This window comes from Panthera tigris, chromosome A2 (genome assembly GCF_018350195.1).
Source record: "Panthera tigris isolate Pti1 chromosome A2, P.tigris_Pti1_mat1.1, whole genome shotgun sequence".
NCBI classification, from domain to species: domain Eukaryota; kingdom Metazoa; phylum Chordata; class Mammalia; order Carnivora; family Felidae; genus Panthera; species Panthera tigris.
Genome location: NC_056661.1, coordinates 160525255 through 160588544, shown reverse-complemented (window position 1 = coordinate 160588544; position 63290 = coordinate 160525255). Strand labels below are relative to the sequence as shown.

The following is a 63290-nucleotide window of genomic DNA, read 5'->3' as shown; positions in this document are numbered from 1 at the left end:
GAGACATTCAAATACAATAACAGAAAAATCCCGGGGTGCCCGGGTGGCTCAGTCGATTGAGCACCTGACTCCTGGTTTTGGCTCAGGTCATGATTTCATGGTTTGTGAGTTCAAGCCCCACGTCGGGTTCTGTGCTGACGGTGCAGAGGCTGCTTGGGATTCTCTCTTTCTCCCCCTCTCTCTGCCCCCCCCCCCGTGCTCTCTCTCTTTCTCTCAAAGTAAATAAATAAACTTAGAAAAAATAATAGAAAATCCTGTCCAATAGTATAGGACAACATAACCAGGAAAGAGTCAAACAGAAACACAATGGTGGCTCAGTACTAGAAAAATATATTGCCGTCCAGCTGGGGCTATTTGAGAGCAAGCATCCTGTGCCCAGTCCCGGGCCCTCCCACTGCGCCCACCCCTGGGCTTTTCCTTGCTGCAGACCAACAGGTGCTTGGTTCAAATCCAAGTGACTCTGTATCACGGGCCTTTCACTCCAGGGGAAGGGCAGCTCCTTGCTCCCCGGTAGGCCCAGCCTCCTGGAACCTAGATTTCCAACACGTAGTAAAAGACTCGAATGTTCCCCCTGTGGCATTTCTCTTGTGTTTCATGTTTACATCCTCAGCCACGCTCATTTCCCAAAGGGATAGAGGAAGTCTGCCCCAGGCTTTCTGGGTGTTTCCCTCGTGCCTAATTATTACCATCCAGATTTTATTTGTTTAGCCCAAGCTTGCTTCAAAAAAAAAATTGAATCCGAGGCAGCTTGCAATAAAAGATATGATAAAAATCCAGCCACTCAAACGAGTATGAAAAGGGCTGACTTACACGAGGCGGTGAAAATCATGGCGACAAAGTGGAAGGGTAGCTGTCGGGGACTGGGGGCGAGGGGCGGGGAGTTATTGCTGAATGGGGACAGGCTTTCAGTTGGGGAAGATGGAGAAGTTCAGGAAATGGATGGGATGCTGTGTACACGACAGTGTGCATGTACTTAATGCCCCTGAACCGTGCGCTTAAGCGTGGTTAAGGTAACTCATTTTATGTCCGGGGTCTTTTACCACAATTAAAAAAAAAAAAAAAAATGTAACGTTTATTTATTTGTAAGAGAGAGAGACAGAGTGTGAGCAGGGGAGGGGCAGAGAGAGAGGGAGACACAGAATCCGAAGCAGGCTCCGGGCTCCGAACTGGTTACGGATAGGGCAGCCACGTAGAGATACACAGGGTGTGCATTATACGATTCCACCAATTACATAGCACCCTGCGGTCATGCAACGGGGTGACCCTAGATACTGGCTACATTTTACCCCCTTTGCCAAAAAAAAAAAAAAAAAAAAGTAGAAACTGTGCTACACGCACGTGCGTGTGTGTGCACACAGATACGTGTGTGTGTGGAAGGGGCAAAGCTCGTCAGTTAACTACCTAATATACATTCTCCCCTCTTCCTTAGTAACAGACCCCTGATTTTTTTACCCAGCAGTTATGTCCCTCCTACAAGACCACATTTCCTGGCCTCTCTTTGGCTACGGGAGGAAATAAGGGAGAAGAAGCAATCATTGGACAAGACTTCTGGGAAAGCTTAAGAGATAGACAAACACATGTCCCTTTTTTTGGCCTTTACTCCTGCTTCCCACTTGTAGCATAGATGTGATGGCTGGAGCACCAGCTGCCAACTTGCACCATGGGTCAACCTTGACGATGGGATCCACATTTCAAGAAAGGCTGCCCAGAGAGCTAAAAGGAGCCTGTGTCCCTAAAGACACCCCAGAGTGGCCATGCCAGTCCTGGTCTGCTCACCCCACACACGTCGGGTTTCCAAAAGAAAGATGTATATGTCTAGCTTGTTTACACCACAAATCAAGATGACTCTGAAGGCTCGTGCCCTTTCCCCATCAACAACATATCAAGCCCCTAGCTCAGTTGGTCCGAATTAGTCATGAGAAGGAGGCTTTTCTAACACGGTCACTTTCTTGACCAGGAAACTCCCATCGTTATAGGCAAGCAGGTGTTCCCGAGGCCTTCCTAGCTCCCCCATGACAATATAGAGCAGCCCAAGGAAAGGTCCTTCTACGCGTGCACGTTCCCGGATGCACCCAACTCTACCTGGTCCACACCCACCCCTCTGTGGAATAAAGAGAGCTCAGGGGCCATGTGCATTTGGCAGCTTCCTTGCCTATAAGTCCCCCCAGGAACTTCCTTTCTTTCGTGCTAGGAATGCACGGTACCGTAGTGAGTGTGTACCCCTTAGCACAACAGCACTCTCATTTCTAGTCAGTTACCAGCAGCTGAACGCAGTTCCTAACCGGTAGAGTGTGAATCTTCGACCTGTTGGAAAAGGTGGTTCTACAGAGGGGTCCCATAACTATCCTAACAGAGCAGTGAAGCCATCCCTCTGTTCCGGAGAAGTTCACGGTCAACATGTCCTTGGGACTGGTGCCACTCAACATGTCCGTGAACTCGGTGTCAATGCTTATAAATTCTACAATGATCCGATGGCAGCCAGCTCTGGTGTCGTGTGGGGCTGGAGGGAGGGTCTCAAAGCCAAGTCTGTTGCACTGGTATTGAGCCATGACAGATTTTAAGAAAATAAAAATAAAGCTGAGCCTTCACTGCAGAAAGTTGGGAAGGCTTTGCTTCACTTCCTCCCCCTTGGAGACGCGTTTGTTGGCCGTGTGGAACAGAAGGCACTTGGGGATTTAGCTCGCCGCGGCAGTCAGGGCCCTCAGGTACCGGCAACAGAAGCTAGGTTGTCTTCAAAGTTCATTACGAATATATATCTCACTAGGGAAGAGTGGTGGAAACTGAGTCTCCGAGTTAAACTTCTAGGAGCAGTGCCCCAAAGCAAGCTGCAGAACCGGCATGAGGAAGAAACCGTCGCACCCACTGGCACGAGCCAGCAGTGGGCGTCAGCCTCTGTTTCCACCAGAAATCAGCAGATGTGTCACAGCTGTATTGAACACGCAAGCCCGAAAGGAGGACAGGGATGCCATCCTGACCCAAGGAAGGATATTTTCTTTTTTTAAAAAAAAGTCAATATTTCTTTCTGAGAGACAGAGCACGAGCAGGGGAGGGGCAGACAGAGAAGGGGGACACAGAATCCGAAGCAGGCTCTAGGCCCCGAGCTGTCAGCATAGAGCCCAACGTGGGGCTCAAACCCACGGACCATGAGACCATGATCTGGGCCAAAGTCAGACGCTCAAACAACTGAGCCATCTGGGCACTCAAATGCAGCCCCCAAATGAAAAACTATAAAGGATCAACTTGACCATATCGAAATTTAAACCTTCATATGACAAAAATTGAAAAGCTGGCAATGAACATTCTAGTCACTGTTCAATAAACAGCAGCTTACCTCTGGGCTTCACCTTCTGCCCAAATACCAAGCCAGGCACAGACTCCGTTGTCTCAGATGGAACCTTCAGTGATCTTCCAAGCTGATGCCAAGAAGGGATGGTGTCTTTCGTGAAAAGGAGGACAGTTATGGCACGAGACAGTGCATTTATCGTTGCACAGAACTAGCAATTCTCTGAGTCTGAATGAGCAGCTTGCGTGTGGAAGCGTAAGAAGTTTATTAATTACACAGCTCCTCTAGCAGGTGGGGGTATAGCTCAGTGGTAGAGCATTTGACTGCAGATCAAGAGGTCCCTGGTTCAAATCCAGGTGCCCCCTTTGAGAGCATGCTTTTTTCCTCCTTGAACTGAAAGGACGAAACCAAGTTGTATGGACACCAAACTCTAGTTCCCTTCACAGGACGAGGCTGGTAGAGTCTACGAGCCAGCACATTTATGGCCACGTCATAGATGCAGGGGCCAGTCAGGCTCTCAGCACCACCTTGAAGACCAAGGACAAGACCGAATCTATCCCCAGTGCCCTCTCTGAGGGTCTGTGTCCCCCAGGACCACAATGGTACCAATTTCAGTAGCATCCAGGGTCCAGTCCAGAAACAAAAGCTGCCTCCATTATTTGAGCAGAGTATTTAATAGAAATAATCATAAGAATGTAAGCTGGTGCGGCCACTCTAGAAAACAGTATGGAGGTTCCTCAAAAAACTAAACATAGAACTACCTACGACCCAGCAATTGCACTACTAGGCATTTATCCACGGGATACAGGTGTGCTGTTTCGAAGGGACACATGCACCCCCATGTTTCTAGCAGCACTATCGACAAGAGCCAAAGTATGGAAAGAGGCCAAATGTCCACTGATGGATGGATGGATAAAGGAGGTGTGGTCTATACATACGATGGAGTATTACTCGGCAATCAAAAAGAAGGAAATCTTGCCATTTGCAACTACGAGGATGGAACTGGAGGGGATGATGCTAAGTGAAATTAGTCACTCAGAGAAAGGCAGATATCGTACGACTTCACTCATATGAGGACTTTAAGAGACAAAACAGATCAATTTAAGGGAAGAGAAACCAAAATAATACAAAAACAGGGAGGGGGACAAAACATAAGAGACTCTTAAATATGAAGAACAAACAGAGGGTTTACTAGAAGGGGCAACGGGCTAAGTGGGTAAGGGGCATTAAGGAATCTACTGCTGAAATCATTGTTGCACTAGATGCTAACTAATTTGGATGTAAATTTAAAAATAAATAAATAAATAAATAAAAATTTAAAAATTTTAAAAATAATAATCGTTAACCAGTGCATCAGGGTCCAAAAGCTGCTGCAGCCAAAGACCACGAGCTGGGAAGCTTAGAACAACAGAAATGTATTGTCTCACAGCCCTGGGGGCCCGGAGTCTGAAATCAAGGTGTGGGCAGGGCTGTGTCCTCTCTGAAGAGGACGGTCCTCCCTCGTGTCTTCTAGCTTTCCGTGTCCGGTGGCAGTTCTTCGAGTTCCTTGGCTTGGGAACACACCGCCGCGGTGACATGTCTCCTCGGGAGGACACAATTCAACCCACAACCACCAGAACTCCGAGAACTCGAAGACAAGAGGCCGCTATCACTCTAGGGCTGGGGGAGCAAACAGAAAAGGAGGAACTTGTTAAATCTCACAGGCTTGGGGAGGATCTCGGTGGGCCCCCGACTCAGATCTCTAAGGAGGCACTGGTGGCCCTGAAGAGTCGGGGCAAGGCTGGTCCCGTGAACGCCAAACAGCAGGTGGCAATCCCGGACGCTCCTGGGACGGACTGTCGCTGCCCGGTGACACCGACAGGAGCCCCAGCGGGCAGAACACGGGCTTCTTCCTTCTCCCACCCTCCGGGCTCCCCCGAAGAGCCCTTCAGGGGAACAATCAGGAAGCCCCCTGGCAAAGGATAAGCGTGGTTTACAGAGTCCCGGAGCCAGCATCGCAGAGCGGGGCGCAGAAAGGGGGACTTGGAACTGAGGGGCCATCATTTCCCCAATCATTTCTTCAGGCGGTTAAAAGGGTTGAATACGTGGAGATCCGAGGCCAGCAGAGGGGCCTGAGCCTGCGTCCGAGGGTAAGGCTCTGACCCCTTCTCCAGTCAGCGTGTCTTCTCCCTTTTTCAGGGTGTTCGTGCTTGGCCAGCCACTGGGCATTTTGATTCTCGGTTTGCAGGTGCTCAGCACAAAACCCACAAGACGGATGTTCCGAGAGATCCTCCCGGCTGTCGGGGAATGCTGCCCAAGTTGCTGCCCTCGCCCGGGACGGAGTTGTGAGTGAAAGCTGCTGCTTCGCAGGCAGGGAGAGGAGTGAGCGGTAAAGCAGGTCTGGCCACTCAGCCAACCGTGCTGAAGAGGCACCCGGAGCCTAAGCCCTGGGTGTGGCTGTGGAGGCAAAGGGTGTTAATTGGGCCTCACTGGTATAGTGGGGGGTATAGCTCAGGGGTAGAGCATTTGACTGCAGATCAAGAGGTCCCCAGTTCAAATCTGGGTGCCCCTAGCGTTTTGGTCACCAGGGGTGGTAAAGAAGTTCCAATTTCCTCTCCTCTTGCTGAATCTGGTTTCTGAGTTTTCCTGCAAAGGGTGCAGAAGCAGAGGTCACACACACCCAAGCGCGCAGTTCTGCTCAGGTGATGTGTTTGTCCCCTCCTCCCATCTTCCCACACGCCCCTCGGCTGGTCCCCGCACTCTCCAGGGTGCACTTGGTCTCCTGGCTGAGGGCGAGGACTCTGCCCTTTGCAGGTAGCCAGAGGGAAATGTGAGATCACCCCTAAAAGGACAATATTTTGACTGTTGTGTGATTTCTCAGCAGTTGCAGAGGAAGCCAGAAGACAGCACAATAACACGTTCCGTATGTTGAGAGGGAATCACAGTCAGCTTTGAATTCTATTCCCAGCCAGACTATTCTTCAAGAACATACAAAAGCTGAGAGAGTTTCCTGCCAACAGACCCTTGCTAAGGCAAATTTTAAATATCTACTTTAGAGAAAAGAAAAATGATCCCAGAATGGGAGGTCTAAGATATAAGAAGGAATGTTAAACAAAGAAATGATAAGATATGTAAATAAATCTAAAAATCATTGACCATTTAAAGCAATACTAAGATCTAATTTATAGTTTTTTTTTAAATATAAAACAAAAATACTGGTTAATAATAACATATAAAGAATGGAGTCATAAGAGTTACAGTGTCTTTATGTAATTTGGGAGGAAGATAAAGATGTTGACTAACTTTAGAATTTTAAGATTTGAATACAGAAATTTCTAGTATATCATTTCAAAAGTTGTGATTTGGGGGCGCCTGGGTGGCTCAGTCGGTTAAGCTTCCGGCCTCAGCTCAGGTCATGATCTCGCAGTTTGTGGGTTTGAAGACCACCTCGGGCTCTGTGCTGACGGCCTGGAGCCTGCTTCGGATTCTGTGTCTCCCTCTCTCTCTGCCCCTCCCCCGCTTGTGCTCTGTCCCTGTCTCTCAGAAATGAATACATGAATAAAAGAACTATTTAAAAACTTAGATGACTGACTATTCAGTTTTTCTATTTTTTCTTGTGTCAGCTTTGTTAAGTTGTAGTATTTTTAAGTCCTTGATCAATTTCAGCATAGCATAGTGGCAAAGTCCTTGGACTCTTAAGGCATAATGCATGGGTTCAAATTCTGGGTTCTAACAAGAGGGGCCTTGGTGAAATTGATAAACTCTCTCAGCTTCAGTTTTGCCATATATAAAACGGGCATGATAATAGAAATGAGTACAATGATAGTGCCTAGTTTGTGGAGAGGTTACAAAAGTTAGATAAATTAATAATCTTTAAAGTACATAAAATCATGCCTGCCTCACAGTAAGTTCTTTGTTTATGCTTATTAGATTTAAAAATTTTGTATATATTAATTTTTCATAGTGCTCAATAATCATTATTTTAAAGTCTAAAGAATCTGCAGTTTTTCTTTTTTGATTTATAATATTGCTTTATCTTTTTCTGCTTTCTTCTTTTTCTTAACAGTTTCACCAGAGGTTAACCCATCTTTTCTTTTCAAAAACCAACTTTGGCCTTGTTAATCCTGTTCACTGTGTGTTCGCTTTCTATTTCATTAATTTCTGTTCTTTTATTTCTTTCTCCTCTCATAGTGCTCTTTCATCCAGTTTTTTTTTTTAACTTCTTGAGATGGATTCTTAGTTTATTTTTAATCTTCTTTTCCAGCATATTGCTCAAAGCTATACATATTTCTCTAAATGCCAATATAGTGTCCATCAATGGATGAATCAAGAAAATGTTACACATACACAGTGGAATATTATTCAGCCATTAGAAAGAAGGAAATCCTGCCATCTGGTGAAACTGGAGGGAATCGTACTAAACAAAATAAGCCAGACCAAAAAAAAAAAAAAAAAGGTAAGTACCATATGGTATCACTTATATGTGGAATTTTTTAAAAAGTCAAACTCATAGAAACAGAGAGTAGATTGGTGGTTGCCAGGGGCTGAGGGGTGGAGGAAATGGGGGGATGTTGGTCAAAGGGTAGAAACTCTCAGTTATAAGATAAATAAGTTTCAGAGATCTAATGTACAGCATGGTGAATATAGTTAATAATACTGTACTGTATTCTTGAAAGTTGCTGAGAGTAGATCTTAAGCATCCTCTCTCTCTCTCTCTCTCACACACACACACACACACACACACACACAAAGGTAACTATCTGAGGTGATGGGTGTGTTAATTCACTTGATTGTGGTAACCATTTCACAATCTATACGTAAATCGTATCATTACTTTGTACACTTTAAATATATTACGATTCTATTTGTCAATTGTACCTCAATAAAGCTATGGGGGAAAGAAACTAAACAAAATTTTTAATTATTCATGTTTCTGCTCCCTTCTGTTCATTAATGAGAAAGGTATGTAAAAATTTTCCACTCTAATTCTAAATTTGTTTATTTCTCTTTGTTATTCTGTCAAGTTTTTGCCTTACATATTTTGAAGCTGTGTTACTAGCAGCATAAAGATTAGGAATTCTTACATCTTCCTGATAAATTCAGCCTTTGATTATTAATAACTGATCTTGTTGTCTCTAGTAACATTTTGTGTCTTTTTTTTTTTTTTTTTTTTTTTTGGTGCAAAAAGGTGATTTTATTAAAGCATGAAGACAGGACCCGTGGGCCAGAAAAGCTGCACTGGGGTTGTGCAGAGTGACTGCTTAGACACTGTGGAGTTGGGGGAGGTAAAGTCAAGAGAAAGTTTCTAAAAGGGATTTCCATATGCTAAAGAGGATTTGCAGATTACTGGAGGCCTAGCTATTGCCAAGCTAAGGTTGTTTTTCCCTCTAGCAAAGCATTATCATTAAGATAGTAGGGGGTTCCTGGAGATTAGGCTACTGATGAGCTATTTGTAACCTGATGGAGACTATAAGTTTAACCACTTGTTTTCTGTCCTTTCCTTTGTCCTTGGGCAGCCAGGAGTGCCTGAGGAATATCACATATATCCTACCTGAGGGGGGGGGGGGGTCATGCTAGCTTGTGATTGGCCCTCAGCTTCCCTTATGGTTCCTCATTATATTCCCCCTGAAAAATTTTGACCCTTAAATCTTTAAGGTTGTTGAAGGTGAAAGGTCCCATCTTCTGTCGCTTCTTCCTGCTGAGTAGGGGCATAGAGATGTCCCTACCTATGGATCCACATTGGTCAGTCAGGAAATGTACAGGGGAGTTACAAAAGGCAGAGGAAGCTGAATCCAACACGGACAGTAAAGTGGTACCTCTATGGAGAAAGGTCATCTGTCACTGAGAAGTCACTGTAGTGATGGAGTCTGGGACACCGGTGGGGAAATCTGAAGTGGGTGGTCCAAGCGGGTGCTCTTTGATCCTTGAAATCCAGGGTGGGAGCAATATTTCGTGTCTTAAAGTCTATTTTGTCTGCTTTCTTTTTGTTAATATTCTGCAGTCATATATTTTTCATCCTTTTAGGTTTTAATCGTTCTGTAACCTTAGGTTGTAGTTGGCATCTTTTGTAAATAGAATATAGTTCGTCGGTTGCTTTAACCCCAATATGATAATCTTTGTCTTTTAACCTGGGGCACTAAACTTATTTACTTTTAATGTAATTGCTGATGTATTTGTATTCAAATCTACCTCCTTATTTTATGCTTTCAATTTATAGTGTTTTTGTTTTTCTCCCTTTCTTTCTTTGTTTGACTGAGATTTTTATAATGCTATTATTTCCCCCTGATAGTTTGAAAAATATAAATGATGTTTCTTCTCCATATGCATAGCTATTTCTCTAAGTATATGGCTAACCAATGGCTTTACCCTCTACACAAGTAATACAAGCATCTTACAATACTTTTAATTCCATTTACTTTCCTCCCAACCTATATGCAGCTTTTGCCTTTTTCATTATTCCATAAGTTGTGTCAACCTCATTATTGTTTTTTTTAATGCAGTCAACGCTCACTTAGATGTATTCAGATATTTACTGTTTCTCTGCCTCTGTCTTCCTTCCTACATCCGTTCTTCCGTCCAAATCATCTCCCTGCTGCTTAGAATATACCGCTTAGAATTTCCTTTAGCACATGCAGACTGTGGATGAGTTCTTTCCGTTTTTATTTGTCTGAAATTGTCTTTACTTTACCTTCGACTCATGAAGGATATTTTACCTGAGTACAGAATTTTATGTTAACAGTTATGATATTTCAGTAGATGCAATTCCACTGCTTTCTGGTTTCCATTGTTGCTCTTGAAAACTCACTGTTGTGTCTCATTGGAACTCATTGAAAGTAATGGGTCTTCTTTTCATGATGTTTGTGAGTTTCTTGTCTCTGATTTTCTGCAATTTTACTACAGTAACTCCTAAGCTGCAAAACTGTCTTAGCCTCTGTCTCCTCAAATATTCCACCTACTTCATTTTCTCTTCCAGGAGTCCATTTCAATGTACATGAGACTTTCTCATTGTATCCTCTAAATTTATTACTCTGTATTCTGTGTTTGCTATGCTTTTCTCTCTGCATGCTTTCTAATGGACAGTTTTTCGTTCCAATGTTCTAATTCACGATTTTCTCTTTGGCTGAAACTATTCACTGAGAGTAACATGGACATATTCATTGAGGTTTTTGTTTTTAAGTTTATTTATTTTGAGAGACAGAGAGAACCAGTGGGGAAGGGGCAGAGAGAGATGGGGGACAGAGGATCCAAAGCCAGGTCTGTGCTGACAGCAGAAAGCCCACTGAAGGGCTCGAACTCACGAACCATGAGATCATGACCCGAGCTGAAGTCTAACACTTAAGCGACTGAGCCACCTAGGCACCCCCATTGAGATTTTAATTTTAGTTATTGATTTGTAGATATAAAATTTCTATGTTCTCATTTCATATCCTCTTAGTTATTGCTTATGCTTTCCAGCTTCCTACTGAAATTCTCAAGCTTGTCTCTTACCTTCTTGAAAACAGTAAGCATTATCTTTGTATAGTGTGTTTCTGGATGTTCTAATACAAAAGTTCCTGTGTTTATTTCTGTGGCCTGTTCTTTCTATTGATTTTTATTGGTGGTTTTTGCCTCCTTGTGTACATAGTTATTCTTGACTGCCTACTGAACAATGTATTCAAAAATGTATTTGTAGGACTAATTTGAAGCCAGGTGGAGATGATAATATCCTTCCTTTGTTTTTTGCAGGTATTTGAGGGGCTCTAGCAGTCAGGATACCTTAAGATAATTTCAAGGCTTGAGTTTTCTGGGCCATTCGAATGACACAAAGACCAGCTACAAATTCTTGCAGGAGCTATTTTCATTCAGTTTACCTTCTAGGTGGGCCCAGACTTCTAGCCCCTGGTCCTGAGAGACTTCCAGAAGTTCACTTAGGCTCTCCCCTGCCTCTTCTGGACTGAGGCCCAAAGCAGCTTCTCATGTAGAGCTTCTCTTCCTGTTTCCCATTTGTTCTTTAATTTTTTTTTTAACATTTATTTATTTTTGACAGAGCGAGACAGAGCAGGAGTGGGGGAGGGGCAGAGAGAGAGGAGGGACACAGAATCCAAAGCAGGCTCCAGGCTCTGAGCTGTCAGCACAGAGCCCGACGCGGGGCTCGAACTCACAAACAGCAAGACCGTGACCTGAGACGAAGTCCCACGCTTAATCAACCGAGCCACCCAGCTGCCCCATGTTTCGCATTTGTTCTGAATTTCCACCCATCTAACTAGTTAGCTATCTAACTAGTTAGTTCCTATCTAACCAGTGAGCTCTTTGAGGCTTTTTAAGTTTTTTAATTTATTTTGACAGAGAGAGAGAGCATGCACGCATGTGTAGGGGAGGGGCGGGGGGGGAGAGAGAGAATCCCAAGCAGGCTCTGCACTGTCAGCACAGAGCCCGATGTGGGGCTCAGGCTCACAGACTGCACGATCATGACCTGAGCCGAAACCAAGAGTCAGACACTTAACCAGTTGAGCCACCCTGGCGTCCCAAAGCCCTTTGAGGCTTTTAATGAGCTGTTTGGCAATATTTCCCAGCTTCTTTATTTGTCCTCCTAGGAAAGATCATTTCAAATTACTTTTCTCTTTAAGGAACGTGGAGATTGCTCTGCAAGATTCTTTTTTTAATTAATGTTTTTATTTTTTTATTTTTGAGAGAGAGAGAGAGACAGAGTGTGAGCTGGGGGAGGGGCAGAGAGTGTGGGAGACACAGAATCCGAAGCAGACTCCAGGCTCCGAGCTAGCAGCCCAGAGCCCGACGCGGCGCTCAAACTCACGAACGGCGAGATCATGACCTGAGCCGAAGTCGGAGGCCTAACCGACAGAGCCACCAGGCGCCCCTCTGCAGGATTCTTCATACCCATCCTGCGTTTTAAGGAGGGAGCAGGGAGGATGCAGTGGGTCTAAGGCTGTGGTGGAGACAGCACCTCTGAGAAATCCCCAGGGAGAGAACAGAGGCTCTGCTTTTGATATGTTCTCTCATCCGCACAGTCCCTCCCGGGGAGTAGGAAGATGTATGTCCATACTGAACACGTGGAGGCAGTAAGAACAAAGAGATCGCCTTCTCTCTGGAGATTATAACAAGGTCGAGAAAAATGAGACATTAAGAGAAGGAAAGTGATGTCCCCCCGCAGGCCACGAAGGTCAAGAGTCCCCAGGTAGGTGGGAGCGGACGGGGCCAATTTCGTCAGCCTCTTCAGTCCAATGTGATCCCAGGAGCTATTGTCTGGATGATGCTCAGGGACGGATTCTTGGGGCTGGTCTGGGTGCAGATCCTAAATTCTCATCCCAAGACAGAGCATTAACTTAACGGAGGCAGTAATTCCAATACCTGCTTCAGTAATTTAAAAGGGAGGAGAGGGGGCACCCGGATTTGAACCGGGGACCTCTTGATCTGCAGTCAAATGCTCTACCCCTGAGCTATGCCCCCACCTGCCTATGGCTTCCCATCATCGCCTTTCCACCCAGGCACCGCACTCAGGATCTCTGCGCGCCTGTGTTTTGCTCTCATCAGGATGAGTGTGGTTGTTTCTGGGAACCTCACACTCATCCCAGGGAGAGCCTCCTACCGACTCCAAGCCTCGGGGAAGGTGCTCACTGTGTCACTCATTCATTCATGGACAAAGAACTTTCTGGAGGACATGGACAAGGAGGAGCCCGCTACATGAAGAAGTAGAGGAGGCCAAGGAGGAATAAGGCCAAGGGAGGAGTACGAACAAAGATTTTTGTTTTGTTTTTTAATTTTTGTTTAGTGTTCATTCATTTTTTTTGAGAGAGAGACAGAGCCTGAGCAGGGGAGGGGCGGAGAGAGGGAGACAGCAGAATCGGAAGCAGGCTCCAGGCTCCAAGCTGTAAGTAGGTATAGAGCCCGACGCGGGGCTCGAACTCATGAACCGTGAGATCATGACCCAAGGCAAAGTTGGACGCTTCACTGACTGAGACACCCAGGTGCCCCAAGAACAAAGAATGTTTTTAATAATTTTTTGTTTTTAGAAAGTGGGGGAGGGGCAGAGAAAGAGAGACAGACAGACAGACAATCTTAGGCTCCATGCTGAGCGCAGAGCCTGATGCAGGGGTTCATCCCACAACCATGGGATCATGACCTGAGCCAAAATCAACAGTCGGACACTTAGGGCGCCTAGGTGGCTCAGTCGGTTAAGAATCAGACTCCTGATATCGCCTCAGGTCATGATCTCACAGTTCGTGGGTTTGAGCCCTGCATCGGGCTCTGTGCTGACAGCACGGAGCCTGCTTGGGATTCTCTCCCTCTCTCTCTCTGCCCTTCCCCCACTTGCTGTCTGTCTCTCCCTCTTTCCCTCTCTCTCAAAATAAATAAACATTAAAAAGAAAAAAGAGTGGGACACTCAACTGAGCCACCCAGCACCCCCAAAAATGTTTTTAAAGAATGGGTCAGGTGTCTTTGCACATCAGTGAGGCTGGAGAACGAGGTCACAAGGAAGGTGTGCCAAGAAACGTTCTGGAAGTCTAGATTCCTGCTAATGCAGTGAGGGTGCTCCCGGACACTGTCTGTGGGGGACAGCCTGTGGCACAGCATGACCAGCCGTGCCCTCATGGAACCCTCACCGCCACCCTAGAGATGAGGACAGAACAGGACCCAGACACCCGGCCGCATGAGAACTGCTGGCCTCTTCTTTACGACTTCATGGCCAAAAGTGACCTCGGCAAGGGGGCACCCGGATTTGAACCGGGGACCTCTTGATCTGCAGTCAAATGCTCTGCCCCTGAGCTATACCCCCAGGCCTGTCTTGGAGCCTTAACTGCACCTCTTGGACTGTGCAGTTGACTTGTCCCTGGACCGTGATGGCCAAGTTCCTGGAGGCGGGCAGCCTGCCCGATGACAGCCCGGCTCTCCCTCTCGTCGCTCACTCCTGCGTTCACATCTCCACACCTACTAACCAGCTCCCGCGTGCCAGGCTGGTCCTCCCTTCGCCTCCCCACTTCCTCTTCCTCCCTGAGCTGGGGCGCTGAGGCGAGGGGTCTCTGTCCGGGTAGAAGAGCAGGTCCGGGACAGGAAGCTGGTCCCGACGCCACCCCCCGAGACGCAGAGGACCCCTTTCTCCCTTTCCACCATACGCTCACCCGCTCAGCCCCCGAAATACCGTGCGGGAATCTGGGGCACAGCTCCAGCTTCCCGCTCGAGGAGGGGTGTCCGCCGGGATCGCTTGTGAGCCCCCAGGGCATGGAAAGCCACGGGTCCCAAGACCGGAGCAAAGGCAGGTCGCTCCGTGTGGGCAGCGAGAACGGGGAGGCGGCCAGGGGAGGGGAGGGACGGTCCCCTGATCTGAAAGGCTGGGCACTGGCGGGGGACCCAGCCAAAGAAGGCTCTTCCCACCCTGCCCCCGCCCACCCGAGTCCCTATCAACCCCTCCCGGTGCCTTTCCCCCGGAGAAGGAGTCTTCCATAGTCTATGCCGCTCGCAGGACTTTGGGGAAGTAGCCCTTTGGGGCAGAAGTACTGAGGCAGGCCCCAGAGCCCCCGGGCTGCAGTGCGAAGTGACCGAGCACCTGAAGTGAGTCCACACATTTGGTGCTCTCCCCCTGAGGCCGCCGGGACACCCCAAAATTGACCGCAGACCCCTCCCATCGGGTCCACCGGCCCGTTGACCCAAGGGGGTGATATTTTTAGTTCCAACTGACTGTAGGGGAAGGAGGTGGCAACCTGAGGCGGACCAAGGGGGACCTGGCCCCTGGCTAGGCATCCTGGGGCCTGCCCCCCCCTTCTACGGAACCTCCGTGACCCCAGGCGAGCCCAGCCGGATGGGCACCTTCCCCGGCCAGAAGGCCGGCAGTGAGGCTGCTGGCTGGCTCCCGCTCCGCGTGGGTCTTCCGCCCCTCGGGCTCCCTTCCCACCCCGGTGACATCGGGTATCACGCCAGCGCCCTCTGGGAAGAAGGCTTGTTCGGACAGTTGCCCCAGAAGTGGCTCCAAGGGCCGAAAGAGCCAACGGTGTGCGCCCTGGGGCTGGCAGGACAGGGAGGCGGAAGGAGCTGGCGTGGGTGCAGGGGAGAGAGGCCTCTGGTTAGGCCTGGCCCCTCGGGAGGTGGCCAGAAAGACAGACGCTATGAGGACCGTCGCGGCGGAGGCGCTGGGGAGAGGGAAGGGGCGGTTGACACTGTTTGAGTTAACTGTGCTCACTGAGAACGAAACCCCACGTAAACATGGCCAAAATGTCCAATTACTCAGGAGAGCAGGGCAGGTGGGTTCTAAGCAGTGCAGGGCCGTGCCGTTTCCAACCCGGTGACGCGAATTCTAACAGAACGGGGTCACGGCAGCCACGGGGAGAGATGACAGGACGGGGAGGCTCCCCGACCGGTTTGTGACACAAAACGTTCAAGAGGTGGTGCTCCTGCTACATCGTATTGAGGAAGAAACGGGCACTTTTTACACCGTCATACCATAAAACAGAAATATTCGGGTTCTTACGTGGAAAATTTCATAAAGCGTTTCCTGATATGTGGTATTTCCAACCATTAAAGAAAACTGGCTTCTCTCTGAGATTGAGAGCCGGGGGTGTGGCTTTGAATTAGGCAAAACCTTTCTTTCTTTCTCTTTCTTTCTTTCTTTCCTTCCTTCCTTCTTTCCTTCCTTCCTTCTTTCCTTCCTTCCTTCTTTCCTTCCTTCCTTCCTTCCTTCCTTCCTTCCTTCCTTCTTTCTTTCTCTTTCTTTCTTTCTTTCTTTCTTTCTTTCTTTCTTTCTTTCTTTCTTTTTCTTTTAAAGATTTTATTTTTAAGGAATCTCTCCATCCAATACGGGGCTCGAACTCACAGCCCCGAGATCAAGAGTCGCACCCTCCACCGACTGTGCAAGTCAGGTGCCCCAAGTTAGGCAAAATTTTCTTAGACACGACACCAAAAGCTCACTTGATAAACTGGAATTCATCAAAATTAAGCACTTTCGGTCTTTGAAAGACACTGTTAAGAGAGTGAAACGACAAGTCACAGACCGGGAGGAAGTGTCTGCAAGCCGCGTATCTGACACAGAACTTGCACCATTAAATACAGAGAACTTTCAAAACGGAGTCAGAAGAAAACAACCCAAATGAAAAAAAAAACAAAAACAAAAAAAAAACGGACAGAAGACCTGCACAGACACCTCACCAAAGAAGACGTATGATGGCAGCAAGCACAGAAGGGTATCTTCCACATCATTGGTAATGAGGGAAATAAAAATTAAAACCACAATGAGATCGGGACGCGTGGGCGGCTGGGTCGGGGAAGCGGCCAACTCTCGATTTCGGCGCCGGTTATGATCTCACGGTTGGGAGACGGAGCCTCAAGTGAGGCTCTGCGCGGGGCGTGGGATTCTCTCTCTCCCTCCCCCTGCGCCCCTACCCCCACCCCCACGCCAGCTCGTGCTAAGAAACGACACCGACGACAACACAAGCCACGATGAGATACGACTGCGTCACATGAGAACGCACATCAGGAAGACTGAAGACTGGCCATACCGAGTGTGGGTAGAGCCTGGGCCAGCCACCAACAGCAGTGGCTCAGTCGGTTGAGCGTCCGACTCTTGATTGGGCTTGGGTCACCATCCCAGGGTGGCGCGCTCGAGCCCCGCCTCAGGCTCTGTGGCCAGCGTGGGGTCTGGGTGGGATCCTGCCTGCGCAGCCTCCAGGGTGCTTCCTCGCCGGCCCGGATGGCCCGGGCCTCGGCTCCTCTGCTCTCTGCTTGTGCATCCGTGGTGATGAGCCTCCCCCATCCCTGGTCCCGCAGTGCCTTGACCTCGGCTCCCCCGCGGCCGGAGGACACACAGCTGGGACCCACACGCAGAAGCTGGAACTCTGGAGGCCCCGTCCTCACTCACCGCCATCTCTAACCCTCCCCTGCACGGCGTCCGCCCTCCTCCCTGCGCCCTTCTCCTTCCCTCTCCCCCCACTGTTCAGCTCTTCTCACCTCCCTCGGGCCTCCTACCCAACACAGAGGCCATGCTTCGCCACCGGTCGGCTTCCCTGGTCTGCTGGGGTCCCAGGGAGGGTGGGACCCTGGGGACCAAGGCCGCTGTGAGCTCCAGGTTCTGGGGGAGCCTGTACCAGCCGTGCTTTTTATTCTCCGTACAGGCCGATCTCATTGTCTTGCGCTCTGCTTTCTTGTGCTTCACCGATCCTGTCTTTTACAAATGGACGGTTCAGGACCTCCGCGGAGGACGTCACTGCGGACGCGGTGGAAACGGCAAGAGAACTGGGATCAGAAGTGGAGCCTGAAGAGGGGACGGGGTCGCCGCCATCTCAGGATGAAACCTGGACGGACGAGGAGGAGCAAAGAGAGCGGCTTCCTGAGGTGGCATCTCCTCCCGGTGGAGATGTGGCACGTGGCCACCTAAAGACCCTGTTTCCGGGCCTCCCCTGCAAGCAGATGCGGTATGTGGCTGGTCATCAGTGCGATGTGACAGGCTCTGCGTCCACAGCTACGTGACACGGGGCAATGCACTGCCCAGCGCCTTGGTCTCTTTATCTATAATGTGAGTAAACAAAAGGTTGTAATGAGGCTTCACCTGGTCGGTACCGATAAAATACATTGTAAGTACTAAATATGTGCTTATTAAATAAGAAGTAAATAGGGGCACCTGGCTGGCTCAGTCGGTTGAGCATCTGACTTCGGCTCAGGTCATGATCTCATGGTTCATGGGTTTGAGCCCAGCATCTGGCTCTGTGCTGACAGCTCGGAGCCTGGAGCCCGCTTCAGATTCTGTCTTCCTCTCTGTCTGCCCCTCCCTGCTCACACTCTGTCTCTCTCTCTCTCTCTCAAAAATAAATAAACATTAAAAAAATTGGGGGGGAATGCAAGCTAGTGCAGCTACTCTGGAAAACAGTATGGAGGTTCCTCAAAAAAACTAAAACTAGAACTACCCTGGGGCGCCTGGCTGGCTCAGTCGGTTGAGCATCCGACTTTGGCTCAGGTCATGATCTCACGGTTCGTGAGTTCAAGCCCTGTGTTGGGCTCTGTGCTGACAGCTCAGAGCCTGGAGCCTGCTTCCGATTCTGTGTCTCCCTCTCTCTCTGCCCCTCTCCCCCTCACGCTCTCTTTCTCTCAAAAATAAATAAACGTTAAAAAAAATTAAAAAAAAAAAAAGAACTACCCTACAACCCAACTACCCTACGACCCAGCAATTGCAGTACCAGGCATTTATCCATGGGATACAGGTGTGCTGTTTCGAAGGGACACATGCACCCCCATGTTTCTAGCAGCACTATCGACAAGAGCCAAAGTATGGAAAGAGACCAAATGTCCACTGATGGATGGATGGATAAAGGAGGTGTGGTCTATACATACGATGGAGTATTATTCGGCAATCGAAAAGAATGAAATCTTGCCATTTGCAACTACGTGGATGGCACTGGAGGGTCTTATGCTAAGTGAAATTAGTCAGAGAAAGACAAAAATCATACGACTTCAGGCATATGCGGACAAAACAGACGAACGTAAGGGAAGGGAAACAAAAATAATAGAAAAACAGGGAGGGGGACAAAACAGAAGAGACTCTTAAATATGGAGAACAAGCAGGGTTAGTGGAGGGGTTGTGGGAGGGAGGATGGGCTAAACGGGGAAGGGGCTTTAAGGAATCTAGTCCTGAAATCATTGTTTCACTGTATGCTAACTTGGATGTAAATTTTTTTAAAAAGTAAAACTAAAAGAAATTTTTTTTTTCAAGCAATAAATCAACGTTGACCTTAAAGGGCAAGAACACCGCCCGCCTTCTTGCTTCCTTCTTACTGGCTACAGACACGGGAGTGAGCCGTCTTGAACCACGGCAACAAGCCACATCTGAGGAAGGATAGAGCAACGAACTGGAAGCAGCCTGGGCCTGTGACACCAAGAGCCTGTCCGGGGACAGCACCAGTCACCACTATCTTGTCTAAGTTGCTGTTTCATTACTTTGTTTTGTTTATTCAGCCCGTCACACAGCCTGCATGCCACAGTGGTGGGGAGCAAATGTCCTCGGAGGGCTAAGTGACCTCACCAAGGGCACCAGTCTCTAAGATCTCTAAGACCCAAGGTGGGCACAGGGAGTCATTCCTGCCCCTCCTTCCTGCCTCAGGCAACAGGGTAGGCTCACTTTTTGTTACATAAATGAGCGAATGGAGAACATTCCAGGCCACCGGTATCTAATGGCTATCCACACCATGCAAGGCTGAGCCAGATTCTGTCCCTAGGACTACGAGGGCTCAGTGTGTCCCCTTCTGCGGTGCCGCAGTCATGCTGGGGAGACGGCCAGCAGGGCCACCAGGCTGGCTACACGACGGACCGGGCCCCGGACACCAAGTTCCCACCGTGTGGCCAGCCCAGGCTCCCAGAGAGTGACGCGGGTCAAAACGCGCCCCACCTTTTCCTGAAGGTTCTTAGGACATTTTGTTAAGTGAGAAGCTGCAGGTCGGTACCCACGGCACGGCCTCCCTGTCGTTTCAACTCTGCGTCTATCCCCAGTTCCCACGTGTATGAAACTGCGTGAGAGAGGAGCCTGAAATGCCACACAGCAGAGTGACAGTGTGGGGGCCCTCGGGAGGGGTGCGGTGGGGAGGGCGGCCACCACAGAGAGCCCGTCAGCTTCACCCGCACCCTTTGCATTTCTCCGTGAGAATGTTCTCTTGTGAGAAAACATCTGCGGAGTCAAAATGCAAACGCGTGCAAAGGGTAGAGGCTGGTAGTCTCTGTTCGAGATGGCCGACCCTGGTTCTCAAATGTGGACCTGCCCGGGGTTCCCTGAGGAACCTGTGGGAACCCCGACCCCACCCAGACGTACTGGACGAGAACCACATCTGCACTTTTCCTAGGACTCCAGAGGAAGAACCTGCCTGTGGAAGCGTCCAGTAAATAAAGAGGTCTCCGGCGCCCCCGTGTTCACAGCAGAGGGTACAAAAACAGCCCCAGAGGGCAAAGCCTGTCCTGGGGGCCAGGGAGGAAACAGAGCTCTCTCCTGTGGAGTCTGGAAAAGCTTACAGAGAGGGTGGAATGCAAGAAAGTAACTGTCAAAACGGCAGGGAGTTCTCAGGCCGCAGGACAGACCCAAGTGCCCCCGAGGACCTCATTCTCCCACCTTCCCAGTGCTCACTTGAGCCCAACTCAGGAGCAAACCCCAGCACCATGGCAGAGCTGGGGCCGGGGCCTCTGGCACAGGGGTACCTCCCTGCGAGCTGCCGCCGCCTGGAACCGTGGCTGCCGAGGCCTAGAAACAGCCTAGTCGTCCCTCAACGGCACAGAGGCCCAGCCTGGCGGCCGCGGGAGCCCCACACCACCTCCCCAGGCTCCTGGGGTGGGAGCACTCACAGAGGCCAACGGAGAGCACGGCCTACCCGCTCTCCCACTCGCTGCTTCGTCCCGCTGCAGAGGGCCCGGGTACTAGGCTCCCCTTTCTCATCTTACAGGAGACTCAGCATCCTGCTCAGTCTCCGCCTTCTTCCAGCTCTGAGGTCAATGTGACTTCATTCGCCTCCCCAAAGAACCTGCTTTCAAAGTCAGCCTTTCTCCCCAGTAAAATATCCGAGTCTAGAAAGCAGGGAACAGGTGTCTTGGCATGCATGACCTTGGGGTTCGGAGAGAAGGGGCCTCCAGGGTACTGTGCCCTGCTTCAACCAGAGCGGTCCCGCCTTGCCCTGGGTTATATGCTCCCAGCTGTCATTCAAATCAAGGGTTCCTCACCCCACCCCTCCCAAAAAAGGCTTTCAAAACTGCATATTGATCAGATGAACTGTGGTCACCTGAGAGAGAAAGAAAACCGAGCTACTATTGGCTCATCATTCGTTTAACTGCCCAAAGGGCCGTGCAGGGTCCGGGGAGGGGGGCCAGGACACCCGGATGTGGCCCCACCCGTCGGCAGCTCACTGCACCCTCCTCTGTCTCTGTTTCTCCACACGGGGGGCGGGGGGGGGGGAGGGGACTCCCGATACCAGAATGTCCGTACAGGTGAGGGTGGGGGCTGGGCCTGCACTCGTCTTGAGGGGACAGGCTGTGGGGGCTCTCAAGCTGCTCTGCCTCCCCCTCCCCTGGGGTCCAGAGGCTTGGTGGTGGCACAGTCTAGGAGGGAGGAAAGGGGGCCTAGGCCGCATGAAGGCGGTGATGGGGCTCGCCTCCGCAGGCCCTGCAGGGAAAGGGTGCCCGCTGGAGGTTCGGAGTAGGGTCCACCCCCGTGAAGACGTGTGGAGGACAGCACTGAGCTTGGGGCACGGCAGAGCGCCCGTGCTCCCCAGGCAGGCAGTGCTCCTGACCAGGCCAGGAAGAAGGCTCTGGTCCTGCTGCCCCCACAGGGGACAAAGTGGAATCCAAGAAAGGCAGGGAGAACCCAAAGTCACTTGGTCCAGCCACCCAACTTGCCAGATGGGGAGACAGAGGCCCGGGACGGGGAGCGAGTCCCACGTGGAGGTCAGCTCTCGGTGCGTGTACCCTGCGGCACAGTAGGCCTGTGGAAGGGCCTCACCTTCCACGCGCTCCCCTCAGCCGGAGGCCTCGCAGCACCCCGGGTCCACCTTCTGGAAGAGGAAAACCTGTGGCCAGGCAAAGGGAAGGAAGGCTCTGGGCCCCAGCCTCCCAAGGAGGAGAGAGGACAGAAAGCTAACTGCTGAGCCGCTCAAAGCAGTGGGAGGATTCAGGTGTGCAAGCTGAGACGGGAGGGGAGTGTGGAAGAGACAAAACCGGCCCAGCCGTGTCTCACACCGACACGCGAGCGCCCGCGCACTGGCTCTTCGCCCACAGCCCGAAGAACTTCATGTTCCAGGACTGAACCTCATTTTCTGGACTTGGGGCACCCCTGGAGAGCAGGCCCACAATAAACCCTTCGTGCAGCAGTTTCCTGGGAACTCACAGTGTGCCGCGAGTCCTAGAGGTGCAAGTACAAATCGGGGGCGGCCTCCGCCCACCAGAAACGAACAGGCTGGCAAGTAAATGTGTGGGTACGAGCTGCCCCTGGGGCCACGGGAAGGGCGGTGTGGCCAAGAGCAGTTGCCAACTCACATTTAGTCTCCGTGAGACCCTGGGCAAGTCTTTGAACCTCCCTGCATCGCACTGCATTCTATTAAACCGAAAAAAATGGGAATTAAGAATACCTTCTTCCTGCTTGAAGACAGCTGATCAGATGATCTCAAAGTGCTCTGGGTTCTCAAATCCAAGGGGCCCATTGGATTCAATAAAGGAATAAAGCCAAGGACTTGGGGCTTGGAAGCGCCCAGGCGCCAGCCTCTTCCCCAGGGAGACCAATGTCTCCTGGCTCCTTTTCGTGCGCTCGCGGGGCCCCTTCTGCTGTCTTCCAGGCTGCCTCACTCCTGCCCTGAGAGACACGCGGCCACATCTTCAGTAGTCAGGGACACCTGAAGTACAGGTCGCCCACGCCAACATGGGTTAGTGCCATTTTGGAGAACGGTTCAAACCAGCTCCAGGCTCCTCTCCCTACCCCCAGGCCAGAGGGCATCGCTGGCCAAACCACTGGGCAAATACCGTCTCATCTCCATCGCATCTGCTTCAGGTAAGAGCAGGGCCCAGCGGCTGAAAGGATCCGGGACCCGGGCTCCTGGGTGCTTGTCCCCTCTCCTAGGGCCACACGGATCTTCTGTGATTCCCCTACCCGAGCCAGCCCTCACCCTCAGAGACCCTTCCGGAGCAGCAGGCACAACCATAACCCTCCCAACAAACCCTGCACCGTCTGCCACGGCAGAGACGTCTCAGGTGTGTCACTTAACTTCTGAGGTTTTTCAAGCCCTTTCAAGTCAATTCGTGGCTGGCATTAAGAGCCAGGAGGTCAAGCATTGGCAGACATGGGGTTCCCCCCACTACGAGTCTGAGGACCCTGCTGAAGGCAAGCAAGCCCTCTCCACCGGCACCAAGCTCCTTGTCACCCAGGGGGGCAGCCTCGGCCCCCAGAAGTCCCCGTTTCTCAGCAGGTTCTCCATGTTCTCCAGCCGCCTCTGCAGCAGCCCGTACTCCTGGTCCCCAGCACGGCCCACTTGCCCTCCAGCTGGTTCTCGAACTCCACGGCCGTCTTCTCGCAGTCCGCAGCTTCTTCTCCGCCGTCTCTGTCCGCCTCTCCAAGCTTTGAAGCTGGCAGCCGTGGGACTCCATCCTCTCCACAATCTGAACGGCAGTCAAGATGGCCAGAAGGAAGATCTCTGCAGACTGGATCTGGGCCTCTGGTTGGAGGCCAGTCCCCATACGCCATTCCGGCAACTAGACACAAGGAGGTGGGTCAGCCACCACGAGAGAGGTACCAGAGCCATTCCCAGCTACAGGAATGCCAGGGTCCTTTGGAATGGGGTTAACTTGTTCTGGGCGCCAGAAGACCTCACCGGTCAGACCCCCAAACAGACCCGAGCTGGCCGACTTTCCGAGACAGCAGACACCGGACACTACAGAGCCTTCATGGGAAGAATCTTGAACCAAGACCCAGGGGCAATGGAAAATGAAATAACAAAGCACTACCATCATAAATGGACAAGAGTGTAATGGATTCGAATCACGGCTCTGCCACATCAACAGTGACATTAGCTTAGGTAATTACTTAACCAAACTTTTTTTCTTCATCTGGGAACACAGCCCAGCAGAAGCCAGGAAGTGAGTGAGACAGTCAGATCCAGAAAACTTCCCAGGGGACCAATGCACACTCAGAATGCTATTCAGCCATCGAGTGTTCTAGAGCACACCACCCCATACTCAGAGGTAAGACTCTGTTGTTCTGGCTTTGGTATCTTTAAGGCCCTCCCACTCTGACATTCAGTGGCTTGTGACTTACTGACCTGTCTGGGACATCAGGTCCCTGTGACCCAGGTGCCTTGTTGACCAGCCCCAGAGCACCCTCCGCACTAGGAGACCAGGTCCTGGCTGCCAGGAAATAGAGCTAGAAAATGTTGAAAGCCAGCCCTTAAGAGTAGTTAGAACAAAGACATATTTCAAAAACATATCCTGCATGGGCATGGAATATTTATCATGTATTACTAGAAGTAATAAAATAAGAAATTCAGGAATGGCTCAGTAGAGATGGCCAAGGTATAACAGAAACATTCTTGGGGCTCCTGGTGGCTCAGTCGGTTAAGCATCCGACATCGGTTCAGGTCATGATCTCACGGTTCATAGGTTGGAGCCCCACGTCCAGCTGTGTGCTGACCGCTCAGAGCCTGGAGCCCGCTTCAGATTCTGTGTCTCCCTCTCTCTCTGCCCCTTCCCGACTCATGCTCTGTCTCCCTCTCTCTCTCTTTCAAAAATGAATAAACATCTAAAAAATTAAAAAAAAAATTTTTTTTAATGGAACTCTACAAACTTGACTCAGTACCTCTCCTGCCATTTGAATCCTGCAAGTTTTGGGGTAGTTGTGAGGATTAAGTGCACTAAAGGTGTAGAAAATCATTCAGCGTGCGTTACTTGCCTTGGCCCATGTTCTGTTACTGAAATAGACATAAAAGGCTGTGGGCCAACAATCAGAATGTGTTAGGAACCAAAGACTGATTAGTCCAATTCTATGTGACTGAGGTTCCCCCACGACCTCCTCCAAAAAGCGCTTAGCAAAATGTGCAACACATACTAGGTACTGGTCATCAGACATCAGTACTTCCTTCTCTCTTTAGAGCGTAATTGTTCTGTCTCTGAGTCTGGCCTCTGATCAATACAAGATGTAGCCTGGTGGAGGAAGATCCGGCCTTCGCAGACTAAAGATGCACACTTTATATTCCTGTAATGCCCCGTCACAAACGTGACACCCAGGAATGTACCTAAAATCATTTCCAAGCTATTTCTACCAGGGGAGGACACCCTACCGTCAGAGACAGAGAAAAATCTCATCTTGACACCTCTTGTCACACAGACCAGGGACAGACTAAGACGAATCCGAGCCGAAACACACGGAACCAAAATTCCTCTATAATGCAGACCCCCTCCCAGTAGCAGTAGGAAGGACTTCTCGCAGCATTTTGGAAAAGAGGGAGGAGGCACTCAAATGCATCCTCACCGAAGTCAGAGTTCAGGCCTAGCGTTTTATGGGATCCCGAGAGTCAGGTGCAAGACTGTGTCACAGGAAAAAAGCGAGGGCCTAGACTGGCGTGAAAATAACCTCCCAACAGCAACTGGTCTCAGCATGGAAAAGGGGGTGACGATGGGGTGATGGTCCCTCTAAGGTGTCAGTGTTGGGGACGGGGTGGGTGGGCTGAAGGACAGGTCCAAAAGGAAAGCCCTGGAGGGTGTCTCCTGTGAGGACGTTCACGGTCCAACCGCCCAACACCCTGACCCACAGAGCTGGTCCACCAAACACCAGGGCTGGCTGGAACCTCGGAAATCTTGTGGCTACGTCCGTAGACTAGTAAACTGGGGCCAAGAAAGGAGAGGGTACTTCATCCTCGACTTCAGACACCTCCCCTTGGCCGCTGCGGCCTCAAGCGTCCCGGTCGTCATCCCTCCCCTCAGGCTGAGTCTCCCCAATTCCAGGACATCCTCCGAGAGGGCCGTCCTTACCGGCCCCGGCCCCCCTGCCACGGGCACGCGCGGAGACCTTGCGGCCCAGGGTGGCGGCGTCGCGGCGGCCCTGGCAGGCGGCGCCACTAGCCCCGTACGGGACCCGCCCCGCGTCCCAGAGCCCGCTCTTCATTGGCCAGCCCAGGAAGCTCCGCCCCCGGCCCGCGCGGGCGGCTAGTCCCCGCGGGCTGGGAGCCGGTCCCCCACTGGCTGGCCCAGGAGGCCCCGCCCCCCGCGGCGGAAGCCCCGTCTACGCGGGTACCGGGGTCTCGTGCGCGAATGCAGGCCCAGGCTCGGCCCTTCGGGAGCTGCTCGCCAGCCGGGCGGACAGACTGCGCCGTAGGGCCGACTCCCGGAAAGCTGTAAGCAGGTCATGCGCACGCACTCATTGAGTCCAACATATTTATTGAGCACCGATGAAGGCAAAGGGCCGCCACCGTCACAGTTCTGAAGGGCCTTTAAGCGCCAGGACCCCACCCTTCCTCGTTTACAAAGGAGGAAGCCGAGACCCAGAGCTAGGAGTGAGTCTAAGAGCCAAACCAAGTGCTAGTCTCCAGGACTCTGGAGCACCCCTCTGCTGCCGCACCACGCAGCATCCGTGGATTCATTTGGTGTAAAGAATGCTCCTTGAACACCGATTGAGTGCCAGGCAAACTCCCAAGGCCTTAGCTTTGGAAGAAGGGGGAGCCTGTGCCCTGCGATCACCCCGATCACCCCGGGTTCACGCGACCACTGGAGTCCCAGTATTTACACAGGGCATTTAGCATTAGAAAGGCCTAGGAACTCGGAGCCTTGAGGCATCCCCAGGAAACACCGGAGACCAGCTCTGAGCGCTAAGGGGCAGGCTCAGAGCAGCTACCTTTACACCACATCCTGTCAGAGCCCAGTCCTGACTGGTGAGGCCCCTGGAGAGAGGGTTGGGGATGTCAGAGCAGAGAAGCAAGAATGCACAGTAGGGAAGGGTGGCACCCCTTCTCCCAAAGCCCAGGGGAGTGTGGCTGAGCTCGCACAGACTTGTTTACTCATCCTTGCCCCCAAAGGTTATGGCAATGTTCCCATCTGCCCCCAGCTCCGTTCATGATTTTGGGAGCGGCGTGAGGGCAGAGGGGGCCACAAGAAGTGGCCCAGCCAGGGACCCAGGCACCGGGAAGCAGGCCTGAATGCCGGCCATTTCACACAGTGCCAGAAAAATAAGACAACAGTCAAAACAGCTAAGGACCCATTACTCCAGTTTGAAAATCACCCAAACCAAGAGCTAGTCTCTAGGTAGCACCCACGGTGGTGTTACTTAAGAGGCACAAGATGCTAGCTGCCCTCGATGTTTCCAGGAGGGCTGACGCTGTTCCAGCTTCCACGGCTTGAACCTCCTTGCTTGAACCTCCTTGCTGTTGTAAGAATTTGTTCCGATGAAATACAAAGGCCTCCTAGGGGATGTAGCCGATGGGAATGTCTCACCTCACACTCTGCACCCAAAGGACCTTCCACTCACTCCAGAAAATAAAGGTCCTTTCTGAGGGATTCTGGCTGGGGGGGGGGGGGGGGGGGGGGGGGGGGGGGGAGGGCTGGAATGGGACAGAGAGGGGGCCCTGAACTTGCAGGATCAAACCACACTCCCCGTTTGCCCCACTGCCTCTAAATCTTTTATGACCCTGAAAACCCTAAGGTGAGGTAGGATGCGCTGGGGTCATTACCCCCTTTGACAAGTGAGGAACCTGAAATGGAAGTGGTTAAGAAAAATTCACCCAGCTCTGGCCTTTCTCTGCTACCGGCCCCAAGTTCTTGGAAACAGATCCCTCTTTTAAGGTGGCAAGTCAGGCCCGGCAGCCCAGAAGTCCAGGCTGACTGGCCAGCCTCACCCACACCAGGATCTTCCTGGCAGGGAAGAGCCTCCTATGGCTGGGTCTGCATCCCTCCCCTCAAAGCACCCACCCCCCTCCCAGCAAGGAGCGTGCATACCCATTAACACTGAGACCTTGGAGGAGGCGTCATCCACTTTTGACTTGTTTCCTGCTCTCAACTAATAACCAAAATCAATCATGGATGTTGGAATACGGGGACTCACATACCTGGGAAGGCACCTGGTCTCCAGGGCAGCAGCCAAGGAATCCCTGTCAACACCCTGGCTGATGTGGAGAGCCCCCCTGCTGTCCCCACACGCAAGGTGGCAGGAGAATTCCTGCCCCTGGGGGCTCCTGGTCCCCTTTGCAACCACACACAAAAGCATCAGAAAAGCTCTATAAGGAGGGGGGTTGGGGAAGGTTTCAAATAACAAAAGTAGGAAATTCAAATTTCCAGTGCCCACCCTTCAAACTGTCCACTCTGCTGTGACCTCTGTGTACAATAACAAAACTGCAGGCCCTCGGTGTCTCCGTCGCTCCCTACCTGCAAGGGCCACTCTCTCCAGTCCCCCGCCCGCCTCCCGTACCTGCCAAAGGCTCTCACCGAAACTGGGCATCCTCTAAACCTTCGAGGGTCCTTTCTAAGTCAGGAATGTAGAAAAGGCAGCAAAGAATGACAAACTTAGGAAACTTAGGAAATTCAGGCATCTGGCCACACACAGACGGTCACCAAAAAGGCCGCCGCTTCCCATCTGAATGAAAAACGAAAACAAACAAAAAACCTCTCCAAAGCTTCCCAGAATGAGGAACCGGCGTCAGGCACCAGGGGAAAGGCCTGAAGGCGGACAGAAGTCCCGCTGGGGGTGCCCAGGAGAGCAGAGGGCCCCCCCACCCCCAGGGCTCCTGCCGGGTCAGCCCTCCTCAGTGTGGCTGGGCCTGGGCCGGGGTGGACTCCCCACGACGGCAGAGGGAGCGGGAAAGTGCGGGCCCGCCTGGCCCCGGGCGTGAGTCTGCATGTGGACAGACAGGTGGTGGTTGCGGTTGAAGGCCCGGCCACACTGAGGGCACTGGTAGGGCCGCTCGCCGGTGTGGATGCGCTGGTGGCGGAAGAGGTCGGACGGCCGGCGGAAGGCCTTGCCGCAGTAGGGACAGGTGGGCCAGCCCTGACTGTCGCCCGTGTGCAGGCGCTGGTGCAGCAGCAGGCTCTTCCGCTGCTGGAAGAAGCGCAGGCACTCGCTGCAGTGATATACCTTGGTGGCCGCCGGCCTCCGTCCCATGAACGGACGGCCTGCCAGCGAGCGGCGCGCTCCGGGATCGTCGGGGAGCCAGCGGATGACGGGGCCCGGCACCACCACCTCCCCCGGCTCCAGTGTGGAGTGGTCCTCCCCCCAGCCGGAGGGCGAGCTCCCCGGGGCCTCCCGGTGCTCCTCCTCCACGTGGCTCCGCTGGTGAATGGTCAGGTTGATCTTCAGGCGGAAACTCTGCCCGCAGTCGGGGCAGGGGAAGGTCCGCTCGCGGCGTCGAGGGAGGATGCGGGGTGGCTCCCCGGCGGCCCCTCCGGCCCGCGGGTCCCCCGCCCGCACCCGCGGCACCCCGGAGGCATGAAGCCGCCCAGGGCCCCCAGTCCTGCTCCTGGGCCTTTTGGGCATTCGACACACGGTCTGGCTCCGGGACTCCCCCAGGAAGAGCTGCTCAGGCGTCGTCTCGTCCTCAGACTGTGCTTCTGTCTTGATGACCACACCACCACCACCTGGACAGAGGAATCTCCACTGATTTCAAGTGGGCCACACTGGCCCCCACCCAGGCCACTCGACCCGGTGCTGGCCTCCAGGCACATCTCTGGCCACATCTGCACCCATCCTGCACCTACTTGCACAGAGTCCTTTCTCCTCCACGAGCTCACAGCACAGATCAGGGACTCTGTTCGCTTGGCCCTAGCAAGCAGGCATTGCCTCCTAACATCATCCAGTCTGTCTACTGTCACGTAGCCCAGAGGCTCCGATGGCCCATCCTGGGAGGCCAAGCTAAGGACATCAGGAGAGAGGAGACAGAGCCGCAAAACCAGGACCCGGGAGGTCAGACGGAATGAAAGACGATAGGTAGGTGGGGGCAGGGGAGACTGTGGACCCCGAGATACATTGGCCATGCAGGGTCCCCAAGAGTTCTGACAACTTTAGTTCCCGTCTACGAAGGACAGTGAACCCTGGGGCAGCCAGACTAAGTAAGAAGCCTCAGGCCTGAAAGTGCTGGATGTCGTAGCCACACCCTGAGCTACTCATCGACATAACAAATCTACACTGAGCAACTGCCACCTGCCTGCCGCCATGCTCTCTAGTGACAGGCAGGAGGCGCAAGGACCTGGGCTTCCTGGCTGGGCCTCAGTGTGGGTCACCCTGGACTCTGAGGCGGGACTGAGGCATAGGAACTGCCAGAACAGAGGAGAGAAGGGAGACCTGAAGCAGCACAGCGGTCGCAGCAACAGCCCTCAGGGGTCCCTGATGCTGGGAAGGAAGGTTCCGGCCACAAGCCCTGCTGGAACGCTGCATTCTTCCAAATCCTTTACCTGCCGCTCCCTTCTGAGCTTCTCTGGAATCAGCCCCAACTACTGGCTTCTCTGACCTCCCCCAGCGCCCCGGAGCTCAGCTGAGGCTCCAAAGCTGACAGCGAACCTTACCCTGGGCCCTTTAAGACGAAACCTTTAGCCCTTTCTGAGAAACGTCCAAGGTCTAGGACAAGAGGGATTTCTATTCTTGCTGAAGCATGAACTGAAACCACACCCCGGCAGGCTGCAGTGAACCCTTAACTGCAGAACCTCCTGATGTCAGGACCTTGCAGCTCCCTGCCTGATGCAGCTTCCTGGTGACCCGCACAGATAATTCCTGACAGAACTTTATTTCTGTACTAGAAATGGCCCAACTGTGGGTCTCAGGCCCTATTCCCTGTGAAGGTCAAGGGTCCCAGATCTCTTGGTTTGAAGCCCATCCCCAGCTTGGACTCCCACCATGCCACCACCCCGAGGTGGGCCCAAATCTCACCTCTGCTCCCACCAAAGCAGGTACCAGGGTGGAACCAGGTGAGAACCGGATCGCTTTCTATTAGGGCAGAAAACCACCCCAAAGCCAGAATGGGCAACAATTGCTCTCTTTTTTCCTGCTCATCAGGTTGTAAGCCTGGTTTTACGGACTCGAGGCCAGGGAACGAAATTTAAGTCACAGGCCACCACATACAAACTGGGAGACATTGGAAGCTGTGAGCCTGGACCACTTCCCAGCGCTGCTGGGAGGCCTTTCTGTCGCCAGACTGCAGACCGGGTGCACACAGCTTGTTTTCAAGCAGCACCTTTCCACCAGGTCACATGTAATGGGGGGAAACCAGGACCTACGTGGTCTGGGTTGCCAGAGCCCCAGGGCACCAGTACCCGGGGATGAGGAAGGGACCCCTCAGGAGGAAGCCCCTCACCAGGTCCCACTTTGCCACCTCCCACCCCACTCCCAAGGGCCCCCAAGATCCTCCGAGGCTCTGCTGTGGCCACGGGGCCTCTCCCTTCACTCACCTGGCCCCCTGCTGGGCAGGCTGTCCCTGGGAGGGGAGGCTGGAGATTCCCCACCTGAAGATTCTTCCTCCTGTTTAACCGACGCTGGTGGACCTGTGAGAGAGAGTCCGTGAGGGCCTTTCCCAACAGCGGGCCCTTGATGGACAGCACAGGTATCTCTAAGCAGCCCCCAGACATGTTCGAACGCCTGCCAGGAAGAGGGGGCTCCAGGGCTCTGTCCGGAGGACTGCCCGATCCACCGGAGGACTGCCCACGGCACGGCCTCTGCGTCAGAGGTGAGAGGAGGGCCGAGAAGGCCATGCCCCCGGTTCCCGTCTGGGTCAGTGCTGACAACTCCCTGTCACCCAGAGGGTGTGGGGAGGCCCCTGGAGCACAGTGCCAGGTCTGCAGGGGAACAAGGACAGTGAGAAGGTCCTCCCTCTCCTTACACACTGGCCGGGAAGGAGGGACTCGGGAGAGGGAGGGAGGGTCACCTCCAACCTCAGCGAGCTCATATTCACTGGGGGAGGGTCACAGAAATGACTGGAGAGAAGGCGACCCAGCCCGGAAGAGTCAGGCCCCTGGAGGAGGAGGAGGAACGGGGGCGGGAGCTGGCGAAGCGCAGTCTGGAGGCAGAGAACAAGGCTCTGGTATGCCACACGTTATGCTACATGCCTTCTGCGTGATACTCCATTTCTGGGAATGGATGGACAGAAATGTCCTTCAAACATAAGCAGGCAGAGATCACTGGAAGGGGGGACGGAAGGCACAGAGCCCCTCACGGGCTCCAGAAAGAGGACATCTACGGAGGAATGCCCATGCCAGGGCTGTTCCAGGCATATGACGCAGGTTGCCCAGTTCGTGTGCCCCGTGTGCGAAGCCTGAGGAGGCCCAGCGCCTGCCCTCGTGTGCCCTTCCCCTCAGCCCAGCCAGGCCTTAGGGACCCACGCCTTTGCTCAGACCATCTTCTGCTGAAAATGCCCTCGGTTCCCAGCCAAAATCTACTCTTCCTCTAAGGCCTGCCTCAGGGGTCCCCTTTCCAGGCAGCCCGGTCCCCGCCACCCCTCCCAGCCGCCAGCTTTAGCACCCGTTCACAGCACCGCCTGTCTGGGGCCGCCTTTGAGGTGCCGTCCGCACCGCTGCCCGGCGGCCCTCTCTCACCAGCGATGGTTCCGTCCAGGCTTCCCCTTGCTTCTGGGTCTTGCTCGTGCCTGGGGGCCCGCCCTTCTTTTGGCTCATCCTGGGCAGGGCTGACGGGGCTGAGGATGTGCTCTGGATGTGGAGGGAGGCCTGGAGAATGCAAATCAGGGATGCTAAGGACAACACAGGGATCCCCCAGGTGGCAGGAGCCTCTGAGGAACGGCTACGCGCAGTCACTGGGACCGGGGGGCGTCGGGTCAAACCCAGGTTATGATCATGCAGTGGGCTCCACTGACCATTAGTGGCTAAAAGAGAAGGAAAAGGGACAGCACAGTAACTCGTGCAATAGTCCCAGACAGGTCACGACACAGCAGGGCCAACGATCTGGCTTTTGGGGACTCCCAGCTCAGAACGGTACTACAGTGGCTCCCAATCACAAGTCCTACACCAGGCTGATGTATAAGGATCCCCTTGGAAGCACCCCAAGATTCTCATCACCGTGACTTCAGGGTAGGCCTAGAAAGTATGCATTTTTTAAAAAAGCTTCCGAGGGCAAAAGAGATGAACAAAGAGTTTATGGAATAAGAAATTTAAATGGCCCATGAAAACATAAAAAGATATTCGACCACACTCATAATGAGAGAGGCACCATTAAAAACACACTGTTGTACGGGGCGCCTGGGTGGCTCAGTCGGTTGAGCTTCCAACCTTGGCTCAAGTCACGATCTCATGGTTTGTGAGTTCCAGCCCCGCTGGAACTGTGCTGACAGCTCAGAGCCTGGAGGCTGCTTCAGATTGTGTGTCTCCCTCTACCCCCACTCACGCTGCAGAAAGAGGGGCACTTGGGTGGCTTAGTCAGGTGAGCATATGACTCTGGAATTCAGCTCAAGTCATGATCTCACAGTTCGTGAGTTCAGGCTCCATGTGGGGATCTGCACTGACACCATGGAGCCTGCTTGGGATTCTCTCTTTCCCTCTCTCTGCCCCTCCCAGGCTCACTTGTGCTCCCTCAAAATACATACATACATACAATAAACATTAAAAAAAAACACCGCGTTAAGAAATTAAAGGCATACGTAAATGTAAACATTTCATGTTCCTGGACGGGAAGACTTAATATTATGGCGTCAATACTACCAAACCGATCTATAGATTCAACACAATCTCTATTAAAGCCTCCATGATATTTTTTACAGAAATAGAAAACCCCATCACTTCTCAGCCTTTTGGCTAAGATCAAGTGTAGAAAGAGAAAAACCCACCCTAAAATTCATATGGAGTCTCAAGGGACCCCAAATTGCAACAATAATATTGAGAAGGAAGAACAAAGTTGAAAGACTTCTTGATTTCAAAACTTACTATGCAGCCTAAAGAAACAGAGAACCAAGACATAAACCTTCACATATCTGGTCAAAAGATATTTGAGAAGGGTCCCAAGACCACTCAACGGGGAAAGGACTTTTCAACAAATAGTGTTGGGAAATCGCACATCCACACGCAAAAGAATAAAGTTGGATCCTTACCTAACTCCATATACAAAAATAAACTCAAAATGGATCAAAGACCTAAATATAAGACCTAAAACACAAACTCTTAGAAGAAAACCTAGGACAAAAGCTTCAGGACATTGGATTTGGCAATGATTTCTTGGACAGGACACCAAACTCACAGGTAACAAAAGAAAAAAAGAGACAAACAAGACTTCCTGAAAACTTTTTAAATATGTGCATCAAAACACACTATCGAGTTAAGAGGCAATCCCCAGAACAGGAGAAAATATTTGCAAGTCACATATCTGACAAGATATTAATACCCAGAATATGTAGAGAGCTCCTAAAACTCAATAACAGATGGGGCATCTGGGTGGCTCAGTTGGCTGGGCATCCGACTTCGGCTCAGGTCATGATCTCACAGCTTGTGAGTTCAAGCCCCACATCAGGCTCTCTGCCATCAGCATAGAGCCCGCTTGGGATCCTCTGTCCCCTCTCTCTGTGCCCCTCACCAACTGGTGTTCTCTCTCTCTCTCTCTCAAAATAAATGAATAAACTTAAAAAAAAACTTTAAAAAAATCTCAATAACAGAAAAACAAACAACCTGACTCAAAAATGGGCAAAGGACTTGAATAGGCGTTTCCCCAAAGAAGATATACGAATGGCCAATAGGCACATGAAAAGATGCCTGGAATCGCCCATCATCAGGGAAATGATGGCCACTATCAAAAAGAAACAACAGAAAATAGTAACTGTTGGTAGGAACATGGAAAAACTGGAACCTTGGCACAATGTAGGTAAGTGTATGGTACCGTCACTATGGAAAACAGTGTGAGAGTCCTCAAAAAATTACAAATAGAATTACCATATGATCCAGCAATTCCATTTAGAAGTATACACTGAGGGGCGCCTGGGTGGCTCAGTCGGTTAAGTGTCCAGCTTCGGCTCAGGTCTGATCTCACAGTTTGTGGGTTCGAGACCCACGTCGCGCTCTGTGCGGACAGCTCAGAGCCTGGAGCCTGCTTCGGATTCTGTGTCTCCCTCTCTCTCTGACCCTTTCCCGCTCACATTTTGTGTGTCTCTCTCAAAAATAAACATTAAAAAAAATTTCTTTTAGAAGTATACACCAAAAAGAACTGAAGGCAGAGTCTCTAAGAGGTATTTGTACATGCACGATCGTAGCAGTGTTATTCGCAATAGCTAGAACATGGAAACAAGCCAAGTGTCCATCAACGGGATGAATGGCTAAGCAAAATGTGGTACACACATACAACAGAATGTTATTTAGACTTATAAAGGAAAGAAATTCTGACACAGGCTAAAACATGGGTGAACCTTAAGGACATCATGCTAAGTGAAATAAGCCAGTCACAAGAAGACAAATGCGGTATGATTCCACTGATACGAGCGACTCGGAGTAGACAAAATCATAGAGACAGAAAGTAGAACGCTGGCTGCCAGGGGCTAGGGGAGGGGGACAGAAGGAGGGAGTACTGTTTAACGGGTATAGTGTTTCAGTTTTACAGTTTACAGTTTTAGAAGGTGAAGAGGGTTCTGGAGATGGGTGGAGGTGACGACTGCGTGCCATTATGAATGTATTTAATACCATCGAACAGCACACCCAAAAAAGGCAACGATGGTAAATTTTATGTTATATGTATTTGACCACAATAAGAAAAAGAGAAAAGAAAACAGAAATGAAATACTGACACACAGTACAACACGGATGAACCTTGAAAACATTATGCTAAGGGGAATAAGCCAGAGTCAAAAGACCGCAGATTCTAAGATTCCTTTTATGTGAAATGTCCAGGCAGGGCAAGTGTATCGTCAGAAACATGTGTCGTTGCTCAGAGCTGGGGGAGCTGGGAAAGCATTGGGGGTGATAGCTGCAGGGTACAGGGTTTGTGTCTGAGGTGATGAAAATTGACTGCCGTGTTTGCTGGTTGCACGTCTCTATGAATATTCTGGAAACCAATGGACTGGACACTTTAAATGAGTGAGTTGCATGGGGAGTTCATTATATCTAATAAAGCTGTTATTTAAAAAAACAAAAAAAAACTATACTGACATACTTCTTACCTATTAGGTAGACAAAAATTCTACAAGGTTGACCACATTCTCTGCTAGCGGGCCAGTGGGGAAGGAGGCTCTCTTTCACAACACTGAGGGAGATGCAAATGGTAAAGCCCCACGGAGGGGTATTTGGTGGTAACTTCTGGCAAATTTACATATGCCTTTACTTCCCCTGCAGCGCAGTTCCTAGGAATCTATCCCAAAGATACATTGGCAGAAATATGAACTGCCTTAGGCACAACATAGTCCCTTCGGCATGACTTCTATCAGTAAAACACTGGAAATACCCAGAGGTCCGCCAATGGGGACTGGGTAGATGGACTATGGTGTATCACACCACAGAACATTCCACATCCACAAAAGAAAGGAGAAAGATCTCTACCTACACGTGTGAAGCGATGCCCAGGGCAGACTGTGTAAGACAGGGATGTATCTCTGTGTTACTGATCTTTTCAAAAGGAAACACCAGAAGTACCAACAAGAAACTAATACAAATCGTTATCTGTAGGGACATGGAGGGGACAACGATGGAAATAAGACTTCCCTGAATGTATCCTGTTAAACCAATTTGACTTTGCAAACATAACATGCCTTACATACTCAAATGGCTAAATCGAAAAGTAAAAAGAGCCATTTCTAAAAATCTAAAAATAAATAGAAGCAAATGAACTTAACTGTATATCAAGTTGATGTCATACCACATAGAGAAAATAATTATTTCAAGGGACCTTAAAAGGCATTATTTTGTCTGTAGGTCCCGAATGGAATGCATTCAGAAGACCAAAAGAGCTATACAAAAAAAAAAAAAAAAAAATCTCAGGCTTTAATCAAAAGTGTAATTGTTTAACATTCCCATGTAAAAGAAAAGTGACACACAAGTATAAGATCAAAGAACATTAAATTTGAGTTAGAAATATCACTATGAACTCATGATTTTTTTTCTTTACAAAAATAGCCATTTTCTCAAAAAAAAAAAAAACCCACATATTTTCTGAAAAGGTTTAGAAGTAATACCAAAAATTAGCCACTACTGGCACTGATACTGTGGTCTCCAAATATCATTCATCACTGAAAGGAATTAAAACTCCATGGAGAAATTTGTATTCCAGGTCTGGGGTAGGAAATGATTCTAGAACATCTTGAATCTGAAAAGCCACTGAAGTCACACCAAAATGACCTACAACCCAACGTAAGGGGGCTGCCGTGAGCTAAAGATGGGACAATTTAAGCACAAAAAATAATGACTGCGAAGGATTGGCACATATAACATATTCAACAGTCTATGAAGTCACAATAACAACAGCAACAACGACAATGATAATAATAACGTAAAAAGCTCAAGTATTGGTCACCTTTGCAGGTTTCTAAGGCAATAGCTCTTCATTCTGAAAAATGACGAAGGAAAAGAATTCAGCATCTCTCCTGCCTGTTCTGTACAGACTGCATTTCCGGGGAACTAAAAGAGTTGATTCAGGAAATTACTCTTTACAAAAGAATTCCAGCTATTCGGTGCATAAGGAGGACAGGATTTCACCATTTTGCAACCCCTAATGGAATAACAAATCCGGGCAATCATGTTCAGTGACTACTGATGTCATCAGGTGAGCTGGTGACGGGGAGCTTTGGAAGAGCAGGGGAAGGAAAGCACTGGAAAGCCAGGCGAGGGGAGCCTCTGTGCCTCCTGACGGGCAGCGTGGAGCGCACAGCACCACCTCTGAAGTAATCCTGCCCGTAAGAGTCTGCCGGAATCCAAACAGGCCTCCCGATCTACCAGTTTATAGGAAATGCAAAAAAACGGAAGAACAATAAATGACACCAAATCCAGAATACGGGAAATAGTGGCATTTAAAAAGGTAAATGACGTGGCGCACCTGGGTGGCTCAGTCGGTTAAGTGTTAAGTGCTCGACTCTTTTTTTTTTTTTTTTTTTAACGTTTATTTCTTTATGAGAAGAGAGCGCAGGAACGGGGGGAGGCTCGAACTCACAAACTGCAAGATCATGACCTGAGCCGAAGGTGGAAGCTTAACCGACTGTGCCACCCAGGTGGCCCAGTGAAGCGCCCCCGACTCTTGATTTCGGCTCAGGTCATGATTTCACGGTTCGGGAGGTCGAGCCCCGCGTCGGGCACTGTGCTGACAGAGCCTGCTTGGGATTCTCTCTCCTCTCTCTGCCCCTTCCAGGCTCTCATGCACACGCGCTCTCACTCTCAAAATAAATAACTTAAAAAAAAACACAAAACTATTCAAAAGATAAATGGCATTAGAAGGTCAAACAAATAAATGACGTTAAAGAGGGAGAGGTGGGGGCCGGTCCATCAACTGAAGAGCGGGAGGAACAGAATGTGTAATATACACGCACCCAGCTGGGCCCAGGGACAGTGCAGAGGTGGGTGAGCCTGGAAAACAAGCTCAATGTAAGCAGGCGGACACAGAAGGTCACACCCAGCAGGATTCCATTGACAAGAAACGTCTAGAAGAGGCAAATCTACAGAGATGGAAAGCAGGTCAGCAGCCTGGCCTCGGGCTGGGGAGCAAGCAGAGGGAACCGCTAACAACTACAGGTTCGGCTCTGGCGGACAAGAAAGTTCTAAAAACAGACGGCGGTGATGGTCACAACCGTGAATGCAGCAGAAACACGGACTGCGTCGTATACGAATGGTTTGGCAAGTTAGCTATCTCAGTAAAGCTGCTAAATGGCGGAGGAGGTGTTCCCAGGCTGTTTTACGGATTTTTTTTATAAACCGAATACAACACGTGGACTTTGGTGGACTAGAAATAGAACCCGATACCTATAGGAAATATTTTGGAGACAATCGGGGAAATCACAACACGGATTTGGGAGGAGATCCTAATCTGCTGGGTGTGAGACAGTGGTATTTTGGTGTTTATGTTCAGAGAAAGGAAAGAAAGAGACGGATGGAGCCAAGGTGGCAAACTATCGATCTTTGCTGAATGTGCTTGACTGTCATTCGGGGGGTGCGCTTGCCCTTCTCTCGACTTTACTTTCTTCATTTTATTAAAAACAAAAACAAACAAACAAACAAAAACAACCCTCCCAGAAGATTCTGACCTGCTAGAACCACGGTCCTACAGCGCGCCAGCTGGCCAGCTAGGGTCCCACCCTGGCCGCCCCTCCGAGACGGGCCGTCGCCACAAAGGGAAGCCGGTGCACCACGGGCCTCGCAGCCACCGCTTAGGTCGGGGAGCAGAGGTGGGAGGCCCGTGATGTACCGGTGCCAGGAGGGTCACTGTCAGGAATAAGGCCCCACTGACACGATGCGCAGCACACGTGCGCTTTACTTTACGTCTGCCACGCAGTCCTCACAATAACCAACCACTGCCGGCCCCTGTGGCTCTAAGGCGAAAGCCCTCCCCTCCCCCCCAACAGCCGGTGACCAGGCCGGCCTAGGACAGAGCGGGCCCCGCTTTGGGTAAAGGGGCATGTGCTCCCTTCCTGGCCTCGCAGCACATCTGGAAAGCCGGTCCGGAGAGCAGGGCTCCAATTCGGTGTGCCCACCCCCCACCTCGCCCCCACTCACCAGGGCTTGGCCTCCTGGGACGTGCTGCCTCTCTCTTACTCCCCTCCTCATGACCCCACAGGCTTTCAGGACAAGGCTCCTCTCCCCTCTCCATCTGGGTTAGGATGTCCGGTTTGGAGATAGCATAATCTGCGCACAGAATGGAAGGAGAGCTGGGTCAAGACTGGACACCCGCCACCCGGCTGCCCACAGAGATGGAGAGATACGGAGCAGAACAGAAGTCAAAGCGAAGACAGAGACTGCCCTGCCGGAGGCCAATCTGTGAACACAGATCCCCACCTACGCAGCCTTACCCAGGGACACCAGCATCTCGTAGTTGCCCCGCATCACGTGCTTGTAGAGCTCCTTCTGCCACTCGTCCAGCTTGCCCCACTCCGGCTCGGAAAAATACACGGCCACGTCATCAAAGGTCACGGGCACCTGGAACCACAGCACCACGTGCGCTCACCCACACGCTTACGGGCACGGCCCCGCGCGCTGTCCCACCCCCGGTGCCCGAGGGATACCTTGGGGACCTCCCCCTTGCTGCCCGGGGGCAGCCGCAGGATCCAGAAGTTTCTGTTTCTCAGCAGGTTCTCCATGTTCTCCAGCCGCCTCTGCAGCAGCCCGTACTCCTGCAGCAGGGTCCCCAGCACGGCCCACTTGCCCTCCAGCTGGTTCTCAAACTCCGCGGCCGTCTTCTCGCAGTCCGCCAGCTTCTTCTCGGCCGTCCCCGCCCGCCCCTCCAAGGTCAGCAAGCGGGCCAAGCAGGAGTCCACTTTCTTCTCCAAGGCTTGGATGGCGGCCACCACCGTCCACAGTGTGATCTCCGTGGAGTACAGGTAGGAGTTCTTCTCAGCAGCTGGCTGGGGTGACAGAGAAGGTGTCGAAGGGCTTTCGTCCCCTGTTTGCTTGTCCCTCTCTGGAGCCTGTCCACACGAGAAAGGGGAGATGGTATCACAACGACACGATCAGGGGCGCCTGGGTGGCTCAGTTGGTTGAGTGTCTAACTCTTGATTTCAGCTCAGGTCATGATCTCACAGTTCAGGGGATCCAGCCCCACATAGGGCTCTGCACTGACAGTGAGGCCCCTGCTTAGGATTCTCTCTCCCTCTCTCTCCCTCTGCCCTTCGCTCTGCACCTACAGGTGCACACATTTTCTCCCGCAAAATATATAAACATTAAAAAAATATATACAATCCAATGCCTCACAATAACAGTTGCCCTGATAAAGCCCCGTCTGGGATCCTGAGGGCCAGCCAGGCAGCAGTGTGGGATGGGAGACAGGGACATCACTTAGGACATCAGTTAGTGTAGCCTCAGGGACGCGAAACACCGGCTGGACCAAGGTGTTAGCAAGTGGGAAACAGGAGAAAAAACATGGCCAAAGGCATGGGTCTCAGGTGACTTCCACCTTGGGTCTTAGTCTCCTCTACAAATGAAGGCACAGGCTTTAAAGCACAGAGGACATGAGGTTTGCAGTGAGAGAGCCTGGGTGCAACTGGCAACTCCGCCCACTGACGTTGGGCAAGGTTTTGACACATCTTTCAACGTCACTTCCGCATCTAGACAATGGAACAATAATAGTGCTCAGGTGGTAGGGTGCTGAGAATTAATGACACAATCTTTGTTGAAAGCACTTAGCACCGCATCATATACGCAATACGTGCATGCATGCGTGTGCCGCCCTATGTTGATTCAGCTAAGATGATAATGATCAGGATGCTGACAATGATAATGGTTCTGGGCTCAGGGACACAGCATGAAACAGTTCTCATGGGCTTTTTTCTCCCCCTCTGTCATTTCATCATCCTTCGACACCCTGGGAAAGAGCTTCTTTTTTATTTATTTATTTAGAAATTTGTTTTTAATGTTTCTTTATTCTTGAGAGACAGAGACAGGGCACGAGTGGGGGAGGGGCAGAGAGAGGGAGACGCAGAATCCGAAGCAGGCTCCAGGCTCCGAACTGTCAGCACAGAGCCCGATGCGGGGCTCGAAATCCCAGACCGCGAGATCATGACCCGCGTCGGAGCTGGACGCTCAGCCACCCAGGCGCCCCAGTGTGGAATCCACTTCCGTTCTGTGCGCAGATTATGTTATCTCTAAACTGGACATCCTAACCCAGATGGAGAGGGGACAGGAGCCTTGTCCTGAAAGCCTGTGGCGCCTCAGCTCAGCGCCTGGTGCACAAGCCTTTCCGGAGCACGTGCAATGGCCTGGTCCCGGTACCCGGTGCTAAAAGCCTTGTTGGAAGGATGAACTGACCTCTTACTCCCCCAGCTCACTCCTCCTTCACGGCCAAACCACCATCAAGTCCTATCCGTTTGACTTCCAAACTTAAACCCATCCTCTTTGCTCCCTCCCTCTCCCCTGCCATCACCGGGTCCACCCAGACAGCTGCTGCAATGCTAATTTTCCCTTCTCCTCCATACACTTTCCACAGAGTAGTCAGTAAGCATTAAAAAACAGGCTAGACCATTTTAGCCCCCTGCTCGAAACTCTTCAACAGCTTCCCAGCGTACTTAGAACAGAATCTAAGCTTCTCAGACCTCAGCCTGCCCCCCGACCTCACTTATTTACTACACTCCGGCCACCCCGGCCTCCTTGGATTCCTGGGACACATAACCCTCCTCCACGTCGGCTTTGGCTCTCCCTGCACCTCTCCGCGTCTGGCTGCCTCTCATCTTTAAGGCTCCAGCTCAAAGCCCCATGGAGACCTTCGCCGACTAACACATCTAAAATACGCCGCGGTGGGTTCCTTCTTTCACAGCACTAATAACCCGTGATGATTCTACGCATCTATCTGTGTTATGGTCTGTTTCCCCCAGAACATGAGTTCCCGAGAGTGTGTTTGTGATTCCCAGTTGTATTTCCGGCTTCTGAAAGAGCGCCTCTCTTACCGCGGATGCTCAATTAATACCTAGTGAATGAATGAAGGACTACACAATGAAACAACATTAATTAACAGTTACTGAACACCTGTCGTTGCAAAGGTGCAAGGTGGGAATGCAGAAAAAATGATGTGGCTCTTCCTTCGCCGGGAGAAAAATTCCGTACAGAAACCGTCATGATAAACGACAGTATATGATGGGCTAACAAGAGTTGGGGGCAACTCTGTCCTGTTTGGGCAGTTTCTGGGGAATCTCAGGTACTGTATGATGGCAGAGGGAAAGGAGGGAGTGGGTAGGAATGGCCAGAAAAAGTTCTGAGGCAGTGGCCCTGGGCTGGGTGGGAGCTGGTGCTGTCACCAGTGTAGTCACAAAAATGCTTTTGGGGGGGGGGGCGCGGGGTGGGGGTTGGTAACCACAGTACTCGCACCCTCATTCTCTCTCCCCTGCACTCGGGGAACCCTAAGGGAAGCACACACCAAACTCATTAAAGAAGAGGGAGAGGAAGTTTCTCCTGTAAAAGGATCCACAAAAATCAAAAGTTTCAAAAAGTTCACTGAGATGCGTTAATAGAAGCTATTTATTGAGCTCTGTTTGCAAGTGGTTTTCTGGTGCGTCAAAAATAGCCAAAGGATTCTTTTCTCCGAATTGGGCATACTGCACATTATCGGCCAATACTCTAAAAGAATACAAGTAATCTAATCCAACATGCTAATCGTAGGAAAAAAAAAAAAATCTACCTACAATTCCTCTCCTGCGCAGCATTCAACACCTGTCTCTCAGGTAAAAGTAGAACACTGGGTACCTTCGAGGGGGCGTAATTCCAAAGTCCTGGCCGCGGCCTCGACTAGGTGAGTGACCTTGGGCGGGTCCCTTCCCTCAGACTCTGTGGCTGTCAGAACCACATGGTGCTGGGGGCTGGCGACCCTGTCCTCCGTGCGCGCCTCCGGGAAGACAATGGACGGGGGAGGGGTTGGGGGGGGGGGAACAGCCACTCTGTTCTAATGTGAGGCCTGTCATCTGAGGTGTTACTGGGTAGCCCGGCCTGTCCCCCGCCGTCGGGCCTCCCGGCCGGCGCCCGCCGCCCCGCCTGCCCGTTTGGGCCGCCCTGCCGGTCGGCCCGAAAGCCCGGCCCGGACGCCAGACGGGGTCGGCGGGGCGGACCGAGCGGGCGCGGGCGCGGGCGCAGGCCCGGACGGAGGCGGCGGGCCAGGAGGCCGCGCGGCGGGCCAGGAGGCCACGCCGCGGGGCCGCCCCACGCCGGCCGGGCCGAGACCCTCGCGGGCCCTCGCGGCGGCGGCGGCCCCGGCCCGTCTGGGCGTCTGCGCGCCTGGGCGCTTACCCGGGCGGGCGCCGCTTCGGCCATGGCTGCTCGCGTCCCTCTCTCGGCGGCTCTCCTCGGCCTGGCCTGTCGGGCCTGGCGCAGCGCGCAGGCGGCGGCGGAGGCGGAGCGAAGCCGCCCAGCCTCGGAGCTCCTGCCGGGCGGCCGCGAGCTGCGTTCGAGCCACGTGCCCCGCCGGCCCTTTAAACAAGAGCTGTGCTCGCGGCCGGGCCCGAGGGTGCGCACAGCGCCCCCTGCAGCCCGAAGGACCGCACGCCCGCGGCCCGCGGCCTTCCGCGCGCCCACCCGGGGGAGGGCGGCCGCCCGCCCTGGCCTGGGCCGCGGGAGTGGACGCGGGCGGCGGACCTGCCGCGGGCCCCTCCAGCCCGGCTTCGGCGGGAGGGGGAGCGACCCGCGGACCCCGTGCAGGAGCAGCTTGGTGGACCCAGCCCTGGCCCCTAACCCCTCTAGGACGCTGGGGCCCCAGCGTCCCTCTTGGGAGAATCGGATCAGGTTACTAACGAAACAAGCTTTCAGGACACTAAGAAAGTGTGGGAGTTTCCCTTTGTGTGGGGGAGGAAGGGCCGTCCTCAGCGGGGAATCTGAAGTGTATGCAGATTTACCATTTTAACACTTCTAATGGACCCAAAGTGACTATTAGTTTGGGTATACACGTTTTGCCCAGCGGTGGGGTAGGGTGGGACAGATAACTACTTGTTTAGTTTTCCAGAGCAAATAGAAGGCCCTCAGGAAAAAATTATTTCATTTAAAAGAAAGAAAAGAAAGGAAAGAAAAGAAAAGGGCAAAAAGCTCTCCCTCCCTTCCCCAACACCCCCCCCCCCCCCGGAATCTTGGGTCTCCTCCTCCTTCCCTGGGGCCTGCTTCCCCAGCAGACACTCCGTCAGTTCAGGCACGCTTTGCAGAGCTCTCTGTGTGCCACACCCAATCTTCACTTGCCCATCAGCCACCAACTGGGGATCTTCTGTAGCTTTGGCTCCCGACTGGGTGTGCAGCAAGAGTAAATCGAACGCTAATTCAGGCCCTGACACATCTTGAGTAAACCACTCAATCTGGGACCCATTTTCCTCATCTAGTTAACCACTGAATATAAAGTAAAATGTGCTTATGCAGTTAAAGTTTTATTTTCTATCTTTTCTGCATTTCCCATTCATCCTAGTTTCTGTTCAAGTCGGAAAACAGTTCCCACTAGAAATTACTCTGCAGTTTTCTTTCTTTTTTTAGTATTTCCTGTTTTTGGAGGGAGGAAAGAAAATTATTTGCCCATATATTTGATCCAAGCAAAAGTGTGGTCAACTGACCTACAATAAAGAAACTGACTTTCTCCAAGTAAGGGTGCACCCCTAGAATTTGGGGCAAGGTTAGGAAGCGTTCTTTTATTTTTATTCTTTTAGGAAGTGTTTTTTTTTTTTTTAATGTTTATTTTGAGAGAGCACAAGCAGCAGAGGGAGGGAGGGAGGGAGAGAGAGAGAGAGAGAGAGAGAGAGAATGAATCTGAAGCAGGCTCCAGGCTCCCATCTGTCAGTACAGAACCCAATGGGGGGCTCAAACCGGTAAACTGTGAGATCCTGACCTGAGCCGAAATCAAGAGTCGGACGCTTAACCGACTGAGCAACGCAGGTGCTACAGGAAGTGTCATTTTAATTAAAAAAATCAAGTCAATATATGGCCTCATTCATTGTGGAGATCCTTGTTGAGATAACCCAGCCTAAGAATTTGCAAATGTGTGCTGAAAAACATTAAGAGCATCCTTAGCATCTCATCAGGGGTTGGTCAGACAAATGTATTAAGGATTATAAAATCCTGGTAGGCTGTGGTCTTATAAAATAAGAATGTCCAATGCAAACAGAAAGAGTCTGGAAGATGAGTTGGAGAAGAAAACATTAGTATTTAACAAGCTCTGTTCAGGGAAGAGTGCTCTAATTTTTGACAGCCGTCTTAGATTCTTAGAAAGTTTCTGTAAGTCTGTGGTAGCCAGCCTTCAGTGTGCATCATGTTCCTCTGGTGTGCTTGTTAAGACACAGACTGCTGGGCACCTGTCTCGGAGTGTCCAAGTCTGAGGCTGGTGGGGGTGGGGGTGACCAGAATCTGTTTTTTTTGTTTTTTGTTTTTTTTTTTTTTTTTTAGCATTTATTTATTTTTGAGACAGAGAGAGACAGAGCATGAACGGGGGAGGGTCAGAGAGAGAGGGAGACACAGAATCTGAAACAGGCTCCAGGCTCTGAGCTGTCAGCACAGAGCCCGACGCGGGGCTCGAACTCATAGACCGCAAGATCATGACCTGAGCCGAAGTCGGCCGCTTAACCGGCTGAGCCACCCAGGCGCCCCCAGAATTTGTTTTTCTAACTAGCTCCCCGGTGATGCTGATTCTACTGATGTGGTGATCATACTGTGAGAACCACTGCCCTGTTTATCAGGTTCCCACAGCTGCCTCCCATTCCCATGCTCGGATTTTATAAATACATTAAACAAAAAACACAAAAACTTTACACCACGATGTGGTTTACTGGGCAGACCAGCCTGGTGTAGCTTTTTTGTATGTATGTATGTATGTATGTATGTATGTATGTATGTATGTATTTACTTACTTACTTATTTATTTAGAGAAAGGAAGAGAGAGAATCCCAAGCAGGCTCCGTGCTGTCAGCATAGAGCCCAACGTGGGGCTCAAACCCATGAACCAGGAGATCATGACCTGAGCTGAAATCAAGAGTCTGACTCTTGATTAACCAACTGAGCCACCCAGGAACCCCCTTGTGCAGCTCTAATAGAAGTTACAATTACCTGCATCCTTAATTATTAATGTTTCTGGTGAGTTTGCTCTTTTTTGGATCAGATCTCCTGGGCCTGAATACCTCTCGGTGAGCTGACAACACCGGATTTCCAAAATGGCGGCGCAGACCCTGGAGGAACAGGGGTGACTCTGCCAAGGTGTAGGTCACTCTGAAACAGTGTATCCTCAGGCCTCTCCTGCAGAAGGTGGTATCGTCAGAGGTTGAGGCCCACCACACCACCACCTAGGGTCACTCAGCGTGGGGTCAAGATACTCGAGTGCGAGCGTCCTATCGGCACATTATGAGCCAAGGGATAGGCGCAGCTCGGAAAAAGAATTCCTGTGCCCCCCTCCACACACGCCCTATTTCCAAGCTTGTAACTTAGATTAGGAAATGGGCCCACGCAGAATTATAAAGCATTAGGAAGGGAAGTATTAGCAGAGGGAGACCAGAAGTATAACCACGCCCCCCTTCCCCCCGGGAGCCTAGTGTAGACAATACTGAGCTCCCTATTCCGGGAATACCCATTATACGGAATCGTTCAACAACCGTGGTGAGCATGTAAGTGCAAGACCCTGGTACTCAGAGCTGTAGAGTCTGGTCCCTGTCTTCAAAACGCATCACATCCTGTTGACTCTACCTTAGCGATCTCATCCAATATCCTTGTCCGTCACTCTCTTCCCATCACAGCTGTACCGTCAGGTCTTCATTGGCTCTTGTTGGCCTCAGAAACCTTCTAACATATGCCCTTACCCCAACCAAAAAAAGAAAGAATACAAAAAAACCCACCCCACCCCACATGATGTAACTCTCATGACATTAATATTCCCAAATCACAGCTAGAATCAGTTCACCATTTTGCTCAAACTCTGAGCTCTCCATTACTAACTCAATAAAATCCAAACTCCTGAGGCTGACTGCAACCTATCTTTCCAATCACATCCCCGACTATTCCTCTTCTCACATCCCACCCTCCAGCCAAATCTTATGAATTGGTGTTTCTTTGTACATGCCCTATAATGTCTCTTTTGCTTATGTTGCTTCACCGAGAATGTCCTTCTTCCCATCCTTTTTTTTTAAGTTTACTTACTTATTTTGATAGAGCAAGCGGGGAAGGGCACAGAGAGAGAGAGAGAGAGAGAGAGAGAGAGAAATTCCAAGCAGGCTCCACACTGTCAGCGCGGAGCCTGACACAGGGCTCGAACTCATGAACTGTGAGAGATGACCTGAGCTGAAACCAAGAGTTGGATGCTCAACCAACTAAGCCACCCAGGCACCCCATCCTTCTTCCCATCCTTAAAGGTCCAGTCCAAAAGTCCCGTCTTATGGCACCTGGGTGGCTCAGTCGGCTAAGTGTCTGACTTTGGCTCAGGTCATGATCTTGTGGTTCGTGAGTTCGAGTCCCACGCTGGGTTCTGTGCTGATAGTGTGGAGCCTGGAACCTCCTTCAGATTGTCTCCCTCTCTCTCTGCCCCTTCTCCGCTTGCACTCTTGTCTCTCTCTCAAAAACAAACACACATTAAAAAAAAAAATTCACCTCTCATAAAGCCTTCCCCAACCCCCACAACTAAATGTAATTGTTCTCTGAATTCTTTTTTAAGTAGGCTTCGCACCCAGTGCAGGGCCCAATTCGGGACCTGAACTCACAACCCGGAGATCAAGCCCTGAGCCAAGACCAAGAATTGGATGCTTAACCGACTTAAGAATTCTCTGAATTCTAACAGGCCTTCAGCCTCACTTGGGACATATAATTTTACCTTGTATTAGATTCCCTTAACAGCCGGGGCGCCTGGGTGGCTCAGTCGGTTGAGTGGCCGACTTCGGCTCAGGTCACGATCTCGCGGTCCGTGAGTTCAAGCCCCGCATCAGGCTCTGGGCTGATGGCTCAGAGCCTGGAGCCTGCTTCCGATTCTGTGTCTCCCTCTCTCTCTGACCCTCCCCCGTTCATGCTCTGTCTCTCTCTGTCTCAAAAATAAATAAATGTTAAAAAAAAAAAAAATTAAAAAAAAAAAAAAAATAGATTCCCTTAACAGCCTGTAAACCCCAAGAGCAAGATCTCTGTCTGATTTAGCCGTCCACATCCTCTGCAGACCTTGCACCCGGAGGCCACTCAGATCCTTGTGAGCGGACACACTCTCAGGTGGAATGGAATCTCGCACCAGTCTGGGAAAGGGTTATGCAAACACGCAGCACAAGGAGGAGACAGATTTTGATAGAATATAAACTCGACTGGGGCAAAGATCTGTTTTGTACACTTAAATATCCCAAGTGTTTAAAAGTGCCTCGGGGCGCCTGGGTGGCTCAGTGGGTTGAGCGTCTGACTTCCAGCTGTCCGTCGGGCTCTGTGCTGACAGCTCGGAGCCTGGAGCCTGCTTCGGATTCTCTGCCTCCCTCTCTCTCTGCCCCTTGTCCGCTCACATCATCTCTCTCTCTGTCTCAAAGATAAACATCAAAAAAAATAATAAATTTAAAAAAATAAATAAAAATAAAAGTGCCTAGATGACAGGTGTGATATATAGATTTGTTGAATAAGAAACACATGAGGGAAGTGTTCACACAAGGGGGCTTATAAACTGAGCAGCGAGGACGCCTGGGTGGCTCAGTCGGTTGAGCGTCCGACTTCGGCTCAGGTCATGTTCTCCCGGTTCGTGGTTCCAGCCCCACGTCGGGCTCTGTGCTGACCGCTTGGGGCCTGGAGCCTGCTTTGGATTCTGTGTCTCCCTCTCCCTGGCCCTCCCCTGCTCGCACTGTCTCACTCTTTCTCAAAAATAAACATTAAAAAAAAAAAATTTAAACTGAGCAGCAAAAAATAAATAGTATTTGGTTCACAAAGAAGGGAATTCCTGGAAAATGGAAGGCACAGCTTATTCACTAAGTGGCAGGCAGCCCAATGTGGCAGCAGCAAGGATACTTTAGAGAGTGAAAGGGGAAGAAACTCGGAGCAGGTTAGGTTTTGGGCGGCCAAAGTGTAAGTTCTATACTAAAAAGCCGGCTCTTTGTCTTAGAGGAAAGCCCTTCTCCAATTCGTGTGCCAGGACAATGACTCTGGTAGCATAAAGGATGTGGTGAAGGGCAGGAGAGCAGTTAGGCTACCGGACAGTTTAGGTGGGCAACAATCGGGACCCTAATCTGTAGGAAAGGAAGGAGAGAAGATAGGACAGAGGAGAGTCACTAATGTTCGGCATTTAATTCTTCCTTATTGTCGATTTAAAATTTTCTAACTTGATCATCCTTGTCCTTCCGACAGCTCCATTTCCCGTTTCCCTCCCGGCACCTAGCAGAGCCGGCAAAAGGTTGGTATTTTGTATCACACTCAAGAAGGCACCGCAGACACAGATGCAGACACAGACCCGGAGATCTTGTTAAAACCTGCAGACTCGGCTTCGGTGGGTCTGAGTCTGCATTTCTACAAAGCTCCCCAGCCATGCCGATGCCGCTGGTGCAGAACCCACGCTTCGGGTAACAAGGACTCAGAACCCAGCCTGGACCCGAGGTGCTTGGTTACGGTCAACCAGAAGCACCCATGGTCAAGTGTATGGGCTCTGAGGCAAGATGGCCTGGGTTGCCAGCAACCTCCGCCGGTCACTTCATCTCGCAGAATGCGAGATGTGAAACGGGGTATAATCGTACCTCCCAAGAGGCTGGTGTGAGGGCTGAGTTCACTTTTAAAAGAGTGCCTCACACATGAGGGCTCAGCAATTATCAGCCATTATTACAGTAGTCCAAAAGCCTGATAAATTGTTCTCCTGCCTCTGGGAAAACTTAAAACACTGCCAGAGAACCAGAATCCTATCCTGTCCTTTTTTTTCCCCACGATGCCAAAGACTGGTCACATTAAGACACTCAACTGGCAGGTAAGGATATTCAAGGATGGGATTTAGGGGAATCCAGGATGCAAAAAAGCTTGGGGGCAGGAGCCTATAGAAGGAACCTGGAGTAGCTCCAGAGGTTTTCCTACATATAACGAAACCCGACACCTCAGCTGAACACGGCACCTGCGTTCCCTTCATGTTCAATTTCTACACCAAGCCAGTCCCATACCTTACAGCGACCTGCGTTTATTTTTATCTATTTATTTATTCCTTTTTATCCCCACGTCCCTCTCACCGCTCCCATAGGCAACCGTAATGCCTTTAAGGTGTCACTTTTGGTTTCCAGGTGTTCTTACAAAATGTTTTGTGTACATGCATTTCATATAAATGGTATTGTCATAGATCTCGTCCAGTTCCTTACGTTTTCCCACTCGGCACTGCATGTTTAAGATCAACCACCAATGTGGCCACATGCATATCCAAGCCGACATTCCTGCTACCCAGTACCCCCTGAGATCACACCCTACCTGCCCTCTCTTCCTTCCATCTCCCAACAACCAACACCCAGACTGTGTGCGGCCCTCGATCACAAACAAGGTCCCACGAACATCCTCGTACGTGCCCTCTTCTCGTCTGTCCTAAACTGAAGTAAAAATGCAGGTCAGGCTGTGACTTTATGCCTCTGTCACTGTTCCAGGTCAGCCACCTCTTCCATATTATTTGTTTGTCTGGAGAGAGAGAGAGAGAGAGAGAGAGAGAGAGAGAGAGAGACAAAGAGAGCAGGGGAAGGGCAGAGAGAAGAGAGAGGGAGGCAGAATCTCAAGTGAGGCTTGAACTCACAATCCATGAGACCACGACCTGAGATGAAGAGTCGGACGCTTGGCTGAGCCACCCAGGCGCCCCTCCATCTCGGTATTCTTGACAAAGGGAGAAAAATATCCAACGTGAGCATTTTTTTTTTTTTTTTTTTGCTAGTAGCAAGTTTTATTCTAGGCAACTGCAAATCATCAAAGGGGACACTCACATAGGACCCAGAAGCCCACTCCCATCTCCCCAGACAACAGTGAGGCAAGCATTCAACACTCCTGAGAAATAAGCATTTCTGCGCTTTTTCTCCACCGTCTCTGGAACAGTCAACCCCAGAACTAATTTGGAACATGTGTAATCTGCACAATCTCAACAACTGGTGTAGTAAGAACAAACTCCAACACCCACCGGAACGAGTCAGACAACCATAAGGAACGAAGTAGTCTTCTACCCTGGGCGGCTGCAGAACCCAGCGAGGACCAGGTGGGAAGAGGAAGATCACGGTGAGAGACCGGGATTCCCGAGCAGTGAGCTCTTGGCTCCATGAGGGACTCTGTTCTCAGCAGGGGCTTTGGGGGTCTACTCCTACCGCTCTCCTCCTCTGGCTCCTCTGGCTTCAGGTAGCCCCTTGTGAGACTGCCGAGGACCCCCACGACAGGGAGCCCAGCACTCTGCCCCCTGATCTCTGGCCTAACTAAGTGTGGGTGGGCTAGAAGAGCCCCATAAACAAATCCCTCCTAGAGGGTAGGCCCAGTCCCCATGTTAGGAACAACCTCTACAATGCTGGAAATTTAGAAAACAAGGTCAGACTGTATTTTTTTTAAATCAACTAAAATCTAATTCCAAAACAGTTTCTTCAGAACAGGGTAAGCAGTCATTTAAATTATGTCCTCTACTTGTTATTAACAAAGAGACTACAAAAGAAGAGGAAAGAGAGGGTTATGTGCTTCCCAGAACACTTTCGCCCACCTGCTCGCTCCACTGACCTGACCCAACCTCCCGGGAAGACCTGAGATGCTGGGACAGGCCCTAGAAGCAGCCACCGGTCCCTGCAGGGTCAGAGGGCCAACCCCAGCCCACGAGTATCAGCCCGGAGGAGAAAACCAGAGACGTGAAGGTGCCCGAGACAGCAAGCTCCACAGCAGGGTAGAGACGGCAGGGAGAGGCGCGGCCCCCGACTCCTCCTCCTCCACAGTTTTCAGCACAGTGTCTGGGCTCGGCCTGGTGCTTGGCCAAGGGAAGGCAAATCAACGCGACTCCCCTCAGGAAGAAGTCAGTCCCTGACTCTGCACAGCGTCTCTTCAGGGGGACCGATGCCAGCCCCTTCGCCCCCCAGACAGACGAGGGGCCGGCACCCTTAAAGCAGGCCGTTGGGCCTTCCGGGCTGCAGGGTCAGCCCGCCCCGCTCCCGCTGGTGGATCTTCTGGTGCTGCAGAAGGTGCTGCTTCTGGACAAAGCTCTTCTCACACTCTGAGCAGCTGTAGGGCCGCTCGCCCGTGTGGATGCGCTGGTGCCGCACCAGATCAGATGGGTGGCTGAAGCTCTTGCCGCAGTAACCACAGAGGAGGGAACTCCGGCTTTTCCTCCAAGGGATGTGGCCGGGCAGGGCGACCAGGCTGTTGGGCGAGAACCTCTCCTGGACAGAGTGGCCAGCACTGGGCCCGTCCTGCAGGTGGCAGCGCTGGTGGATTACCAGGCTCACCCTGCAGCTGAAGCTCCGCATGCACACGTCACACTGATGCAGCTTTGCCCTCTTGGACTGGGGCTTGAGTCGTGGCCTGGGTCTAAGGCTCTCCTCTGGCTCCGAGGCCACGCCCGACTCCGAGTGGGTGTGCAGATGCGCGGCTAGCTGCTGCTTATAGCGGAAGCTGACCTCGCACTCGGAGCACTCATAAGGGCCAGAAGCGTCCCTTTTCAGCTTTACGCCCTGGCCACACTGCTGTTCCAGCTGTGCCTGCCTACCAGGCTCGTGCTTCGGGGGGCAGCCCAGAGTGCCGCCACTGCCAGAGTCTCTACTGCCCTCGATGGGATCCTCCGGATTAGTGTCTCCAGGGCCTGGATCCAAGAAGACAGAACTACCCTGACCACCCCAGAGTTCAGTGTGTTCTGGGCTCAGGAAAGCGTGCTCTTCTGCAATGCCTGAGAATTCTCCAGGAAGATCCGCAGAGCCTTCCTGAGTATACTGTATCTCCTGCTTGATCATAACCCCTTCTGCTGCCAAGAGAAAGAAGATCGACAAAAAAGATCACATCCTAGCACGTTCGGTTTCTTCAGAACTAAACAAACATCCGTGAGTTTCAAAAGGGCTCGAATCAAAGCATCCCAGGATCAAGGGAATTAAGACAATTTGGAGGAGGAGGAGACTGGGTTCTAAGACCTGAAAAAACTAAACCTATATTCATGAAGAAAAATCTGAATACTATTTTTCTAGAACAATGTTATAAATGATAGTTCTCTAAGGCTGTCCACAAATTTGTATTCAATTTCTATGAAAAACGGCAAAATACACTGTAAAAACTGTACTAATTCAAGAGTGTTAAAATAATGTGAATGATTAAAAAAACAACCCTTAAACCTAAAGCTTCAATATTCACGTATCCAGCCCCAATCTTCCTGCACATTCCCCCCGAATTACCTGGCTTATAAATGCTCTGCCTGCCTCTCACCCAGATCTGACCAACTCCTAAGATCTGACCAACCCTATCTTCAATCTTCAGTGGGTTTTAACTAGAACTATTACGTACACTACTCTTACAGTAGAGCAGGCATGAGGTAGGATATGGTCACGAAACTCAAGACCTTCACAGCGGTAAGGAGTTAAGACTCCTTAGCAGGTGAACTAATGAAAATCATCAAGGAATCTGAAAGAAGTAATACCAGATGAGGTTGCTGACAATGTTTGGCAGTTTAGCAGTAGGAAAGCTCATTACAGGCTGCAGGGAGTAGGGAGAGGGATGGAATATTCTGGTTCCACTCACCTGGGTGGACATCACCAGGGCCTTCCTCCTCCAAGTCACCCAGCATCCCTGTACCCAACTCCGCTTCTTCTTCTGGCGGGCCAAGAACCTCTGGGTTGGAATAGGCACAGTGTGAGCCCAGGAGAGAGTAAAAGCTCACTGGGCACTGGTCAGTGGCCAATGAACAAGGTGACCACTGCCAGAGGGTTGATACTAAAAGCTGAAAAGATTAAAGGGCTACCGTTCTTGCCACTTTCCCCTGGCAGTTTGGGACAACTGGAAAATTAGAGACGATTAGAAAGATCTCTTCAGTTTGCTGCTGCCTTCCACGCTCCTTCATGCTCAAGTATTCAGCCTCTGGAGCCCGCTCCCCTTCCCCCAGCACCACCCTGCCCTCACTTGTACAGGGTTTCAAGTGCTGCCTCCTTTCAGGGTATCTAATTTCAACCATGCTGACATACTGCAAGTAAGGCAGGCACCATTATCCCCAGCTAGGACAGCCGAGGAACCTGCCACTAGAACACATAACAGCCGAGGTCAAGCAGTCCCTTCTCTGGCCCATTTGCTACTTCCCTCTCTGCTCCAGTCATGCTGGCTTTTTTTTTTTTTTTTAATGTTTATTTTTGAGAGAGAGAGAGAGTGCAAGTGGGGGAGGGATAGAGAGGGAGAAAGACAGGATCTGAAGCGGGCCCTGGGAGGAAAGCAGAGAGTCCGATGCGAGGCTAAAACTCACGAACCATGAGATCATGACTCGAGCCGAAGTTGGATACTTACAGACTAAACCACCAAAGGCGCCCCACACACTGGTCTTTCTGACATTCCTCCATGAAACTCAGTTGTTTTTTTTTTTTAATGTTTATTTATTTTTGAGAGAGAGAGAGAGAGAAAGAGCCCTAGTGGGGGAGGGGCAGAGAAAGAGGGAGACACTCATACAACATTCTTTTCTTTTTTTTTTTTTAAATGTTTATTTTTGAGAGAGAGAGCTGGGGGTGGGGGCGGGTAGAGCAGAGAGAGGGAGGAAGACAGAGGATCCAAAGCGGGCTCTGGGCTGACAGCAGAGAGCCGGATGTGGGGTTCCAACTCCCCAGCTGTGAGATCATGACCTGAGGCGAAGTTGGACGCTTAACAGACTGAGCCACCCAGGGGCCCCCATGGACTTCAGTTTTAAAAGATTTTGTTTACCAAAATCTACTTACTAAGTAAAAGCTAGTCTTTTATATATAAAGATATACATCCATTAAGCAGCACTTGTAATTAACACAAAATAGACACGGAGCTCACAGTGATTGGATGTAAGTCCAGCCAAATGCCAAGAAAATGTTTTGGTTAGCCTGTGCTGCCTGCCTCATCTTAGGTAACAAAGGATTTCTTGTCAAACAGTTTAAGTATTAAAAACAGCATATATATGACATCTTATCTACTAGTAAATACTGTCAGGAACGGACTATGTGACCGCAGAGAAGAAATACACAATATGCAACACCAAGACCTTTCTAAAAGTCTTCGAGAACTGAGGACCTGGAGATTCCCATTTCTCGACCCGGCCCAGATCCACAGAGGAGCCAAAGCCGACTAGAATCACAGGTGTGGTCTGAGTCACAAGCTACTTGGCCAGGGATGTAAGACGCTGAAAGAGAATTCCAGGGAGAAGAAACTGCTACTTACTCAGAGAGACCAGGGCCTCGTAGTTGCTCTTCATCACATTTCTGTAAAGCTCCTTCTGCCAGTCCTCCAGATTCTCCCACTCCTGCTCCGAAAAGCACCCTCCATCGTTTTCAAGTGACCTGGGCACCTGAAATCACAAACACTGCGCAGTGAGCGCCTCCAGCCACGGCTACGAAGGAAAAGCCAGCAAGTCAGAATCTTAAAGAATAAAAGGCAGGACTCCCCATCTAGCCTAATTCTTAATCCCCAAGGGGACTACCTTGGGGGCTTCCCCCTTGCTGTCCGGAGGCAGCCTCAGCACCCAGAAGTTCCTGTTTCTCAGCAGGTTCTCCATGTTCTCCAGCCGCCTCTGCAGCAGCCCGTACTCCTGCAGCAGGGTCCCCAGCACGGCCCACTTGCCCTCCAGCTGGTTCCCGAACTCCACGGCCGTCTTCTCGCAGTCCGCCAGCTTCTTCTCGGCGGTGCCAGTCCGCCCCTCCAGGCTCTGTATCCGGGCGGCCTGGGCATCCACCTTCTTCTCCACGGCCTGAAGGGCGGCCACCACGGTCCACAGTGAGATCTCTGTGGTTTGCAAATAGGAGCTTTTCTCTGTCTCTTGTGGGGGCAACATGGAAGGACTCAAAGGTGTGGAGCGGCGTTTCCTCCTGTGCTGAAGAATCAGACACAGGGTCAGTGTCGTTTCCAAACATCACGTAAAGGAAACAATGGGTCCAGTGGGTCCAAGAGTGTTTAGAGCTACCTAGTTTCTACTTTTGTTTTTTTAAAGCATGCTCTTTTACATTCTGATACTGCAAATGATACATGTACGTTGTAGTGAGGAAATACTGAAAAGTAGAAGGAAAAAAATTATGTAAAATACCACCATCCAGAAGTAAGCTGTTAGAATTTTGGTGTATTTCTGTAAGGTTTTTTTTTTTTAATGTTTATTTATTTTTGAGAGAGAGACAGAGAGGGAGAGAGACAGCATGAGCAGGGGAGGGTAGAGAGGAAGACACAGAATCCGAAGCAGGGGGGTGAGATCATGACCTGAGCCAAAGTCAGATGCTCAACCGACTGAGCCACCCAGGCGCCCCTGTAAGGTTTTCGTTAATCTTTTAACTTATCTATTTTTCCACAAAGTTGAAATTATATTGTACATAATATTTTGTTACCTGTTTTTCACTCTTAGCATATTCTCTAAGACCAACAAAGACACAAATCCTCAGTAGGACCTACAGGACTCAACTCCTTTATCTTTGTGCCCAAGCGGTTAGCACACCTCCTAAATCCTTCATATACGTTCACTGACATGATGTGATGAAGTCTACTGACATTTGCCTTACACTTCTCGTTTTTATGATCTGTCCCCAACAGCAGGAAAATCACTACAGCTGAAGCTCGACATGACTGAAACCAACATCTGGGAAGTCTTCCCACCACTCCCTCTTACCCCCCCCCCCCCCGTTGGACCACTGCAAGTTGATCTCAGTCCGAAACCCCAGAGGTTCATGTTCTTTTATATGGCATAGACTTTGTTCAAGGCTGCTTCTCCATCCACTGAGACCAAGACACTGAGAGGAAGTATCTTTGGAAGAACAGCTGGGGCCAGGACTTAGGGTCTGGAGAAACAGGGGCCAAAATGCAACCGACGGGCCCCAAACTCAAAACATACGCTTGGCCGTGACCTACTCCAGTTACTCAACTCAGTTCATTATGGAACATGTGGGTTAAAAGCTGAACTATCGCCCCTAAAAAAGATTTAAATGAAAGTTTAACCTAAAAGATCGATACAAATGAAACAAAACAAAACCCTAGGCTTTTGGACAGACTCATTTCATCACATGTTCTGCTTTTCACTTTCACTCGCTCCTCTCCAGCTTCGTGGAGCCCCCTCTTGCCTTTCTGCCGCCAGCTTTCTGCAGCTTGCTGAGCACTTCAGGCAGACGGGCAGGTGGGTCAGGATCTGAGCAAAGGAGTAATTCCTCTCCTCTTGTACATAATAAAAGGCTGAAAAGAGTGGTTAAATCAAGCTGCTACTTCTGTTTGGAACGATCTATTGAGATGGAAACAACTCAAATGTCTACGGACCGGGTGAATCAATAAACAAACTAGGGTTCCATTCTTATGTTACGGGTTGAATTTTGTTTCCTCAAACAGATATGTTGAAGACCCAACCACCAGTATCTCAGAATCTGATCTTATCTGTGTAACTATTTTTTTTTTAAAGATTTTATTATTTTAAGTAATCTATATACCTAACATGGGGCTCAAACTCAAACAGCGAGATCAGGAGTCTCATGCTCCATCAACCGAGTCATCCAGGTGCCCCGGAATGTGATCTTATCTTGAGATAAGAATATTTACAGAGATAATCAAGTTACATGAGGTCATTGGGTGGGCTCTAATCAAATATGATTTGGCGTCCTTATGAAAGGGGAAATTTGGGCAGAGACAGACGTGCACTTAGGGGAGATGACGTGAAGACACACACAGGGAGAAGACAACCACAAGACGGTGGAGGCAGAGGTCAGAGTTCTATTGCCACAAGCCAAGAAAATGCCTGGGGCACCAGAAGCAATGAGAGAAGCCTGGAATATCCGATTCTCCAATTCGGTGGACACCCTGATTTCAGACTTCCAGCCTCCAGAACCGTGAAGACGATACACCTCTGGTGTTTAAGCCCCCCAATTTGCAGTACTTTGTTACGACAGCCCTAGGGAACTAATATACCATACGAGAGAATACTAATACATTATTACTATATTAATAATTAACGTATTAATCATACATTAGCAATAAAAAGGAACAAACTATTGACATATGTAACAACATGGATGGATCTCAAAATCATTATGCAAAGTGAAAAAGGCCAGACACAAAATGCCACCCACTCTATTCCATTTACATGACATTCAGGAAAGGCAAAATGACAGAGACAGAAAACAGATGAGTGGTAGCCAGGGGCGGGGGTGGGGGGTAAGGGGGTTGGAGGGGAGAAGGAGAGTGAATGCAAAGGAACACTTTCTGGGATGATGGAAATATTCTATATTTTGGTAACATGATGATAGCTACACATTTGTCAAAACTCACTGAACTGTATGCCTGAAGAGCGAATTTTACCAGATGTAAATTGTATCTCAGTAAGCACGACTAAGAACGCCAAGAGAGAAGAAAATGTTAGCTGCCATGAAAGACGCCATAAACAAAGTCTAAAAAAACAGACAGGGAGAGAATATATGTAAACAGGGTATGAACTGGAAGGAAAAGATAACAACCCCAAAATAAAACTGCAAAGTAAGCAATTGTGAGCGCAGAAACGCAAGTGGTCAAGAAGCAGTCAGGAGTGCAAATATAACCAAGTAAAACTGCTTTTCACCCAGCAGGCTGACAAACTTGAAAAAGAGGGATAAGGAGCTACATTCAGAGCTGACTAGGATATAAAACTGGCACTTTCATGACACTCCCAGAAGGAACGAAAACTACCACAAACTTCAGGGAAGAATATCTCATAAAAGTCATTAAAAACCCTCTCACCTAGCAATCCCGTTTACCAGAAGCCATCTTACAAAAATAAATGGCATTATTTACTGACATCCACACAGAGATTACTGGTAACATCCTTTGGAACAGTCAGAGCCTGGAAATAATCCAGATGTCTGTTCGTGGTTAAATAAATTATGGCACAACCAAACAGGACCTTTAAAAATAATGAGTTAGGGGCGCCTGGGTGGCTCAGTCGGTTGAGCTTCCGACTTCGGCTCAGATCATAATCTCGCGGTTGACGGGTTCAAGCCCCAAGTCAGGCTCTGTTGGACAGCTCGGAGCCTGAAGCCTGCTTCAGATTCTGTCTTCCTCTCTCTCTGCCCCTCCCCCACTCATGCTCTGTACCAAAAATAAACATTGAAAAAAAATTTTTTTAAATAATGAGTTAGATCTATGTGCATGGTTCAGTAGAGTTTTCACCATACACTGCTGGTTAAAAATCCAACTTTTAGGGAAAGAGACTTATTTTAATGTTTATTTTTGAAAGAGTGCAAGCAGGGGAGCGGCAGAGAGAGGAGGCACAGAGGATCTGAAGTGGGCTCTGTGCTGAGAGCTGAGAGTTCAATGCAGGGCTCAAACCCGGGAACCACAAGATCATGACCTGAACCTGAGTCAGAAGCTCAACCCACTGAGCCACACAGGCTCCCCGGGAAATGTATTTATTATGATCCCACTCTCCTAAAGAAGAGAAGATATACAAGTATATGTTTGTTTCAGCACACAGGGAGGTCTGAAAGGGACTCAATAAACTGTTAACACCACTTACCTTCAAGGAGATGAGTGGGAGGGATTTTAACCTTTCCTTGTCAACTATCGTTTGACTTCGACAATAAACATGTATTTTTTTGTAATTTATTTTTTACAGAACTTCCATATTTAAGAGTATTCCTGATGGCAGTGAAAAATACAGTAAGTACACTTATTGGGGCGCCTGGGTGGCTGTCAGTTAGGCATCTGACTTCGGCTCAGGTCATGATCTTGTGGTTCATGAGTTCCAGCCCCATGTCAAGGCTGTGCTGACAGCTCAGACCCTGGAACCACTTTGGATTCTGTGTCTCCCTCTCTGTCCGTCTCTTCCCCCTCTCGCACTCTCTCTCTCTCTCTCTCTCTCTCTCTCTCTCAAAAATATGCATTAAAAACCAACCAACCAACCAACCAACCAACCAACCAACCAGTACTCGTATGTTGCCCATACTTCTGGATATTCCAGGGCAGTCCTGCTTGAGTGTTCTATTATACTGAGATCAAGTCTCATACAATGGGACTGCAGCTATGGTCTGAAACCCGTCACCATTAAGCATAAGACACAGTCCTTGCTAAGGAACCTGCAATCTGCTTGACTGAAGTACAAAATAATGAAATAACATCCTAAAGTGGTATTTGATTAAGGTGGACTAAATAATATTTAAGGTCACTTCCAACTCTGAGATACCATGATTTTTAAATACTGAATAGTTTAAATAAACTACTTAATGCATAAGATCTTATACATCTTATGTAGTGGCAACAAATCACGTTAACTACCACTCAGTTGCAGATATATAGCCTCTGAAGTCCTCGGTATGACTCTCTGAAGTACTATCCTGAATTTGATTTTTCACTATTTTCTGTTTCATGTTTTCACCAAATGTTTGTTTCCAAAACAATGTATGCTCTTTAGTTTTACATATTTTAGGACTTTACACAAATAGAATCCTTATTTCACAACTCCTCAGAATATCCTGTTGTTGCAGATGGCTGTAATTAATTCATTTTCACTTCTTTATAACAATGTGCCGATACCACGATTTACTTTTCCGTCCATTACTGACGTGTCCTCCACCTCTGTCATCACAAACAGTGCTTCAATGAACCAGACCGTGCATGGCTCCTAACAGACACAGCCCAGTTTCCTGAGGGTATAGTCCTAGAAAGGGAATTGTCGGCTAATAGGGTAAACATCTTGAACTTCAGTAAATATGCCAAATGTTTTCTAAAGTGGTTGTATCAATTGCACTCCTATCAATAGTATGTGCATATTCTAGATGTTCCCCAATTATGTGTTACTGTCAGACTAGTATTTTGTCCTAGTAGGTCTGAATTGACATGTCCTCATGGTTTCCATCTCCATTTTCCTTGATTACTAAGGGTAAGCATATTTTAAATGTTTATTGGCCATTCAAATTTCTTCAGTGAACTACTTGCTCAGTCTTTTACCCATTTATCTTTTGGGTTATCTGACTTCCTTACCATCTCAGAATTTCTCTGAAAATTCTGGAAACTAATCTTTATCCATGCTATATGTGTTGCAAAGATTGTCTCCTTATTTGTGCATTTAAAAAGTTTCCTTTACTGGAGCGCCTGGGTGGCTCAGTTAGTTAAGCGTCCAACTTTGGCTCAGGTCGTGATCTCACGGTTCATGAGTTTGAGCCCCACATCAGGCTCACTGCTGTCAGCACAGACCCTGCTTCGAATCCTCTGTCCTCATCTCTCTGCCCCTCTCTTGCTTGCGCTCTCTCAAAAATAATATTAAAAAAAAAATACTGTATTGCAAAAAACAATGCTAACCATCACCTGAACTTTTAGCAAGTCATAATTACCAGTCACAGAACTTCACAACAAACATAATAATAATGAAAAACTTCAAAATATTGTGAGAATTACCAAATTGTGACCCAGAGACACGAAGTCAGGAAATGGTATTGGAAAAATGGCACTGGGAGACTTGACATAGGGTTGCCACAAACCTTCAATTTGTAAAAAAAACAAAGTATCTGCAAAGTGCAACAAAGCAAAGCTCAATTAATTGAGGTATGCCTGTATGTTGATATTATATATTGACAGATATATGGCTAAAAAAAATCTCTATCTGTGCTGTCCGACAGCCACTAGAGGCACATAGCTATCTAAATCTAAATTAACAGAAACTCAATTAAAAATTCAGTTCCTCGGCCATACTAGTTACATTTCAAGTGCTTAATAGCCATATATATATGTATGACTATATGAACAGTGACTATATTTAACAGTGCAAAACAGAGTATTTCCATAATCTCAGAAAGTTCTATTTGATGTGCCACACCTTACTAATTTTTTCTCTGCTTGATAAAAATTAAAGTTTTGTTAGTCTTCTACTATGCTAGTGAATTTTCCTTGTAGTTCTGTCAGCTTTTGTTTTATATATTTTGAGGCTATGTAATTAGATACAAAATATTAGAGGGGCGCCTGGGTGGCTCAGTCGGTTAAGCGTCCGACTTCAGCTCAGGTCACGATCTCGCGGTCCGTGAGTTTGAGCCCCGCGTCGGGCTCTGGGCTGATGGCTCAGAGCCTGGAGCCTGCTTCTGATTCTGTGTCTCCCTCTCTCTCTGCCCCTCCCCCGTTCATGCTCTCTCTCTGTCTCAAAAATAAATAAACTCAAAATATTAGAAATGTCATATCAAGCTGGTAAATTGAGTCTTAACCATTATAAAAGTAGTAGTACCTCTCTAGCTCTAGGAATATTAATATAGTTGAGCTAATTTTCTTTTGATTAATATTAGCTCGGTGTGTTTTCATTTTTTTTTTTTTTTTTTTTATGTTTATTTACTCTTGAGAGAGAGAGAGACAGAGCATCAGTGAGGTAGGGGCAGAGGGAGAGGGAGACACAGAATCTGAAGCAGGCTCCAGGCTCTGAGCTGAAGATCCGTGAGATCATGACCCGAGCCAAAGTCAGATGCTTAACTGACTAAGCCACCCAGGCATCCCTCAATTTCTTTTATGTTCAACCATTCCTGTAATTTTATCTTTTAGTTGTATCTCTTATAAACTATATAATAGGATTTTTTTTCTCATCCTGACAAATATTGCCTTTTAACTAGAACATTTTGTCCATTTACATTTATTGTAACTGTTGATCTATTTTTATTGATTTTTACCTTGTACTGTTTCTCTTCTTTTCATTGTCTTTGTTTTCTTGTAGATGATTTTTTTTCCTTATCCTATTATTCTCCCTTCTAACTTGCAGGTTTTACAGGCAAGTTCTAGTCTTTTAGCAAATATCTTAGATATTACAGGAAGCATACTTATAAAGGCTTTTGAATAACTGAATTCTGATCTCTTTCTAAGTTTACATCAATGCTTCCATGTATTCTAATTTGCCTTTGTTTTTAACCTCACAAAAGATTGTTTTATTTAGTCAATATTTGTTTAGATTTACCCATTTACATGGATCATCATACTTTCTTACATTTTCAGACTT

The 63290-nt window shown here is 49.9% G+C and overlaps 2 protein-coding genes, 1 long non-coding RNA gene and 4 other non-coding genes across 7 annotated transcripts in view; 3 read left to right on the top strand and 4 right to left on the bottom strand.

Annotated features, from left to right (window-relative positions):
* Window positions 1-3576: 3576 nt before the first annotated feature.
* On the top strand, window positions 3577-3648 carry TRNAC-GCA. Its single transcript has one exon. It is a non-coding gene; the product is annotated as a tRNA-Cys (tRNA).
* A 2114-nt stretch (window positions 3649-5762) lies between these two features.
* TRNAC-GCA lies at window positions 5763-5834 on the top strand. The gene has a single exon. It is a non-coding gene; the product is annotated as a tRNA-Cys (tRNA).
* A 6800-nt stretch (window positions 5835-12634) lies between these two features.
* On the bottom strand, window positions 12635-12706 carry TRNAC-GCA. The gene has a single exon. It is a non-coding gene; the product is annotated as a tRNA-Cys (tRNA).
* A 1255-nt stretch (window positions 12707-13961) lies between these two features.
* TRNAC-GCA lies at window positions 13962-14033 on the bottom strand. Its single transcript has one exon. It is a non-coding gene; the product is annotated as a tRNA-Cys (tRNA).
* Window positions 14034-16633: 2600 nt separating this feature from the next.
* Window positions 16634-21119, top strand: LOC122235423. The gene is made up of 3 exons (XR_006213495.1): window positions 16634-16748; window positions 17356-17756; window positions 18948-21119. It is a non-coding gene; the product is annotated as an uncharacterized LOC122235423 (long non-coding RNA).
* A 6155-nt stretch (window positions 21120-27274) lies between these two features.
* On the bottom strand, window positions 27275-43641 carry ZNF783 (zinc finger family member 783). Its single transcript, XM_042974794.1, has 7 exons — window positions 43541-43641; window positions 39838-40239; window positions 39625-39751; window positions 39332-39460; window positions 32249-32377; window positions 31109-31201; window positions 27275-29305 (listed from the first exon to the last, which is right to left on the bottom strand). Exons 1-7 carry the CDS (start codon window positions 43562-43564, stop codon window positions 28467-28469), a joined length of 1743 nt encoding a protein of 580 aa, XP_042830728.1. The 5' UTR covers window positions 43565-43641; the 3' UTR covers window positions 27275-28466.
* A 7458-nt stretch (window positions 43642-51099) lies between these two features.
* ZNF212 (zinc finger protein 212) overlaps window positions 51100-63290 on the bottom strand; it is a 15587-nt gene continuing 3396 nt past the window's right edge. Inside the window, exons 2-5 of the mRNA XM_007090871.2 lie at window positions 55812-56201; window positions 55553-55679; window positions 53909-53998; window positions 51100-53144 (exon numbers count right to left, since the gene is read on the bottom strand). Coding sequence (XP_007090933.1) covers window positions 52288-53144; window positions 53909-53998; window positions 55553-55679; window positions 55812-56201 — 1464 coding nt within the window. The 3' untranslated portion in view covers window positions 51100-52287. The remainder of the gene's footprint in view (window positions 53145-53908; window positions 53999-55552; window positions 55680-55811; window positions 56202-63290) is intronic.

What these genes read in the sequence shown, in the direction of transcription:
- ZNF783 (XM_042974794.1), bottom strand. Translation starts at nt 43,564, where the DNA reads ATGGCCGAAGCGGCGCCCGCCCGG. An exon ending in GCAAGGGGGAGGTCCCCAAG is followed by an intron (nt 39,752 to 39,837) that starts GTATCCCTCGGG and finishes CTGTGGTTCCAG; the next exon opens with GTGCCCGTGACCTTTGATGA. An exon ending in CCTGGACGGAACCATCGCTG is followed by an intron (nt 31,202 to 32,248) that starts GTGAGAGAGGGC and finishes TCTCTCTCACAG; the next exon opens with GTCCACCAGCGTCGGTTAAA.